General features: G+C 45.3%; 3 protein-coding genes and 1 pseudogene across 4 annotated transcripts in view; 2 read left to right on the forward strand and 2 right to left on the reverse strand.

The window, feature by feature from the left end:
• Positions 1–3,654: 3,654 nt before the first annotated feature.
• On the reverse strand, positions 3,655–37,439 carry LOC119451965 (uncharacterized). 2 transcript variants are annotated; one of them, XM_049671671.1, is made up of 6 exons: positions 37,120–37,439; positions 15,400–15,510; positions 13,882–14,013; positions 11,067–11,243; positions 9,320–9,424; positions 3,655–3,877 (listed from the first exon to the last, which is right to left on the reverse strand). In XM_049671671.1, the coding sequence occupies exons 2-6, from the start codon at positions 15,472–15,474 to the stop codon at positions 3,815–3,817; spliced, it is 552 nt and encodes a 183-aa protein (XP_049527628.1). In that variant the 5' UTR covers positions 15,475–15,510; positions 37,120–37,439; the 3' UTR covers positions 3,655–3,814. The 2 variants fall into 2 exon arrangements, with proteins under 2 accessions (XP_049527628.1, XP_049527634.1); XM_049671677.1 differs by lacking the exon at positions 9,320–9,424.
• On the forward strand, positions 21,607–26,714 carry LOC119450138 (uncharacterized; annotated as a pseudogene).
• Positions 37,440–43,280: 5,841 nt separating the features above from the next.
• LOC125939629 (uncharacterized) lies at positions 43,281–47,017 on the reverse strand. Its single transcript, XM_037714509.1, has 5 exons — positions 46,955–47,017; positions 46,393–46,518; positions 45,687–45,863; positions 45,335–45,439; positions 43,281–43,343 (listed from the first exon to the last, which is right to left on the reverse strand). Exons 1-5 carry the CDS (start codon positions 47,015–47,017, stop codon positions 43,281–43,283), a joined length of 534 nt encoding a protein of 177 aa, XP_037570437.1.
• Positions 47,018–64,295: 17,278 nt separating this feature from the next.
• LOC125944749 (uncharacterized) overlaps positions 64,296–72,089 on the forward strand; it is a 13,349-nt gene continuing 5,555 nt past the window's right edge. Inside the window, exons 1-2 of the mRNA XM_049665920.1 lie at positions 64,296–64,459; positions 68,835–68,963. Coding sequence (XP_049521877.1) covers positions 64,364–64,459; positions 68,835–68,963 — 225 coding nt within the window. The 5' untranslated portion in view covers positions 64,296–64,363. The remainder of the gene's footprint in view (positions 64,460–68,834; positions 68,964–72,089) is intronic.

Genomic DNA, 72,089 nt, shown 5'->3' on the forward strand with positions numbered 1-72,089 from the left:
TGCGGAGATATTTTTGACTAAGCCAAAATTGGGAAAAGGCTTCTTTTAAAAACATGTCACAGTTTCGCCCTAAGGGCGAAGCAATGAATGCGATAGCAACACAGCAATGTCATACGAAGTAAGGTGAGCGGCTTTGGTAGCAATATGAATTGTAGTAAACATGAGCTGATTAAGTAAGCAGGTGTGCATGCTGCGGCGTAAGTAGACCGACATGAAGAGAGACTCGATGACCACGAGAAGGCGCGTGTGAAACGGTGGTGTTGATGAGAAGCGCTGCCCGTGGGCAGCGCGTGCGAAGGGACACACCTGTAGCGCTGCACTGCCGATCCGGGCAGCATTGCATGTGTAGCGTGCGTTGGAAAATGTGGCCCGACTATTACTAACTGTGGTGTGAGCGCGCACAAACAAACATGAATAGATCACACTGAATGACTGCAGACGACTGTCAAAACGCTGGCAGCAAGCGCATACGCCGCAGCAGCGGGCGAAGGTACGCACGGTCTATCGCTTCAACGATAACTGAGCGGCGAATGCACGGCGCATAAAGGTCAGAGCCGTGTGGAGATAAGAGACGGTGCGAGCGACGAGCGCGGTTGTTGGCAGAGTAGAAGTGCGCCCCCCCCCCCCCCCCCCCCCGCTCCCTCCGGCGCTGGCTTCCCGCTTCCTTGCTTGCGCGTGGGAGATTGAGTGCGTTCGCTCTCCGTGATAGCGTGCGTCCCCGCACGCTTCCGCTCGGGCATACGGCGCGCGGCTAAGATTTTATCTATACGGAACCTCACGGCGACGGCGACGACGGCGACGCCAACGGCAGAAATCCGGTTGAAGTGTCCATATAATTGCTATCGCAATAAAACATATTATATGGGCTCATTCATGCCGGTGATCGACCGACCGCGACTGGCAACCCAGGAGCGACTCACGGCCACGGCGACCGGTGTTCACTCCGGCAAGCACGACACCCTCTCGTCGCCACCTCGAAATGTCTCGCGATTGATGCCAGTCACATCTACTGGCACCGCCATCGGTACGTGATATAAGGGTCGTCATAGTATGCGGTTGTCCTGCTCCTGCGCTGATGATTTTTTGAGCATGTTTGCGACTGCACTCGTGCGGCTGAGAAATCGAGCAGCGAGTGACTGACTCAAAAAAGTCGCTTTTCGGAAGCGACTATTCGCGACCAACTCGGTCGCGCGACCTCTGGCAGTCGCCGGTGTGAATGAGCCCTTGGATTATAGGCAACAACGCGCTGCAGAGGTAACAGGCCACAGAGTGTGTTGGAATGGATCAGCTCAGCGACTCCTATAGTGGGAATGGTCCAACTCTCACCATTGCGTGGAGTTATAAGGAGTGAAATTACGGGGATCTCTACCCTCCGGAATAGAACGGATTGGAGGGCCCCACTCCGCAACGATGCCAGCGAAGGTATACAAACGCCCGTCAGGCGGGCGCCCCGTTAGCTTTTTATAAAGTATTTCGTTTAAAAAAAATATGCACTGACATGTTAACATCTTTGATTAGCTTTACTGCGTTTGTATACACTTTGACGTGTTCTGCGCGCGAGTTCAGCCTAATTTCGTCACACTAATAATGGCCAATTTATAGCTAAGCCAATCAGTAATTTTCTTATCTTTCTTACAGATTACTTTTCAGAAGCTCAATGTTGCTTACGGTGACTGTAACGCTCAGTTTAAGCCAATATGAAATGACCCGTGAATGAATGAGAATTGACATTGAGGGACAATGCAACTTTGAAGGTCGAGGCACGTACACCCGTGAGCAAAAGTAAACGGACCACAGGGTCGCCGAAAAAATCTGAATTTCTTCGTAATTAACAAGTATAAACTGGAATTGACGAGACCACTGAAAAGTTCGCAATGCCAAGTTTGGTCTGCAGTTCTCAATTTCAAGTTGCGTGGACAGGCAGAGGAATAAAATCGGCTTTATCGTGCAACCCTTGGTACGTATACTTTTGCTCACGGGTGTACGTACGTTAACGTCTTTCTAGCAGCTATGAAATTAAAGGAGGACCAGAGAAAACGAATCAAATAGTGAAAATATATATTGCGGAAAGCCATGAACGTGAGAACACTTAAAGACAAAAGTGAAAGCTTTTTTTTTTATTTTAAAGTATGTGTACGGCACAGAAGGAATCTATAGCATCCACCTAAAGTATTTATAAGCAAGCAAGAACACCTTAAACAGTTCAAGGGCACTTGCCGGAGTTATAGGTTCACAACAGGCATAAATACACATACGAGTTATAAATCATGTTCATTACGGCACACGTGTGCATGCGTAGTTTGCCTGTGCTGTGGTATTTCACGTCCTATACAGTTTTGCTAACTCCTGGAATTAAAGGCCGTGAAAGTGGGCAGTAGTATATACAGAAGTTAACGAGAAATGTCACCTCTTGCGTGTGGTGGATACATACGACCATGAAACATATTCCATCGCCACGATGACAAGGCTACTATGGCATTTGGCTCCACATTTCCATGGAGCAGAATACAAAATTTTTAACAAGCCCATATTAGAGTTTCCAAAAATTGCAATAGTTGAGATGCTGAAAATTGCCGTAGAATTCAGCACACGAAACCTGTGGAGGCCCAGACACTAAATTACAATGGTGACAGCAAATTCCTAATCACAATGACGTCCGAATGATTTCAGTTCAAGCAGTGAGGAGTCTTGCGAGTCATTCGGAACGCAAAATATATTGAGAGGGGTACCAGAACGCTGCTGATTGTGAATTAATGGGAAGAGTGTTCCGCCTTCTAAAACCTGCTTCGCATGCTGCTGACTGGAGGGGAAAAAAATGATTAATAATAATTGGTGCAGTCGCACGCGTAACGTCGGCAGATCGAAGCGCGTTGAATGTTTTTGCAACTGGCGTATAGCCAACTGCAAAAGTTTTCAGAGCGCGGCCGCATAAAAAAAAAAAGCAAGAAAAACGCACAGCGCACAGGTAAGTATACGCACTAAACTGACTTCTGCGGAGAATTCACCATCAGCAATTATATTTTTTTTTATTAGGGGTCCCGTTGTCTATGGCCAGGGTTCCGTGCATTTTTCGTGTCCGCCAACAGATCTGCGTTTGAAAAGACTCAGCTCTCGAATTTGATGCTAAATCGCTTCATTCTGCGCAAAAGCTTATACGTTTTATCACTTAGATGTGCATTTTCAAGGTCAGTAGACTCTCAGGTAGACTTATTAATAAGGGTTTCTCAAATATTTTCCGCTGTGCGACCCACGTCGGTCATGTGTAGGCTCGCACCGCCCTCTCTCTGTCGTCGTTCCAAGCGCTTGCGTGCCTAGTTTCCTTCCGCTATCCCGGCGTGGTGGTCTCGTCACGCGTGTCTAGTTCCTTCCGGCTCCACGCGAATGTATGCCGCCGATCAAGACTGCCGATCAAAATAAGAGTGTGTGTGCGTGTCTTTCTTCGGGATGACCGCCGTCACCGCTCAAAAGAAATAAAATTTGCTCATACCTTTGATCTAAGTTCTGTGTCACCTACATGTCGCGTGCTAAACTGCTTCGCTGGTAATCCACCTTCACCGCAGTGGAATGGCGCGTGATTTTTTTTTCTTTTTCTTTTTACGTTTCCTTGCACGGCCGTTATAAAACAGCAGGAAGCAGAAAGTCGAAGAGGTAGAAAATGATGGAAAATGTACATTTCATTCATTTCGTCGTAGTGTTTTCACGAAAGAAATAGCGTTTCGAGTGCTCTGCGTTAAAGAGTTCACAGGCTAAGTACCTCACTTTGCTTTTGAAAAGTAAGTGGTGAGCTAATTAATGTATGTTTATGATATCGTGTTCATTTGATGAAGTTGACAAGACTGTGGAAGCAATGGATCACTCCGACGCCGGTCAGAACAACCTGAAAGACAACAAAAAAGAAAGACAGAAAAGGCCGAAATTTTGCTTGTACAGCATGCAATGAAAGCTTTATCAAGTAAAGAGACCTGGGGCCTAACTCGCAAAGCTCTTTGGTTCGTAAGAAATGTTTTGCCATTGGCCACCTTCGCTAATTATATATGTATGCTCGACATACGAGGTTTCTTTTTTTATGTATATAATTCAGAATTTTTAAAAATCGCCAGTGGCAGGTAGCGTAATTGTACGTAGCCCTTGAGCTGAATTACTGCAAGCGGCAGACATTACTCACACGAGAAATCGAAATGCATAATTGAATAATTAACTAAAAATCACCAATTAACTCCTTCATTGATTACTTTAAGGCACATATTGCAATTTACGAATAGCAGGTGTGTTTGTAAGGCATATCCATGTGGAATGAATTCCCAGACTGACGCCAGTTTGGAGAAATGCGAGGCACAGAAATGAATGTTATGCATATTTTTGTGACTGATTTAAAAACACCACAAGGGCGTTCAGCGTCATGCGACATGGACTGTCAAACGTGTTATGGCTTCAGGCGGATCAATTGCCGGCCTCGGTCTGCCAGGCTATATAACTCACCTGTACCAACATCACCAACGTCATACAACATGTTCCTCATCACAGAATGAAATATTTCTGATAACTTTTGCTCACTTCTTTTTAGACAGGCAACGATAATCTTGGAAAGAAGTTAAAGAACTCGTGCACAACGCTTCCATGCGACGTACAGTCAACCACAAAAGTTTGCGGACCACGCGAGCGCGTGCCAGACTGCCTATCCGCGCCACCTAGCGGTACGCCACCTAGCGGCGACAGGGGCGCTCTCCCGGATATGAGCCCTCTTGGTACTCGCCTGCCTGTTAATTTTTTATTCCCGTGCATGACATTGTTAGTTCGTTGTGTTGACGCAGAGCGCTGTCTGCGATAAGACCGCCACATATCTGGCTTGATAGCAGTATCGGAGCAATCACTGCAACCTTTGTCGACTGGTGTGCCAGTGGGTAGATAAGTTTCACGAAGCGCTGCGACGATTTTTTTACGCGACGTTTACTGGCGCACTTTGGTTGGCAGCATCTTGGTCCAATGAGTGTTGCTGCTTCTGCGTCTTGAGAGAAAGGATAGGGAGGTGTTTCACTGTCATCAAAAATAAAGAAAAAGCGGATGCATAGAAAATTTTCTTTCACACATAGGCGCATCTTCGCATCAGTCGCTGAAAACGTAGTAGACTTGCTTCAGGCCACGTGGTGATTGCCTATTTGGAAAGATGCCGCTGCGTGTTCCACTTGACGAAAGAAGGCACATTGTGCGTTTATTTATAGAGGGAATACCTCAGCGCGAAATCTGCCGCCGAACCAACAGGAGCCGGACTGCCGTGAATAGGATTATTCAAGCTTTCCGCGACGATGACAGATTCACAGATATGGAGCGCAGTGGGCGTCCAAGGGCCACGACTGAGGAAGAGGACCGCCTGATTACGGCCGCCATCGTGGCTGATCCTTTTCAAAGTGCAGAGGATATCCGAGAAGCGCTCTCGCTCACGGTATCGTCTGAGACTGTAAGAAGAAGGCTGAGTGAGCTTGGCCTGCAGTCTTTCGTAGCAGCACAGAAGCCCTGCCTCTCAGACAGCCAGCTACAAGAACGACTCATGTTCGCTACAGCAATGAAAGATTGGACAACAGAGAAATGGGGCGATGTCATCTTTAGCGACGAGTCAACTTGTTCCACGCGCTGGGACCAACGGAAGCGGGTTTGGCGTCCACTAAACTGCAGGTGTGTTTACAGTGTATTGGCAGTTAATTCACTAAGCTAATTCTGCATCACAACATGTTTCACGTAAAATGAGCTTTTGGACATTACGAGATTTTTCTGTAGTGGTATTATGTTGAAAACATTAACGATTGTTTCATAGTACTACTTACTCTGAAGCTAATTAAAAGCTGCCAGTGGGTCTTTCAGTACTATCTAATGATGTTTGCACGTTTTCTATTGCAACTCTATAACAGCATTATAAAGTTCATACGCAAGAGGAATCACAACATTTTTAGACGCGCCGCTGGAACCCAATTGTATGCTATTTCTTGCAGATATCTGCCTAATTACACACAGAGTGTTCTATCCAGTGGACGGTGTTCCGGGAGCGTGTGGGGAGCAATCAGCAAAGATGGCCTTGGTCCCCTTGTGCGTCTGGAAGGGCCCTTCACTGCGTCACGGTACTGCGACGTCATCACTAGACACCTCGTTCCGTATGCGCTGGACGGTCCCTTCAGCGACGGCTGCTATTTTTTTCAACACGAACGCAGCCCGATCCATAAAGCACGTATCGTCCAGTCATTGCTAGAAGAACATGCTGTTTGCCAGCTTGAGTGGCCTCCATGTGGCGCCGACTTGAATCCCATAGAAAATGTCTGGGGCATGTTGAAGAAACGGCTGTCCACACGAGCCAACCGCGGCCGCACGGCCGATACGCTGTGGCAAGCGATCGCACAAGAATGGGAAAGCCTGCGCGGTCGACCGGAGATTACTGAATCTTTGTACGAGTCGATGCCCACACGCATCAATAAGGTGCTAGAAAACGGCGGACATTTCACTTCCTACTAGATCATTGAGAGACCTATGTTTCATGACACTTCTGTAAATGTCTTGTGAATAAATTCATCCTCTTCAGACACGAATTATGATGCACTGTCTGCAAATGCGTCAAATGCGCATGGCATCATTTCAAGACGCTCACTATTACATTCCAAGAAAGAAGACGAAGCAATGTGCTGTTTTGTGCGAGTTTCAGTAAAAAAAATTAATTAGCGTATAACTCATTATATAATTATTCTGAAATCCGTCAGCTTCAATGCTTGCATAAAAAGAATCAACTATTAGGCCCGAAACGCATGCACACTTGCTTTTTCGGTTGTATTCGTGTCGACCGGAGAAAAAAAATACTCTTGACGTTGGTCTTGGAACGCGGCACGTCGAACGATTGTCTAACATGGTAGTGTCTCCAGCAAAGTGATCATCTGCAGCAATACGCAGGACAATGAAGTTAACTGACCGCTAGTTGTCCCATCAGGAAGCGGACACGAATGTGCACACTGAGTTTTAGGTCATTTGAAGAAACACGTGGCGTGGGACGCGCCTCCGAAGTTCGAGTCCCCAAACGAGGACGCCGTGTCGCAAAGGGTTATAAGAAGAGTCATCGCACCCGATTATTTCTTATTTTTCTAAATGTAACCACTATAGCAGCGCGGTGGTTCGGGCTTTGCGCAGCAAAACCTGGGCGCAGGCGATCAAATCCCGGCCGCTACTGTCACTTAGCGATGGGGGAGGAACGGAAAAATTCTGCCTACTGACTAAGCATCTGTGTCCCATGGCTGCCTCACCGCTCACTCACGCACTCACGGAAAAAAAAAAAAAAAAAAAAAAAACAGCGTGGCTACGCGAAAATAGAACTGATAACAGCCGAAGAATACGCTGTCTGATTACTTGTACTGATATTCTGCTCTCAAAATATAAGCAAGTAGCCCTGGCTAACAAAGAGCGCGTCACGTTGAAAGAGATAGGTAGAAAATATTTGCGCACAGTGCGAAAATAGACAGGCCATAGATTTAAGGAGGGATGCGTCTTCAACGTAGCGCTGCTGTCGATCGCTGGTGACGTAGCGGAAGTGTCGCGAAGAGGCTCTTGGCCACGCGCTCGCGTGGTCCGCAAACTTTTGTGGTTGACTGTACCTGCTGCATTTTCCTGGCCTTAATAAACATCATCATCAGTCACCTGGCCACTCATTTCCAGAAGTGCGGGTGCTCCACTATCTTCGAAAAATGCAAAATAGTCAAAAATTAGTGCGGAGAGCGGGCGCGCACATTTTTGAAGCCCAGTTTACCATCTTTACACGCGGCAACGCATTCGTCAGTTCTCCGTCCTTCTCCCCTATCGACCAAAGAAGTAGAGCATCTGTCGTGCTGATCGTTTTTTCTCTTTGATGTGTATTCTTTCCGCGTGGCTTTATGTACCGCTCCTGGAAATAAAGCATTTGGTTGCTAGTCAGCACTCTGTCCCGTGGTTCTCTTGCTGTGTCCTGTGTTGCGCATGTATAAAGCTGTTGTTTACGAACTACATAGACGTGAGACCGAACAATATTTGTTCGATAATATCTATATCGTTAAATATTATACACATGCTGCAAAATTTGAACTCGGAAACACGAATATAAACTTAGTTTCCTAAAGAAAAAAAAAAGAGAAAGAAAAAGCTTGCAGTAGCCGGCTGCCATTTGCCACAGACTGCGTGTGTAAAATGGTTGTCTCGCCTTCGTGCACTTTGAATAATAATAATAATAATAATAATAATAATAATAATAATAATAATAATAATAATAATAATAATAATAATAATAATAATAATAATAAATCGCAGCGGCTGGCTTTCGTAGGCAAAAAAAAAAAAAGAACAGCACAAGTGTTATCCGAGACATTTGGCCCCGCATTCACGAAAAGTATTCTTACACTTGAATTGTTCGCAGATGTCAGCCACTCGGTGTTAGGCATATAATTAGCGAAGGTAGACGACCAATGACAAAGATGTTCTTGCGAAAGAAAAACTTTTGGGATTTCAAGAGAGTATTGACAACTCAATTCGCACGTTATAGAGCAGTTCGTAAGGACAAGTGTCAGCCCAATCGTTGACCCCACTCGCCTGGCGCTTTCCATTTTCAAACCATGTTGGCGTTTTGTTGGGAAGAAGGTGTGCCGGTTCTCGACAGGTCGCATAAGCGAAGAAGCTGTGGACCAAGGGAGACCACCTATAACGTCAATTCTTTTGCTTTTCGCAGTTGGTCAGTGGTCCGAGCGACGCTCCGCCTATATACGTTATCGCCGTGATCGGCTGGCCACAAGCGGCTGGTGATAGTAAGAATAGGGCCCGTATTCACGAAGAAGTTCTAACCTAGAATTGTTCGTAAGAAGAGGTGCCACATACGCGGTCATGATGTTGGACATATCATTAGTGTAGGCGGATCGGCCAATTAATGGCATACATCACTTACGAACGAGAAGCTTTGCGAGTTTGGATCTAGAATCGAGCGAAAGGAATCCGTGCATTAAATCGGCTATCATGGCCTTTCCGACTGTTGGAAACTGGTAAACTTGCGGGTTGTGTTTCTTTGTACGGCAATAGTCGTGCATCGGGTCGCACGTGGAATCATCCGGCTTGGCGTCTACGACAAAGTATGATTTTCCCTTTCACTTTTCGCCAGTGGCCCGAGAGGCGCTCTTCACGTTATCATCCGGATCGGCCGGCCATGAACGGTGAATGATAAGAAAGGAATCAAGCGAAAGAAATCCTTACATCATAGCGGCCCTGAGTGACGTAGACTGTGCGCGTTTTCTGCTCGACGCGGTAACAAAAGCTCAGCTGCTCGCTCGCTTACCCCAGTAGGGATCCTCAGAGCGAGACCGTCGTGCTTGTGCACGTTGTGGAATATGGCGCCTCCGATCACGTACATCAAGCCGGCCATGCAGTGATACAGCGAGTACTGTGAAACAAGGCAATATCCTCGTAATGCATGCTGGTGAAGCGAGGTGGTTCATTCTTGTGAAGGAAAGGCGCGTTCCTCTGAGCATGCATCCTGTCCTGTTTCCTACAGGTATTGGATCGGAGGTCCCACCCTGAACCCTACTTGAAAGCAGTGTCACGATGTTAATTTTTATTAAATGCGCTCCCACTGACATAAGCATATATATTTAAATTATGTGAATAGAAGAACAGCTGTAAAACTATATCGGAAAGTTGAAAACGCACGGTACAAAGCACAAATACCGCAACTCGAGTCAATGTGGTGGTAGCTATGGCCACGTGCCCGGCCGCAGCCATTACAGATGATAAAACCATCATCACTATGACTGAAACATAAAATCAGATTTCCAATTTGCTTGCTTGTATGCTGGTGCTCTTTGTACTGCTCCACGACTTGCAGATAGGGGTGCGCGAATACTCAAAACCTTTGAATATCGAATCGAATATTGTGATATTCGATTCTCGTCTCTTTTGGCGCTATTTGATTCTTATTCGATTCGGTACCAAAAACTACTATTAAAATAAATTATAGGGTTTTACGTGCCAAAACTATCATCTGATTATGAGGCACGACGTAGTGGGGGACTCCCGAATAATTTGGACCACCTGGGATTCTGTAAGGTGCACCTAAGTCTAAGTACACGGGTGTTTTCGCATTTCGCCCCCATCTAAATGCGGCCGCCGTGGCCGGGATTCAATCCCGCGACCTCGTGCTCAGCAGCCCAACACCATGGCCACAGAAACTATTATTCCGCACACTCCTACGGATTACGTATCGTGTTTACCCGTATAGCTAAAGGAAGTCGCTCCTGCATGCTTCAGTCTAGAGCACTCATTTATACTCAACCACTCATAGACCCCAAAGAAAATATTATATTCTGGTGTTTTAAGTTCCAAAAACAAGATATGATTATGAGGCACACCGAAGTTGAGAACTCGGGATTAGTTTTGACCACCTGGGGTTCTTTAACGTGCACCCAATGTACGGTACACGGACGTTCCCGTCCGTGTACCGTACCTGCGCCCTCAGGCTTAGCAGGGCAACCACAAAGTCACTATGCCACAACGGCGGATATGCATAAACACTATGTAACGCGCCTTATGCCAATAATCCCGCAAATAACACGTATCATTTCGATGTGATACCATACAAGAACATATCACGTGAGATTACTGGATATATAAGGAGATTAAGTGGAATATTCTATTTACTTATTTTTGGATATGGTAGGGGCGCACCTCAAATATAGCGGGATAAATATAACGCTTCCGAAGAAACAGACAAGATCAAGCTAATTACGCAAGCAAAGCACATACACAAACGAACAAAACTCAACAGACCCAAAAGGGGCTTTCGAAGGCGAGCTGGGTATACCTCCAATTTCGATCTGGAAAAAGTGACAGCTTCGGCGTAATTCCTGCGCGTCAAGCCGAGCGAGCGATTTTAAAATGTAATGGTTGCCTTGCAAGCTTTGAAACTTGATAAAGAAGTCAATCTTTTAAAAAGCTGTGTTGTCTTCGGGAGCCCGCGGGCCGGCTATCTCAAAACCCTGGTCTGGCATGCGTTGCGATGATGGCATGCGACAACAGGCAGCACTCACAAAAAGCGTTTCCGGAAGGTGCAGCTGCGTGCAGGGTGACGCCACACCAGAGATGATGATGAGTACGTTGTTGAGGCCGTAGGTGAAGGCGAACAGGAACGCCACGCGCGCGTACCACTGATACGTGATGCTCTGCGCCATCAGCAGGTACAGCACCATGACGGCGACCGCGCCCAACTGCGAACCATTAGCAGCGTACACGCTCGGTACTTGGCGAATGGTGCAGAGATCCATGTAACACAACGCATGAAGAAGGAACCCGACACCTCGTTTGCGTCATGGCTACGCGCTGACTACTATAGTGTGAAATTCACCGTCGCCGAAACACTCAGATTGTGTGGCTGCGAACCGATATTGTTCACGGCTGTATCCGCGTGTACGACACCATCAGGTCATTACGCAGGATGTCACGTATAACTTACATGACACACGCAAAACGTTCTGGACGAAGGAGTAACTTTCACACTTCCGTCTGTACCGTAGGAAACTGGAGAAATGGCTCTTAATGTAGCTGTGTGAGCATGGCGTCCCTGACAGGAAAAAAAAAAAAAAAAAAAAAAAAAAAAAAAAAAAAACCGCAATTTCTGGGTGTTTAGCAGAAAAAGCAGTTGTGATTAAGCGGCGACCACGTGAAAATGATTGTTGTACCCTTTTCTTTATTTTCGTGTCTGATTTATGGCATACGTACGTTTTGTGCACTTGCGGAAATAAAAGTAGTTGAAAGCCAGTGCCCGTGTGTGTCGCCTACTCATCTGAGCCAGTATTTTGTAGCGATGCGTTATGCCTTATTCTATACTAGTCTTGCCATCCACCGTTCACGGCCGGCTGATCCCGTTGATAACGTGCGCGGACCGTCGCTCTAACCACTGAGCAAGCGCGATAAGCGCGAAAAAGCATTAGCACCGGAAAGGCATGGCTACAAAATACCGGCCCAGGTCTTTCGTCTGTTCGCGCTGTTAAAGTTCACTATGGTCCAAAACCAAGTAGCCCACCAGCAGGCTATAACACAGTTGGTATACAGCATTAGACGGCAACAACTTCATTGCGCGACCTTCTTTTTTTCTTCGTTGGGTGTCGCTTCAAGCAAAACGAATTTGTTAAAGCTGTGAGCTTGCTAAAGCTCAGTCCGTCATGTCGTGCTTCAAGTATTTCATGCTGGAAAGTTACAGGACACGACGTTAAAGAAATTAGGGGTCAGGTTACGAGCTCATATCTGCCAATCGTGGTTTTAGACATATTATTAGCGAAGGCGGCCGGCCAATCGCAAACAAACCTTAGGAACTGAAACTGGTGTGAATTCATTAAACTTCCTGTCCGAATTAAGTTTGTCCTCGGCCAGCAGCCTTCGCTAATTTGTCAGCGGCCATGATTGGCCAGTGCCTATTCTTATAAACTGTTCCAGCGTACGCCTTGTTTCATGAATATTATGTCCAACATCACGATTGATTGGCGTTTTCTCTTACGAACAGTTTTAGCATAAGAACATTTTTTGAACACGGGCCCTTATTCTGTAACGAATCTCACAGAAATACGCAAGTAACAGAAGAGGGTTGTGCGAGCCATTGATAACTTGACATTTAGCGAGTCGACGGAACACCCTTCTCTAATCGTAATTTGCAGGTGATCAAAGTTTACATGATCAACTATATAGCGATCTATATTAGGTAAATGGGGTTGGATTCACAAAGCTTTTCTTTCGTAAGTGAGTCAATCATTCCATGGCCGCTCTCGCTAATAATACGTCCAGCATCAGGATTCGCTGGAATTTGCTCTTACGAACAGTTCTAGCGTAAGGGCTTTTTTTGTGAATACAGGCCTAGTGCCCGTATTCACACACAAAAAAAAAAAAGTACTTACGCCAACACTGTTCGTAAACGTAAACACCAGCTAATCGTGCAAACGGATATATTATTAGCGAAGGCCGCTGGACAATAGCGAACACCTACGAACGCAAATATTTGTCGATTCGGCCCTTGATAATGAAAGACAAGCACATATTTGACTTTAAGCACTTGAGGGCGCCTTCCAACTCCAGGGGCCAAATTTACAAGGCTTTTAGTTCGTTGCGATTGTGTAGCCGCCTATGCTAATATGTCCAGCAGAATGATTGGATTGCGTCCGCTCTGACTGACAGTTCTAGCGTAAGAACTAATGGGGATACCTCATCGCCCGGCGATAGCTAAACGCAGGACGTTTCATGGGCTAATATCAATCAATGAATTTTATTAACATGCCCAGGAACAACAACAACAACAACAACAACAACAACAACAACAACAACAACAACAACAACAACAACAACAACAACAACAACAACAACAACAACAACAACAACAACAACAACATAATAATAATAATAATAATAATAATAATAATAATAATAATAATAATAATAATAATAATAATAATAATAATAATAAATACTTGTTTGCACACACTGCGGAAACTAATGAATGAGAGATCGCGTTTAGAAAGCTTTTTTTCTTCGTATACGAACTACTTGTTACTGGCACCAGCCTTGGAATTTCGGACCGAATTCAGAAAGTTTTTATTTCACAACTGTTTGTCATTGTCTTGCTGTCCTTGCTAATATTACGTTGGTGAACACGATCGGCTGGTTCCGTGTCTTACGAACACCCATGTGCACCTAGCGTGTGAACTCCTTTGTGGTTACAGAAGCGTTTCCATCATGATTGAACGTCGCTTGTTCTTACGAACCATATTTGTGAACGAATGACTTTGTTCACCGGCACTCAGCACCGCAATCGGGGCAGTTGTAATTTACTCTGTTAGACTTCAGATAAATAGCACTTACAGTCTCCAAGCATGTAAGCGTGCCTTGAGCTGTAGTGATGTAGCGCACATTCACTTCAATGTGCTGCGGCACATCGTTGACGTCGGCCACGCCGCCTTCCTGGGGCCCTGCATCTGTCCCCAGGGTGTCCGCCTGAACCAGCGAAAGAGAAGCAGGTGGCTGCTCTTACAGACAATCAAACAAACCAAGCCACGGAGTAAAAAAAAAAAAAAAAAAAAAAAAAAAAAAAAAAAAAAAAAAGTATCTGGTTCACAGAACACGCAGCCCGAGAAATGCACATGCCATTACTATCCGCCATTTCAGGCGTGACATGTCTTAGTTACCAGTATAATGAGTAAAAAAAGAATAATAGAAGAGCAGACACAGGTGTCCGGTCGGAAATTAACTGTCCCACCACACAGATACGCACTGACGAGCTTCTCGGTTTGGTAGTGGTGGAATTATTATCGGTTATCGGTTAGCATTCAGTTATCTGCCCGACTAAGGAACTTCACTAGCAGATGACTGGGCTTCAAGGCTGTACAAAGAATAACGACGCTTCGTCCGTCACTGGCAACAGAACTAAGAGAACGCATTGTGTTACGTTTTCTTTCTTTGTTCTCCCTCTGTGTGTATGACGTCAAAGTGTGCCGTGAATAGTCAATCACCACACCTATTCGACGTGATAAAACTGCTTTGGCAATTCTACTGGACCCCCCCCGAACGAGCACACATCGCTTTTCTCAGCACTAACAATGGATAAACGCAGTACACGATGAACATGAGAGAAGAACTTTATTGATTTCCGGCAGATTGCTGGGCTGGGTTCCCACCTAGGAGCCAGCGGAGAGACCGTGTCTCCCGTCAGCTTCCTCGGCCTGCTGGATCGCCCAGAGTTGCTGGTCCAGGCCTGAACTGAGCAGCGCAGTCCGCCAACGCGCCCGAAGGCCCTCATTGGAGGCCGCGACCCCAGTATTGCTGATTAATGCTGGACATGCCCATAGGATGTGATCTAGTTTGGCTCTGGTGTTACAATACTTGCATAGTCTGGTTGTATACGATGAACATCACTCAATACGACTTCTTAACAATATTTTTTTTTTTTGTCGAAGCATGCATAGAAAACATTTCAGGCCTGGCCCATCGCCATCGTGCTGTCTTTTTTCTTCATGCTGTGCGTTGCTGCTTGCGCTTTTCTGTAGCCGGTAACAGCCGGTAACAGAGCCCCAGTCTCCATTTACATCGGAGGTCGTCCTACGTGGTGCAATTAAAACCCACAGAAACTGCGCGCATATCACGAAAAGCAATCACTGCACTGTTCTGGTACCTGAAACGGCGTGTGACAGCATATAAACGGCCTGCATATACGGCAAATAAAAGGGCATTTTACGACTTAAAATCAAAGGTTTAAGCCAGAAGCACACCCAGGTCCAACAGCATTAGTGGGCGCTGTATCGAGTGCTGTCCTTCTGGCCTTAACCCGGCGCCGCAACTCGACACCATGCCCCTCTGTTCCGCGTTTGCGGCGAAGTATCTCACCGCCTTCGGGGGTGCGGGATCCAGAGGTGGGGCCATCACGGCGGCAGTCGGGGACGTGGCTGGTGCCGTGGCCATGGTGGTGAACACCGCTGACGAACGACCTGATGTGGGCTATGGCAAAGTGAAGCACAAGTGCATCCAAACGGGATGTTGTAGATGTAGATGTAGATGTAGAGCCTTGGAGTTACTGGCACATACCCACTCTGGGGGATTGGACAAGATGTTATTTCAAACGGGATGTTGATGGCACGTTCAAAACAAACGAAGAAAAGGAGGTGGAGAAATATGCCGTTCGAGCAGCTCATGCAGATTCAGCGCTTGAAGGAATCAACATGAACATCAGCAGCTCGGGTTCGAGTCGCGTTGGGAAGGCGCTGGGCTTACGAATAAGAGCAAACGTGAGCGACAGAGAGGCATTACGTCAATGTTGAAGACCTAGATGGCTAGCCGGAATGAGCGGGTCACCGCGAGTGGTGTGTGACTACTCGACGTCAAAAAAAAAAAAAAAAAAAAAAGATTAATAATGACGAAAATAATAAAGAAGAAGAAAGAAAGAGAAACTGACTACCGGCTATAGGTGTCCTCAGCTCTTGTCGTTGGGTGCACTTCACTTGGATGTCAGCCACCGGGGACCATTCTCGCTGCTTTTCACCAAGTATTCATGCATCCGAAAGTTTGCTTTGCTAGAGGCGTCAAATGTTGTGCATGCCTGCGTTTTTTTTTTCTTCCTTTTATACTTTGAGGTCTCGATATATTCCTAATGTACGATCCAATTTTTATGTTCTTTAACATCACGCTCATTGGCCTTGGAGCTGAGCTCCCTGACAATGTTAACATCAGCGCATACGCGGACGATATATGCATATTGGCATCTGGAGTAACGCGTTCGCAAATACGTGCAAGACTACAACGGGCCACAATTTTTTGTTTGTTCGTTGGTAGTTTTGTTCTTGTTCGTGAGGCTCTTATTACCTCTCTGTGGTTAGACCTTCACGAACACTCACCGTGTGCTTGAGGCCGCAATAGCAGCAGCTTTCGTCAGTGCACGCCATACCATTTGTTCTATGCTTGACAACTTGCTCACTTCATGACGAATCTTTGCATGTCGACGCCTTCTTATCAGAATATTTACTCTGCATGCTTTTCTTTTTACTGCGAAAACAGTTTATGGAGTAAGAAATAATTTTACGGCCGTCCTGTGCGCACGTCCACATGAACTGCCGATGCATCGTGACCACAGAAACACACCAACCCAATCTTTCAGTTGGGTAACATACAAATGTAGGCCAAAAAGTACCGGCGAAGAGCGACTTGATTATGGTTTGGCTTAAAGGACTGGTAAGAGAAGTTGAAGATTGGACAAGATTGCGGAAAATTACACAAAATTCTAAGCTCACTGGAAAACTGCACTTGATACGGGAGAAATTGGAACTAGGCTCTGAAATTGGAAGAGTGAGGACATACGAGGGGGCGAGACCCGAAACTAACGACAATTGTTTTTATTCGCAAATTGCTTCGAACATTAAAAAACAATAATCACATTTAAAATTATCTCCCTGGGATACAATGGACTTGTGTCACCACTTTATCCATCATTTAAAACGGTTCTGAAACTCTCGCCAACTCATGGCCCGCAGTGCTTCCGTCGTTTTCTGATCTACAAAACGCTTTCCTTTGAGCTCTCGTTTCAGTCTTCGAGATAAGTCGCAAGTGGGCAAGATACGGCGAGTAGAGGCGGCGCTGGCATCGAGGCACCCTAAGTAGAGGGAGTGGGGTAAGACAGCGTTGTCATCCCATTTTTATCAAGAAGTGCTGCACGCTCAGTGCTACGAGGGCGAAATGGTTGTCGTGGTGTGCTAGCCACTCTCCCGAGTCCCACAGATCGTGGCGTTTTCTTCTAACTGCATCATCGAACCGCTTCGGCACTTCAATGTCAAAAATGCTGGTTGACTATGTGACCTTTTTGTCGTACAACGTAAAATAACAAGTCTTTTGAAATAAAATTACAAAAATTCTCACACGATGCGCACACGTGGTTATTTCACGTCCACCATCGTAAACCCACGGACTGCTAGAGGCTATAGACCTAAAGTACCGAATGCAGGGAGCAGACGTAACTTTACTCAAGGATGCTTCTTGGGCAACTGACGGGGACTCTAATGTATTGTTATGGATGAGGCATAGATTTATTTACAGTGAAAAGCGGAGACAAGACATGGGATGGTCGGAAACAACCGATCAGCCCAAAAACTTCGCGCCGCTTCTACTTCCTCTTCTACGCTACTCCTGTGCGGCGTTACAATTTCCTCCGGGGCAGACGACGCACACCGAGCGAGTCAGAGTGCGCGTTGATGGTACGGTTTCAATCGTGCAACGTGCACAACTTGCGTCTTGCCCGAACGGCGGTTATCAGCTGTCAATTTAGCGACGACATAGGTCACTTCACTCAAGCATTTGAGAATGACGAACGGGCCTGAATACTTGGAGAGAAGCTTTTGGGAAAGTCCCCTTTTCCGAACCGGTGTCCACAACCACACGAAATCACCGGTAGCGAATCTGAAGGGCGAATGCTGTGCGTCGTAGCGAGCCTTGGCATGGGCATGCGACGATAGGGTTCTGAGCCGGGCGAGTCGATGTGCTTCTTCGGCACGACACAATATCTGCGCGACAGAAGCATCTTCGTTAACTGAAAACGGAAGTATGGGGTCGAGGAAACTTTGAGGATGGCGAGCGTAGAGGAGAAAGAAAGGTGCGTATCCTGTTACATCATGCTTGGCTGTGTTGAAGGCATACGTGATGAACGGTAATACGGTATCCCAGTTCTTATGATCCGCTGAGACATACATTGAAAGCATGTTGACTAGGGTACGATTGGTGCGCTCGGTTAGGCCATTGGTTTGCGGATGGTAAGGCGTGGAATGGCGATACTGAGTTCCACAAAGGTGCATTAACTCTTCCACGATGTCAGCGGTGAACTGCCGGCCGCGATCACTTATCACCACACGAGGAGCTCCGCGGCGGAGGATAATAGAATGCAGAAGGAACCCCGCAACATTGGCTGCTGTAGCTGAGACGAGTACCATTGTTTCAGTATAACGTGGTAAGTAATCCACACACACGATTATCCAGCGGCACCCGGTGGAATACTTGGGGAAGGGACCGAGTAAATCAATACCCACTTTCTCAAAAGGTGAAGTCGGCGGTCTAAATGGTTGCAGAGTTCCTGCAGGAGCCGTAGTCGGTTGTTTGTGGCGTTGGCAGACATCACAGCTGGCAACGTACTGCTTGGTTGTCTTCCACAATTGAGGCCAATAGAAACGTTGTCGAAGGCGGTGGAGCGTTTGAGCGAATCCAAGGTGCCCGGATGTAAGGTCGTCGTGCATGGCCCGAAGCACCGCAAGGCGCAGGCATTCTGGGACGACGAGGAGCAGTGGAGCACCATTGTGAGAATAATTCTTGTGGTAAAGCAGACCGTCACGAATCACAAATGGCGTAGGCCGTTCGGATCTGCGAGTCGCATCAATAATCAACTTAAGTGAAGGGTCGCGCTGTTGTTCGTTCTGGAAGACGGCGAAGTCAGGAAAGTCGGATGAGATGGCAGTTAGGTAGTCGTCGAAATCGTCATCATCAGTGCTGTTGCTCTGAGCGGGAAGACGAGATAAGCAGTCGGCATCTGTGTGGCACCGACCACTCTTGTATGCAACGGAAAAGTTGTATTCTTGGAGCCGCAAGGCCCACCGAGCCAACCGGCCAGCAGGGTCACGCAGTCCAACGAGCCAGCAGAGAGAATGATGGTCGGTAACAATCTTGAAACGGCGGCCGTATAAATATGGTCTGAATTTGTGGATGGCGAAAACAACAGCAAGACATTCCAGTTCCGTGACTGTATAATTTCTCTCTGCTTTTTCGTCATAGGCAACGACGTGTTGGCGAGCGTCGTGAAACTGGACGAGCACAGCACCAACGCCCACACACTTGCATCAGTATATATATATATATATATATGCATGCAGTTCGGTGACCGCCTCCAGATCGAAATGGCGGAGAAGTGGCCCAGAGATGAGCAAAAACTTCAGCTGCTCGAAGGCAGCCTCGCACTGAGTGGACCATACGTAGGGAGTGTCCTTGCGAAGCAGGTTAGTCAGGAGACGAGCAAGCTGGGCGAAGTCTTTAATAAACCTTCGAAAATAAGAACAAAGGCCCAGGAAACTTCTGAGGTCTTTCACTGTCTTCGGCTGCCTAAAGTTGCGAACAGCAGAAATCTTTTGGGGGTCTGGCCGTATACCGTCTTTGTCGACGAGATATCCCAGCACAAGGGCTTGACGCTCACCAAAATGGCACTTCTTAGAGTTTAAAATGAGGCCAGCCTGTTGGATGCAGTCCAAAACAACGCCGAGCCGCTGGTTGTGCTCGTGGAAAGTGTTGGCCGAAAATAATCACATCATCTAAATAACACATACAGATCTCCCATTTGAGACCGCGGAGGACGGAGTCCATAAATCGCTCAAAGGTGGCTGAGGCATTACATAAACCAAATGGCATGACGTTAAATTCAAATAGTCCGTCAGGCGTAACAAAAGCGGTCTTTTTTCTGTCAGACGGGTGCGTCGGTATCTGCCAATACCCGGACCGAAGGTCAACCGACGAAAAGTGCGAGGCGGAGTGGAGACAGTCAACAGAATCATCAATGCGCGGTAAGGGATACACGTCTTTGTGACGGCATTGAGGCGGCGGTAGTCGACACAAAATCTCCATGAGTTGTCTTTCTTCTTCACTAGTATAACAGGAGCGGCCCAAGGACTACAAGACTCCTGAATAACGCCTTTCTGCCGCATGTCATCGACCTGTTCGGCGATCACTTTTCTTTCCGTGGGAGATACGCGACAGGGTTTCTGACGTATCGGAGTCGCTTGCCCTGTGTTGATGCGGTGGTGCATGCGGGATTCCGGCAACATCCGAGACCGCTCGCGTTGAGCAAAATCAAAGACTGACGTGTAGCAGGCAAGCACTTGTAGGAGTACATCTTGCTCGGAAGACGACAACGACTTGTTAATCATGCGTCGCAAGCCATCCGAATAGTTGGGCAATGGTCGACTGACGTCTGAAGCCGCTGCAACTATTCGTGCGTCAATTGCGGCTTGCTCTTCAAATGTTCCCAATTTAAAGCCGCCGGGCAGTGCGACAGGCTCCGTAGAAGCGTTCAGTCCACAAGAATGCACGCCCGTCGATGGCTTGAACAACAAATCGAGGGACCAACACATTCTTTATAAGTGCGTTGTTGTGGTCTGGCTCGACAAGACCGCTGCATGATCCCACCGGACACGTAAAGAGCACACGGGAACAAACATGGCTGTCCGACCAGGCAGGAACACATCTTGAGACAGCGAAAACGCGTCGGCTTGATCGGTCTGCAAATCATGAAGTATGGCGATTGGCAACGCGCTCCGTAGTAAAATCTCTCCAGTCCCGCAGTCAAGTGTAGCACTGGATGCACTTAGGAAATCTATGCCTAAAATAACATCATGAGTTGCGTGCGCCAAAACAGTGAACTCCGCTCTGAAACTCTGTCCTCCAATCGCAACCAAAACCGAACAAACGCCAACAGGGCGTAACACTTCACCGCCAACTCCACGAAAAGTTTCTTTACGATCCCACGCAAACATAACTTTCTGTCCTAAGCGATCTTTGAAGCGCAGGCTCATAATAGAAAAAGCGGCACCAGTATCGACAAGAACAGCAGTATTTACACCGTCCACACACACACACACACACACACACACACACACACACACACACACACACACACACACACACACACACACACACACACACACACACACACACACACACACACACACACACACACACACACACACACACACACACACACACACACACACACACACACACGCACACACACACACACACACACACACACCTTGTTCTTCAGCATAGCAACAGACTGAGGAATTGGCGAGCCTGACCGTCCTGCATGCGACTGCACCTCCATCGGCAGCAGTATAGTACGCGCACGCGTGCACGACTAGCGGCATGCGTCGGTATAGACGAGGCAACCTAAAGTTTGCCCGCGCGGCAGCAGCGCCGATTGCTCCCCTGGTGGACCGATGGAAGTGTCGAAGGTCGCCGCTGTGTCAGATCGTGCACGTGTTTTCTACGGCGCGAGAGCTAGTGCGCGTTGTTTTCGCGATGGCGAGCGCGACTTCATCAACGAGGAAAAGTGGCACGCAGTACTGCTGCGTTGTTCATTGCCACAACAGCCTCGTAAACACGAAAGGTCGAACACCGCCCGTGAAGTTTTACAGATTTCCGGGGAAGTGGTATGAGAAAGACAGACGACGCGCATGGATAACTGCAGTGCGCCGAGTCAAGTAAGTGACTTAGTTTCGTATTCGCATGCAATATCACGGCCGCCTGATGGAAGCGCAATAGTAATATGCGGCCGTTTCTTTAGTCGTGTCGCGTAGTTGAATTGTACAGTGACATATCCGCCGTGTTAGCTTAGCGGTAAATGCATACGTGTTGCGCCGCTAAGGTCGATGACGTGAGCTCTATTCCCGGCCACGGCGGCCGCATTTCGATGGGGGCGAAATGCAAGAATACAGTTGTTACCATTTACTTAGATTTTTGTGCACGTTAAAGAACCCCCGATAGTGAAAATTATTCCTGAGACCTCCCATTACAGCGTTCCTCATAATGATTTCGTGGTTTTGACACGTAAAACCCCCGAACTTTTATTGATTGTACTGTGCGTTCACTCGCGATCGGCAAGGACGCGTGCTCAAAGATAATTATTTCCCTTTACCAAACGCTGCCACTTAATTTACTAGTTGTGTAGGTAACGAAAGGGGCCACGCGCTACTTGTCTTTTGTGTAGTAGTAATCCCTATTTAATGCAAGCCGCTGACGTCACGTGCGTCCTTAAGCGGCAGATCGGAATGCAGTTGCTCGAGACGTGCGCGTTATGTTTGTTGTTTGGCCATGCTTTCTGGGTTCACAATATCCAAGCATGTTTAAGCTAATTACCACCTTGCACATTCTTCCTGCAAATAATCTTCGTTTCGTATAGTAGCCGGCCGTTGGTGCGAACTTACTTTAGCTGCGGCGGGGGCATTCTCCCGACGAGAAACTAGATTTGCTTTGATGAGGCAGGTTCGCAATGCTTGCGCTCGTGCTGCTGGCCCCAAAGTAATTGCTGGTTACCGTTGTCTAGGTTCATTTCGCGGAACAGTCTGTAGAGCCATTTCTCACGAGCAGTGAAAATATACCTTGCTCACTATTGCAATGAGTTGCAATGACTAACGTCTGCATTAGATAAGGCATGGCATACATTAAATATTTAATACAGCATGATAAAAAGCAATATGCGCATATGTAGTTCTTACATTGTTAATTTTGTGCAGATGTGTGTTTTGGCTGGTGCGCTCTGGGCTTTTGTGTACTCTGGGAAGGAAACTGCTTTAGCCTTATATTAATGCAGTTCTGTCCGTGCCATCCATGATGTTATGTGAGAAGAAGTAGGCAGCACAAGTTACAGGCATTAGCATTTCCTAATCACCGTATAATAAAGGCGTGCACCAGTTTGCAAAAGAACATCTGAATTTGTGATTTGCCTGAACCTAAGGCTGAGAGGGCATAATGAGCTATAAGATAGGCCACGTTGCTGGAGATGAGAAAAGGGTCTTCTCGTTGGTATAGTGTCGTGCTTATTGGTGCCTAATGCATGTGTTCTTTCTGTGCTCACAGTGCTGATGACACTACCTGGGAGCCATCAAAAAGCACGCGAATTTGCAGTACTCATTTCGTTGGCAACTGCAAGAGTGACCTAAGCCAGCATCCATCATACATCCCGACAATCTTCCCACCAGTATACAGAAAGAAAGCACCAGATCAGAGAGGGGCAGATAGGTACGACTGGCAGTGTGCAAGTATCATGACTTGTGGTTGCACTCTTGTACAAAAATATTATGTGCACACAATCACATGAACGTAACTTCAACAAACATATTATTGGGAGCAGTTTAATTCACACAACAAATGGGCACACATACTTTCTCGTTTCTATTCAATGCAGATGGGAGCGGCGTCTAACAGACCAGTGGCAATCACAGCAGTCTTTTCAGAAATCAGCAGCACCACGACATGTGCTTTCGGACTGCAGTGACTCATCCCTTGATCAACAGCAAGACACATGTGAAACAGACCCCAGAACATGTCTTTCTGAACTGACAGAACTGTCAACAAGCAGCCCACTGGACCTGCGGTCAACGAGCAGTATGACAACAGAAGTTCCTGCTGCCAGAGTGGCTTATGTTGTAATTATACGTTTTTATTCATAAACAGGCCAGCATTTTTTTATCTGAGAGAAATAATTATAAGAAAGGTAGCAAGATTGGCTTCAGGCACATTCCTCTATCTAGTAACTCTGTGCTAGTTCTTGTTTTGTCATTACTATTTTGTAAGTGCCTTCAATATATATCCATGCAGCAAGTTGTGGCAATTATTCATGGAAGCCTGCACTGTTCTCTGTCAATTATTTCAGGGATGCCAGACAGAATGTTCTTCTTCAGGCAAGCTGTACCTCCTGCTCTCAGCAACGGATGGGACTGAAGCATCAACGCAAGTGACGCACACTGCACAAAATGACAAGGTTTGTGATTGTACAGAACTTTCCTATCACATTTTTAATTTTTGTGAGAAGAGTACTATGTAAATGAACCTTAACTGAGAGGTAGACTTGTGGAATCTATGCTGAAACAGCATTACTGAACAAAAACACAAAGCCACGTACCGTAAACTAGGGTTTGGATTGCGCAACATTTCAACGGGACAAACAGGAGAAACACAACAAAGTGCTACTTGCAACTATCGATTTATTCCCGTGGCGCGGAATAAATACTGAAAGATACTCAAAGATACTCAAGTCCAAACCCTAGTATGCTGTACCAACATGCCCAGTCCTCAATCTTCACACACAACAGGAACCAACTGTAGTAATTTTGTCGGTGTACTTGTTTCAATTATCCCTTTTTAGCTTATAATTGAGATGAACCAACTAGCCTGCACCAAGATGTTCACTTGCAAGGACTAGAGAAGAAAAGTCTGGGAACATCAGCACATTGTTTTTCCAACAAGAGTCATGCTGAGGCAAAGAGATTGGTGCCCCTCAGCCATCTACTGAAAGCTTTCTTGCACCTAAGCCAAATAATTTTATTTGTTTTCCCCCCCCCAAAAAAAAAACAAATTATGGAGAAGTTTATTGGCTAAAAGCTCTTACGGACAGCATGACTGGGCCAGTGAACCCTTTACTAGGTAGTTGGGACTAGAACAAGGTTTCCCATAAAATATAATACATAAGACGATAAATGTGACATATTTTTCACTATTTCATAATATCAGATATACTAAGAAATGATTAATAAATTACTTATGTCTGTACACCATATGCAATTTTATTTCTTAAGAAAGAACCCATAGACGCCAGAAAAGAAATAGTAAATAGTCATGTAATCATGATGGTGAGAATAAGCAGTGGTTTCGTGAGCTTCCCAGCAGATCATTACTGACCCATGGGTATATTTTTTCAGTGCACTATAGTGACCATTTTCTCTAATTTGTTTAGGTGACTGGCACAGACCATGGCTGGAAAAGAAGATGCAGCTTCGAGGGCTTCAACTCAGTGAAGGACAATGAGGAAGCTCTGCATGACCTATGTGGCGTTACACTTCCCGTGTTTAGTCTCCTGCTGAACTAGCTACTGTTTCTAGCTAAACTTCAGCTTGGTGTGACATTCAGTGCACTTGCTGCAATATTTGGTGTCAGCACCACAACTGCATCAAATGTGTTCAGGAGAACGCTGGATCTCCTTAGTGTTGCCTTGGAAGACTGGGTGTTTATGCCTTCACGAGATGTTATCAAACTCTCTCTACCACTGCAATTTAAAGAACATTATCCTAATTGCACTTTTATAATAGACTGCACTGAAATTCGAACAGAGATGCCCTCTAAAGTTGAACAGCAACATGTAATGTATTCGAATTACAAAGGGGCTTACACACTCAAGTTTTTGGTAGGCATAATTCCTAATGGAATGATAGCGTTTATGTCTAAAATGTATGGTGGGCAGCTCACAGACTCTTTTATCACACAAGACTCTGGGTTTTTGGAGCTTCTCAAACCTGGAGATCTAGTATTAAGTGACAGAGGCTTCCCAAGGATTAGGACAGAAGTGGAGGGAAAGGGAGCAGTGCTGCTGATGCCACCTTTCAATACACATGGAGGGCAAATGTCGCAGGAAGACATGGATATGACATATCAAATTGCATCAGTTCGCATACATGTGGAGAGGGTAATTCGGAGGCTGAAGACATATCGTATTCTACGCAACACAGTGCCCCTGACTTTAGTACCACACATGAAGAAAGTAGCTGCTGTGTGTGCTGTCCTTGTGAACATGGAGCCCCCTATAATCAAGAAGCAAGAGTGCAACTAGTTTTTTGTTCGGCAGACTGCTGTGTTTTATATGCTGTATTTGTTATTCTGTAAATCTGCTTCCAATGCTTCACCATGCAAAACACTTATTTTAAGCCTACCCCTAAATTCAACTTCTTGGATTCAAACTGAATTCAACCAGGAACATTCAGTTTGGTTTTGATATAAGCTCATGCAATAGCATCGTTTAATCTTTTTTAACATTAAGAAACGAGTACTTTTAAATGTTTAGTTGTGCCCCATTATAAATACTAATTGTTACCATTCTCGTGGACAATTCTTCTAATGTAGCGTACCCTTTACTTTTATATTTAGTGTCACTCATGTTAATATAACATCTGACGACAATGTACTGTAGAAATGGGGCTTTAGAGTAGAGATACTTCTAATTATAATTATATTTCTCTGACAGAAGGACCCAACAACCATTTTTGCATTTTTTAGTGTGTGGGCTCTCTCACTGGAGGCTCGGTTAGTGTAACATGCCTTTCACTCTGTTTGAGTCACTTTGTTTTGTCTTGAATAGCTTACATGTTTTCTTTGTGAAATGTATAGGTAACATGGCTGACAATAGCACCACAGAGCAATGACTTCAAAAGAAAAAGACAGGTTTATTGTTTTTCTTGTTACACAACAAACTTAATTTATACCTTCACATAGGCTGCATTTGGGTGTTAATACAAGAGACTGTACGTGTTGAAGCACACTTGACAGCAGTATAGTGGCTGACTTGTGTATAGGTATTCATTCATTTGTGTAACCTTCTCTTGCAATGTATTAAAAGAATGTAGCAACTGCGGGTGTTTTTCTTTGTAGTCATTTTTACATCAGTCTTCACATTACCTCTGCATGTGCCTAGAAGCACTAAGCATCACACCTATTTAAAAGTAGTAGTATTTTTTTTTTGTAGTTCTGAGTAGTGTTGCACTGGTCGCAGGTGTGACTGCAGATGAGCTTTTGTTAATAGTGTTGATAGCACCACTGGTACTACTGTTATTACTGCAGGTGGTAGGATGGTAATGGTACGAAACGATATGTAGCAATGGTCAGGGTCCAGGAGTATTGTATTTTGGCAAGTTGGTTCATGACTTGAGCAGGAAAAACAGCACATTCAAACGAACATGAGGAAGTGAAAACAGTGATAAAAACCAATTGTGAAGCACCAATAATTTCCTGAATGTACACGCTACATAATGCTGCTTGGACGATGATGGATGATTGGCATTTGGTTGTTAGGGATTTACTGTCACTTCATCGCATCCTGACGATGCGCTGTTATTGCTGCTCATAGTAAGTATGCAACAGACATTAGAGCGCTATATAAGAACATCGCATTATCACATTTATCACATTAGACTTCATTAAAGACACAGAACACTGCAAGTAATGCGTGCCTATGATATTGGTGTGACAAAAGAAATAATTAAATTCTGGTGTTTCACATGCTGAAACCATGGTATCATTATGAGGCATGCCATAGCAGGGGACTCTGGGTTAATTTTGACCATCTGGAGTTCTTTAATGAGCACAGTACCTCATGCTTAGCCACACAATGATAGCCAGCACAGTGAGTACAAGAAAGTAGGAAGTTTACGTATAGCAACTGAAGACAACATTGAGAATTTAATATGCAAAAATCTTGAATAACTGAATGCACAAAAACACAAAGTTAAAATGGAGCAAGGCACAGTGCCATGACTAAATCATCATAATTTAAAACAATGCTGGAATTAAAAATTTAAAGTAAAAGTACTCCATCTTAGGAATTAGCTCCCACAAGAATAATTCATCTCTCTTTACACTCACAATAATGCTCTGGTTTGGGCTGTACACATAGAGAAGAGCCCGCTGGAGGTTCAGAATGTACAGCTGCACCTGAATTTGTGTGTAATAACTGTGTGTCTTCCTTAGCTCAACGATGTCATTAATAAATGTAAGGTAAGGCAGCTCACAGGTCCTTTGCTCGTAATTGAGAAAGGGCGCATCTCTGTACTTGTACGTGCACTTGATCTCTATGAGAACAGTTTCGCCACCTAGATTTGCTATTCCGTCGGGGCTGCAGCACAGCCATGGTTGTTCTGGTAGCACAATGAGACCCATCTAGAGGAGACAATGTGTGCAAGTTAGTACAAGTAATATTATAGCTAGCATATATTTTCAATATCACGTACTTACTGAATAATAAAGTAATGAATGATCAAAACTCATCAAGAAATTCACCTGAACAATGCGTACACCAAGTTTTTGCTCCAGATCACACCTAGCTGTGGCCTCAGTTCTGATTCCTGCAGAAAACCTTATTTAGATATGTGCATGTGCATGTCAAGCAGAATGCTGAAGAAGGCAGACACAGCACTGTATTTCTAGTCTTCACTTTTTTTGCATATATATTGCACTGTTTGATTCCATTCAAAATGCACCAACCAGACCAGTTAAGCACACACCTGCAGTACATGCGCATTAAGATTTGCTTCCATTTTGTTATAAATTTTATGTTATTGTCCAAGTTTATAAAAAAAGTGTGCATGCAGTTCAACATTTTTGTGCTTAGTAACCTTACCATAATACATTCCAGCACTTTGGTAGGTGCTGTGCCTCAGTAGTTGCTGGGCTGCACTCTTTAGTCCGTCATCATTTTTCGTTGTTAGAATGCTGTGAGCCTTTGTACTGCTTATTCGCACTCTTCGCTCCTCATGCCACCTGTACATTACAAAAGTTGCAGAGTCCTGTATTATTGGATAGTCGTGGAATGTGTGAAGCAAATAAATAAAATCGATTTTACCTTGTGCAGTTTGCTTGGCCTTTTGTGAGCAAAGCAAGCTTTGTGGGTTTTTCTTTCAAGACCACTTTGGTGGTATATTCATGTGCCTCTTTAGTCTCTAGCTCTTAAACAAAATCCCTCTGCTGCGTAGTCCTGCTGTCAACGACAATGAGGTAATTGTACACTGGTCTGCTAAGCATTGTAGGAAGCATCTCGTCAAGGGTGGCTTCATCTGCTGCATTTGAGGCCTGCTCGACAAGCTCATCCAGAACCTGCCTGCAAGTCAGGTCGTCCTTGTGCATTTCAGATAGCATCATTACCACTTTCAGGGAACAGTCAATCTCTGGATAATGTAGTAGAATGTCCCGAGATGCCTTTTTGATATCCTTTGGGGTTGTTTGTTGAGCTGTTATGGAGAAAACGGGCATAATGACTATGTATATCAGGGTCTATGTGAGCTGTAATTGATGTATCAAGTCACTTAGATCTAATTTGACAACAAAAAATGTGCAGGAAACTGCAAGAGTTTTGTACAAGCTCACCGGGAAACAGGTCTAGGAGATCTTGTTCTGGCTGCCGCTGGGGCTTGCTGGTTGGCTTGCCCCACTTTTGGGGCTGACTTGTGCAGGAGCTGTCTTCATGTTTGTTTATGTATAGGCACACAGCAGCGGCATGTTTGCACTGGCCCTGAATGCCGGCTTTGCAGCTGCATTTTGCTTTGTTTATATGTAGCTGGCGCTTTACAGGGCATGAGCACAAGAGCTGTAGAAACAATGGCAGTTTAGGTGCATCATTTAGTTCTCCGATTGTGTCAAGTTTCATTTCAATATTTTTAAGCAACACTATTATAATATTGTCAACTGCTTGTAGAAGTTATATTTCTCTTTTAATCCTTTCCTTCCCTGCCCATGCACACAAAAAAAATGTATATGCCTTAACACATAGGTCATCCATACACACAGATACATTGACTAACAGTCACCCCACATTTGCTTCACAGAAGTGCAATGGAACTTCAGTGAGTGAAGAGTGGGCATGAGCATGTTAGTGAGGGTTGGTGAGTGGTAGTAAACGTGTGAGCATGAGTGGCTGCTGGTCAGTGAAAAAGAAAGTGACTGAATGCGAGTGAGTGTTGGCAAGCTTGAGTTAGTTGGAATGCTAGTGAGTGCAGACGAGTTTAGGTAAGTACACATATAGCCTGCAAAAATATTGATGAGTGAGTATCGGCTTAATTGTTCTGCTGACCTGTGCCCAGCAACAGGTTTCTTAGAGAGTGCACAAAAATTCTATATTTTGGGTGGTACTGTCACTGCTGGCAGCACTGTACTGCTACACAAGTTAGCTTGGGCATGCAACTGTCTGCCACCAAATATGAAAACCAATTGATATGATAGACACACCAATGGTTACTGCATGTGGTGGCAGTAGGGAAATGTGGATTATTGTGTTTGGCACATCAAACGTTTCAAAATACAGTCAATATATGCGTAACTGCATGTCCAGAAGCTACATGGTTGGCTGTGTTGCTGCCTCTAAAGGAGGCTTCGTGTTACTTGAGAAAACGCATTCGGTTGTTCAGCAGAAATCACAGTACAGGGCCCTTTTACACTTATGCTCGACCAAAACATGCACCTACCAGGTCGGTTGAACTAGGCTAAATGACAACTGCCGACAGTCTACAATTACATAAAATAAAATCTGCACACATCACACGGATGTGCAATTTTCGCTTTGTTACCATGCATACCAAGGGCAGAGCGTAAGTTGCTGATGTAACGTACGCTTGTAACTAAAAAAAATAATGTTATCCTGAGAACACTCTTTACTGCACTAACATGCACCTACCAGGTCGGTTGAACTAGGCTAAATGACAACTGCCGACAGTCTACAATAACATAAAATAAAATCTGCACACATCACACGGATGTGCAATTTTCGCTTTGTTACCATGCATACCGAGGGCAGAGCGTAAGTTGCTGATGTAACGTACGCTTGTAACTAAAAAAAAAAAAATAATGTTATCCTGAGAACACTCTTTACTGCACTATTTCCTCTTGTGACCAAGCACAGATGATCAAACTGCCCAATAAAGGCAGAATCGGAGCATGGAAGGCATTCGTTTTCTCGTCTATTTACTATGCCTCGTGCGCGACCGATGACGGCGTTGCGAACGGCGCTCTGGTGACATGAGCCGGGGGACTCGCCTTTATCGTCTGCTACGCTCCGACTGAAAAAGAATAATTTTCATGCGTTTGCTCGCGCTGTGACTGCGTGCTTGCGTAGCACGACGCTCTCCAATAACTCTCTGTATTGTTTTCTAGTGTTAGCAATATAAATGTCAGCATTAGGAGGAGAGCAAACGTTATATATTCAGTGCATATTCCACATAACCACCAGACGTGGTTGTCCAGTGGCCATGGCGTTGCGTTTCTAAGCCAGATGCATCTGATTCGACCCCGGCGGCCGCATTTAAGTGGAAGCGAAATGCAAAAACGCTCGTGCATACTTAGATTTATTTGTACGTTACAGAACCCCAGGTGGTCAAAATCATTCCAGAGTCCTCAACTACGGCGTACTTAATAATCATAAGGTGGTTTCAGTACGTAAAATTCCAGATTTTGATTTGTCTTAATTAAAAACAATATTCATTTTTTATGTAACCACATAAACATGACTTCGAGAAGTGTATGTTTCGGTTTTGGAGGCTTAATCTAAGGGTGCGTACAGGTATTGCCTGGGAATGCAATATTGCTCATGAATAGAGGCCGGATCTCTAGGCATTAAAAAAGTGCGTTTTGGGCGCCAAAAATAGGCAGGCAAAGCAACGTTCTTGGCCTCCAACGTCGTAAATATAGGCACAATAAATTTTTACATAAATGCAAATAATTTCAAACGAAGACGTGCGCGACCTGTATCTACGACAGGAAAACAAGAAATGTTATTGTTTATGATGGCACAAAGGCGCCAACAGTTGAACATAGCCGTGCAATTGTCCCATAAAACTGCAGGTCTAATGACGATCATTTGGTGTAATTCAACAAGCACACTGCTCATATTCATGTTGAATGGCCACTGTACTCGAGCGTTGCATAAAGTGAAACAAGCATGAAAAAAGAACTTGAAAGCTGGGAATACTGATTAAAAAAAGCGCTACTTTATGTCTGCCTGACGCAATTAAATTAAGACACAACAAATAAATATGCAAGACACAGACAAATAATAAATGCAAGATTATAATAAATGCAATAAATTAAGACACAGACAAATAATAAATGCAAGGCTACAATTGATTAAGAAATTAACATGTTCTTAAATGAGGACTGTTAGGTACAACTCTGGCAATTTTCTCATATAGAATGACATTATCGGAATTGTACAGGCAAAACGCCCCAACACTGCCAAATACACTTCCGCCCACTTGAAGTCCACGTGTTTGAAGAAATCTGTTTGGAGAGCACGCGGAACGTAGTCTAAGAATCACTGTGAAGATTTTGGAAACAATTGCAAACTACCACCATCTCCATTTTGGATTCAAAATTGTTCCTCTTGTCACTGAGAATGATCTTGTATGCTGAGAAGGAACGCTTGACGGGCAGTGAACACATTAAAAAGTAAATTACAAACAAAACAAAAGCCGCGTGCACATTACATTTTTTTCTTTCTTCTTTTGCTCTTTACTCTCCTTTCCCCTGATGGCTCTCCGTGGTTTCGCATTCGCCAAACGCGGCGGGTCCCATTTCACTGCTGCTAGGCGTTGTTTTCCGAAAGTTGGTTGAACTAGATGACTAGGATGAACTCCATAGAGTTCCGAACAGTCAATGTTTCCCGGTAACATGAATAATGGTCTCTAACTGCACTCGAAAGCGAAACTTGAGGCTAAATAGTGTTCATATAGGCGCCGATATTGAAGATAGGCATTTATAGGCATTTATAGGCATTTAGGCACAAACGCCAAAATAGGCATTTATAGGCACTATAAAAACACTATAAAAGCCCTCCTTAACCTCTAATTCATGCTCATATATCAAAATGTGGCGATAGGAGCGCAAGGAACAAAAAAGGCATTTGCCTAAAATCCGGTCTCTACTCATGAAGCATTACATCAAGGATTTATCGAAAAAGCACCCACCCAATGGCACAAATATTTCAACAAGATAGTAAATATATTCACATTAGCCTTGTAAAAGTGTGAGCACTGTCACTAAATGTATTAAATCGCACATAGGCACACAGTAAAAAGTAGCAATAAACAAGCAGTTGTGTCAACTCATGAATGGGCGAGGATAATATATTATACTGGGCTCAATTGTTAGCATAACCGTTAATGTAGGCGAGATCTCTAATGGTTGCCAAACGCGACAGCATGCATGTCCTCACTGTCGTTCCACCTTCAACTTTGGCTTCTTCCCTCGCCGGTTATTTTCTCACCGCGTGGTCATCACGTGGCACCACTTCGCCTCCTCTACCTGTCGCCCTTCTCCGCAGCTGCTGTGCAGCTACTGCCGTGAAGCTACCGGGCGAGACCGCGGATACGTTTTTAACAGCGAAGCTGTTAAAGCTGGAGGAGAAACGTCCGAAGTCCGCAGAAAACTCCGCGCCGAAGCAGTAGCAACGGAGCAGCCGCCGACAAGCCATGCCCACCGACGGGAACACTCCGCGCAGCCGCCGCACCGAGCTACCGCAGCAGCTGGTAAACCGTTTCCCGCCACGCCTAAGCTACCAAAAATAGCTGGTACGTGTCGCCTGGCAACCATCTACGTCTTAACTGACGTAAACACCCAGTGTGCATGCGCTTGGCCTCGGAGTTTGCCATAAAAGGGGCTGCGCCTAGTGGTGTCAACTTTCGTTAGATATCGAGCGGCTAGCCTCGAACGCGTTAGGCTTCGGCAAGCAATAGCGTTCTTGCCACTGTGTCAACCTTGGTTATATAGCCTGCCTGCGTTTGTAGCATGCCAGGAAGGCTGTTGCTCGTAGGCGCCGACGCGTCCAGCGCTAGTCACGTGAAATGAATGACGCGAAAGGGAAGGTACCTCCGAAAATGATCGCTCGAGAATACCTTCCCTACATGCGTAGTGAAGTTTGTTTAAAAAGCGGGCAAGTTTGCACTCGGTCGTGCAAAGTTTAGGCACAGCAAAACTATCGATCCTCAAGTCCAGTAATGCGAAGTGATAGCAAAAAACCAGGCCAAGCAAAACCTACTTACAAACATAGCAGCAACTAAGTTACAGAACCTAGCAGTAACCAAGTTAGAACCTAGCAGCAACCAAGTTAGGACCTAACAGCAACCAAGTTGATACCTAGCAGTAGCAGCCAGTAAGACTTGAGGATCGACAGTTTCGCTGTGGCTAAGCTTTGCACGACCGAGTGCAAACTTTCCCATTTTTACAGAGGGGCAGAAAAATTGTCTCGTGAGAGATCGTTTCGTCATGTGCATGCTCAACTCCCTGTTTTCAGACCAGCTATGTAGGAATCGAAAACATACCCGACAAGAGGCTCTCACTCGAACTCGTCAGCATGAAGCCGTGGAAAACGAGAAAGCCACATATTTCTACCCGGATGTCTCTTCAATGTTGATGCAGTAGCGAAGAAACAAATAAGATAAAATGTATCCCGGAGGGTATGTCTCAGGACCTTCCCGAGGCTTCCCCACTGGCTATGCCAGCCAGCGTTGCGCGGCTTCGAAAAATTCGGGCGAGTTCTGCGGACACGCTACCCGCGTCAAGGTTGTCCGGTTAGGTGGGTGACATGCATCGTTTGCCTCCGAATAAGACAATTAGCGTCTGTGTGTCTCTCCGGGACGAGACTTCTTGGTCGTCGCCAAGCTCGGGAAACTCGGAAAATGGCCGATATACTCAACGTCGGCGTCCATGGAGACTTGCTGCTCTTCAAAGTGGACTATAGCTCCCTTGGTTGTGCCACGCTTGTTTCTCAACGTCCTAGCAAGTAAGAAACTTCTGGATCCCGCTGCTGAAGATTCGACTTGGTCGACTAATTCAGCGCAGTCTTTACATACGACATGGTCGTTAGATTCAGCAGAGACTTTACATCGTAGCTGATGTCGACACGCCTCTGCAGTCCCGGTACCCGGCGGTAGTAACGCCTGGGAATGTCGAGGTTTGCTGACATGGTGACTGACTCTGTGAAGCCCGCAGCCATTTCCACCTTCACTGCTTGCCGTATCAACTTCACCTTTAACTTTATTTATTCGTCTAGTGTACACTAGAAACATCCTCCTGAGCTAAAAGCTGCGCAGCTTGACTGGACCCAGGAGGCGTTGTATAACAGCGCGATAACAGCTAGTACTTTTGTAACCTACATAATTCACAATACTAAACAAACTAAAGCAGTTCAATACGTTTTCGTGTCACAAGAGATAAATTTTACCATTCTGTATGTATACGTACACCTCTTGACAGCATATCTGACATGCAACAGAGGAACAGACAACATTCAAGCATTTCTGGCACAAATCATGAAAAAAATAAATAAATAAAACACGGTCATTCAATAAGCTTCGTTACACATGAATGTATATGTTTATAAGTGAACAAAATGCATTTTCGATTCTCTTCAATCCTCGTCTTCGTGATAAATGTATGTATAACATAACATGTGATGACGATAATGCTTTATTATATAGTGCTGATGGCTAATCGGCCTACAAGAAGTAAGGGAGTTGGGGAATCAGATGTTCACGGGCCCAACTATCAACAAATGCCCCGCACTGTTACACCATGCGGAGGGTGCGCGATTCTGCAGGAAAGGCGCACAGCGCTCGCAGGACATGTCAGCCTTCGCAGAGAGACAGATCCAGCCCTGATTTTACCGGAAGGCCGCGTATTTAGGGCCCTACCACAGCCTGTGCCCAGGTGACTAATGATCGGGGAGGCTGCCGTGTGGCACATGTATACAACCCGTCTGTATCGGTGGTGGTTGTGCCACTGTGGCCTTAGGAATAGATGTATTATTTCTTTATGTGCCTGCCAGTGCGCGAGCACGTCCAGCGTGAGTGCAGTATCAGTGCGGGCCCTGTATACGAGTATACTTGACATGCGCGCAGCAGGCCGGCGGGCAATGCATCTGCCTCAGGCGTGTGGTGTCGTATATAGGCACAAGGGTATATTTGTAACTTTGTCACAATCAATTTCAGTATTTTTCCCGTCGTTTTCTTACCTTGTGTACGTAATTTTGTTAACCGCTAGATTTCACGATACTCGTCGTATCGTTCGTTGCTCTATAGAGGGACGTCTCTGAGTTGCCGTCACTTTGAGGAGGTACGAAGGTTGCTACGTCGCTGTGGCGGTTGTAGTATTGCGCTCGCAGTAGCGTGCGATCCTTGAACTTGAAGAAAATGGGGTTGTCGAGTTCGAAGAGACAATCTTGTCGTTTTGTCTAAATCTTCTGGCGGTTATCGACTGTGTACCTATTGGAACACACACTGTCAAGTCGTTTTGCAAGAACGAAACCTAATACCAACCGTCAACCAGGTGGAGTCTCCCGGGGCCAACGAACGTTTTCTCCACATGAGCTGGATTCCAACAGATCCAACTTTACGAAAGTTCTCAATAGGGTGCAGCATTTATTACTCGCTTAGGGAGCTCGTCGTCTACATTTATGAATTTCGACAGCCCCGCCTATTGAAATATATGATGTGTACCTGTGAAATATATCTGATGTGGGCTCAAGGGGATTGTTAAATCAAGTGCCTGCGTGATGGGATATAACCCAGCATTTGCCGTAGAAACCGGTCACCATCTACCGGTCACAACCGGTTGGAAGAAGATGCCTCGTGTGTACTGTACTCGTGTGGAATGGTTCAGAACCAGGATATTGCCGCATACCTTCGTTGTCTAATATGTTCCGGGGAAGTGCCTAGCTACTGCCGACGCCTTGTCAAAAGATCCGAAAACTTCCTGTCCAGTTGCCGCTAACAGTAAAAGGCTTTTCGTGTCACAAGTAGTCGCAGCCCAACTCTTAAACGTAGCCGTACTTCTAGATGACTTCAATACCCAACAGCACGCCGGCGAGGAATGTTGGAGACGTGCTAACCGTTCGCTCTTTGGTTGACCTATAGAGTGACCAGTTAGCTCAAAATATGACATTGTACTAAATAACCGGGGCAAGCTTTCCGTATCTCAGAGTTTATTATTAATGGGCGAACAACTTACATTTCCCGCACTGCTTCACGATGTGGTTAAATACAATATATCAGGCTTTTAATAAGTATTTGGCACTAGCTTAGTGCTTAGTGTCGGAAACGTGATCAGGACTCCCATTGCAGACAGCCGAACACATGCTACTATCAGGGCACAACGAGCAGCAGCACTGTCGCAATGTGAAGCTCTTTCAGCTCTTCAGAGGAAACAAACAGAATATATTTGTTCAACAGCAGGCACTGTGACAGTCGAGAGGTTTGAAAAGAAACGGACATGTAGTGAGATTCAGCATACCAAGGAATCGGCGTGCACGGCCGCGTCAGACGGAGGGTGCAAACTTGTTTAGGGTCAGGCGCAGTACCGTCGGCGTTCACAATCACTAGCAAAAAGATAACTGAACAGACCACCGAAGCTGCACTCGGAAGCGTTAAGGAAGACTCCAGCGTGTTGCAGCATTCGGAGAACAGCTTGAAAACAGCGTGCGCGGTGCAAGCAAAGACGCGCTGACGGCCGCGTAGCGGTCGTCGACGAAGCATGCACACGTACGTTCTCCCCTGCACTAGAGGACACCACAGAAGCGTTGGCCATGGCGTCGTTTATACTTCAACCATCTCTGCGACAAATGGTTTGCGAAAAAAAAAAATAAGCGTGAATTCCGGCACACTTTCTACAAATATAGCCTTGATGTATGGGGCCCCTCCCAAGCGCCATTCGGTCGGCCGCCTTCGCTAATAAGTCCATATCGGGATTGGCTGACATTTGCTCTTAGGAATAATCCTAAGGTAAGCGCTTCTTTGAGAATACGGACTTGCACTGTAAAAAATTCGCCGTTGTTTTTACTGTATGCTTTTCCCGGCAGCGTCGGCTGCCAACTATTTCCCGGAAAATGTACAGGCGTCCGTAATTTCATTCCACGGCACCGCAAAAAAACACGCCGTCATATTTATAGGAATTTGCCATGAAAAATACAGCAGTCAATAATTTCATTCCATGGTACCACAACAACAGGCCGTCATATTTTACAGCAATTGCCCGTAAAAAATAATGGCTTTTTCATTGCACGGCACCGCAATGATATGCCGTCGTATTTACAACAATTTTAGCAGTTCTGTAAATTCTCGAACTTTGCTGTTCGATAACAACGAAGCTGCTACATTTATTATTCATGAATATTAGAGTATACCATTTTCTGGAAAAGTGTCCTTTATTGAATTTGCTGCAGAGTCTTCCTTCTTCAGCAGACACAAGTTACGTTATAGTTTACTAGTTATACATTGCAGCTGAAGCAAGACAAATTGAAAAAAAAAAAAAAAGCACTGTGATAGAGATGGCTGGCAATAAAACCAAAGCAACAGCTGAGGTCAAGATGAAGGTATGTTAACCATTATTTGAAGTATATTGTAAGTCCCTGTGCCTCAAGAAAGAAGGCCGGAAGCAGTCTAAGCAGATAAACGAGGCAAATCGATAGAGAAAAATACCGAACGAGTGTTATTGTCTGTTGTTAGGCTACAGTGCACCACTAAATACCAACATCTCTGATTGGCAAGGTATATCATAGTATCCATTTCGAACGATGCGTAATGTGTCTTGCAATAAACCGGAACCACGTAGGACCAAGATGTCTTAGCTTATCGATCTTTCTTGGCAGTAATTGTTTATTTTTCGAGTCCTACAATATGCACACGAGGAATAGTGGGCAACAAGCTTTTTGTATGTACGCCCTACATACTAACTGCAATAAAAGCACGAAAACGCACCTTATTCTGAAATACAGACGAGTGACATTTGCATCAGCAGAAATGCCGCTGACTTAAACTTCTCTCTTAAAAAAGTGAGAAGGTAGAAAGTAACTGGTTTATTGCACAAAACAAGTTTGCTGGCAGTGTTGAATAAAAAGAAAGGCATTTGAGGGTACAGTTTCAATAATGGTGAAGTCCACGCTGGAGAATGGCAGGATGCTTGAGCTGTGGGGCAGACAATGAACACAAAGTATAAGTTCTGGGCATGACAATTTCTGCGCAGTGCCCGCACTCACTCAGCCACAATTCCCTTTAATTTTGAAACTTGAATAAAGATGCTTGAGGTAGCAATAACATTATCATACCAAAATGGCCCAGTCGGCTTCAATGATCCGATGCTCAAAGCTTAGCACCTTTTTACGACCCCGTGTTTTTGCCATTGATTTAGTGCCAAGACCTGGGTTGATCCCAAGGAGTGGTCTAGATAGGAGGTAAACTGAAGAGAAACTTGAAGTCGAAGTTCTTAAGTTTGTGAAACAGGCTGCAATATGTCAAAATTTCAGCTCTTGCATATAGTAAGGCTGATGAAAGAGAACAAGGCGTATGAAAGGCACCACGCTTCATTGATTAAAGACAAATAGCTGATGCTGTGAATAGAATGCCCTGGCCTCTTTGTTGATTAACATTATTACGCTGAACTCTTGGTTAAGCTGCAGTGGGGGACCTAGTTTTTCTTGCCATTTATACAGTGAAGTTGGGATTTCTGGCAAGACGAACAGAATTACAAGTTCCCTTAAGGTGCAAAAGTTTTCGATATCATAGACGCTTTATCATTATTTCCACCAGCTAGATTATACAAGTTCAAGTCTAAACAACTGCATTTTTGAACTTCGTTACTACGAATGCGAAAATAATGACCATGTCAATGCAGCATCCGCTAGAGCAAGAAGCAGATGTGCGAGGTATTTAAAGGTGGAATAACAGCTGTCGATATCGAAATGACGAGCATATTCCAAACGTGTGTATCTTAAACTGGCAAGCTCCCATGATGTTTCCCCGCGTGGCATGAATGACAAAAAAAAAAAAAAAAATCATGGATGCATGTTCCGAGCTACGCACAGCAGTACATGAAGTGAAGAAACGGGAGCGAGTTCAAGTGCTGGCGCAGTTTAACACAACTTAAAAAAAAGCAAGCAAGAACGTAACACAAAACACATGCGCTACTTTACGCGAACAATCAATACCAGAGCATGGCAGTCAGATAACGCCTCCCTCACCGGCAACGATGTCCTCGAGGCACGCAACACTAATGACCAGTTGGGCGAGCACGTGTGTTGTAGTAAGAATGCAAAGTATTGCTTTTAACTTCACTAGCGCCAACGTTTTAAGTAAGCGACACTCTCAAAGCACTATCAAACTCAAAGCGTACTCACCAAACTGTAGCTGCTCGGCAGACGTAGAAGGCACATTCCTATGTCTTAGTCAAGGGGTGAAACACTAGAGATATCTTGCCGCCACCGCTTGCACGCTCAGTCGCTCACTTTTCCAACCAAGAGCAGACACTGCGGAACGCTCCTTGCAGCATCTGCTACAGTGGAGCTGCAGTAGAGCCTAGGTTTGTCCTGGTAGGCGGCGGAAAAACTGCGCATGCGCGTTGTGCGAGTGCTCGAAATATTATTGCGCTAGCAATTATATGGACACTCCAGGCGCATTTCTCCCGTCGTCGTCGCCGCCATCGGCGTCGCCGTGATGTTCCGTATAAAGTCCAAGGGCGATAGCATAGTCGCCGCGCACCGAGTGAAAGCGTGCGAGGGTGAGCCGACGATGGTGGCTCAATCTCGCGCACCGCCGTCTTCCGTCGCGCGCAAGGCACCGCGGGGAGAGGGGAGCGGGGGTGGGGGCGTTCTACTCCGGCAGCGGCCGCGCGGGCCCTATCTTGAAAGCGATCTGCGATGGGGACAGAGTGCGTCGAGTGCTGATAGCTTCGTGCGCGCAGTGTTCTCACCGCTTAGTTCGCGTTGAAGCGAGAGGCAGCAGGAAGGTCAATTCGCGCACTGCTGCCGCCGCGCTTTCTCACTCCAGCGCTTTGACAGCAAGTGTGCGCGGTCATCGAGTGAGATGTGTTCATATTTGCTTGTGCGCGCCTGACACCATGCTTGTTAATTTAGTTGGTAAGCGAATGTTTACAAGTTTATACGGCCGATAAAACTACTATCCCTACTTCGAATAGCTGTATCCTAATTTCCTATCGGAATCGATGCTTCGCCTTTCGGGCGAAACAACGCCTTTTTTGCTACAGGCGTTGCACTCTCACCATTTTGCTCGTCTTTTCTTTCTCCCTCTCTTCAGACAGTGCGCATACGCGCGACTCGATAGACGGATCGAATTTCGCCGTTTTCTCTCAGTACAGGCATAGTGCCGTAATTCTTACAGGAAAAAATGCGTGGTAAGAATGGGCACTTTTTACAGTGTAGGTGTGTAGCCCGGCTTACGTTCTCATAGGCCGCTGCCTTCTGACTCTCTCTAATCCTCCGGAGAAGGTAATTTCATTTTGGCCGCAAGTATGCAACTTTGAAGATAAGAGATGTCAAACCTCGACGCACCCTAGTAATTTACATCACGTAGCACAAAATGTGGTCATCGCAGAACTAGCAGTATTTGTGCAAATGCTTACACGAAGGTTTGAGCCATCTTACCAAGTCCTGCTAAAACCTAATAAAGAAAAGTTCTACGCCGTCCAATAATTACATATTTTTGCCGTAAAATTACGGATTTCACGCGCAGTTGTTACGAAAATGTTAGTGTTTTTATTTTTGCATGCACCAAACATTTTCGTTAAAAAACTGCTTACAAGACATATTTGAATCACGTTACTGCAGACTGATTACCTGCCCAGGCAAACATCATTCCCCTCCCCCCAAAAAGACTAATGCAATTTATTCAATAATTAAACTAATTGCATTAGTCAACTCTTTAATTACGAACTTTAAGGCACATATATTTATGCACATAGATAAGCTGAAGGAATCCATCATAAAAGTCTATAGTTCTCTGTTCCAATATTTCGAACTGGCCATGTATATAATAACCGCCATCACTTGATGCATTCCGCACGTTGAGCCGCGAAACGCGAATCGTGGTCCAATTCCCCTCGTGGCGCAGAAGGGCGGCGTGAAATGAAGCTGCCTTGGCATCTCTCTTTCCACGAGGTGAAGCCGATTGCTGCTTCGCATACCGTTTCCCCTTCCCGTTTAGCTCAGTGCGGAGTAGCAGACCAGCGACAAGCTCCTCCCGCCAACTTCTCCGCTTTTCATTTGATTACACCTTCTCTTTCTCGTCCTACCGCGCGATAAAGCGGACGGCCCCGCCCCCCTGCTGCTGAAGTGACCATACGTATTGGCATTGGGGAGTTGCGCAAAGCAGCAATCTGCTTCCCATCATCTCATAGGAAGAGCGAAGCTTAAAAGCAGCTTTATTTTACGCCACACTATACGTCACAGAGGGGTTGGACCGTGATCCACGCTTCGCGGTCCAGCGCCCGTAATATTAATGAGATGAATTGAACGAGTAATTTGACAGTAATTATTTCGATATACATGGCCAATGTGAAATAGTGAAGCATGAAACCAGAAAGATATTCACACAAATAGTTCTTAAATAGTGCTTAAGCTTTGCGCCGGTTTTCACTGTCTTGCATGCGTAATCATGCAAACGGCAATTAAACTGCCCAGTTCGATATCTCAAAGCGCGGATACGCTAGAAGAATTCTGCCAAGTGGAACTCTCTAGAAACACGACTGCATTTAACTTTTCAATACAAACGTGCCTGCTTACTGCAGCCAGTCAAACGTTCAATATTTAATTTTTTAATTGCATTGCTAACAGCGATAATTATCATCTCACTTTGTGTCCCCGGCCCTCGCCACATAACCGTAGTAGAGGTGGTCTTCACGTACGTCTCAGCGCCTAAATAATAATAAAAAAAAACCTGTCAACTTAACTTTATCACCCCTGTATAGTGTAACAGTGTTAAAGCGGCTTACCAGTTGCGCCCTCAGCTGGTAACAAACGTCAAGCAACTAAACCGGTGCTAATGGGAATATGGAACGGGCGCGCGGTGGATCGCGCCAACTGTAAATAGGCCCAAATAAGCCGTCTCGCTAAAAGTAGCACAATTTTGATCGCGCCACTGGTCAATAGTTGAGCCTTGAATTCTTCCTGAATTATGAAGTTGGAAGAGTAGAAAAGTTAAATAAACCTCTGCTGGCATGTTTGTCGTTCTTATTGGGTACTCAGTCGCAGCAGGTATCGGTCGACACCGTACCATATTCTCAGCATTTCATTGTTAGCCGAAAGCAATCATCAGTGTCAAACGGCCGGTTCTCTAAAAAAAAAAAAAAAAAGGGGGGGGGGGAGAGGAGTCATTAAGCCTGAAAATCAACGAAGATCACCGAAAACGTTTCAGCGGCACCTCATTGAACAAGTTAGGTACATGCGGTCATGGCCACCATCGTGAAGCACCTGCAGTCGTGAAGTCACGAGCAAGCCGTGCAGTTGCAGCATGTTAAAGTCGACGTAATCTATAACGCTTTATTTGCAACTACAATATAAAATAATTTAAGTACATTATCGTCGAGGGGCTGCGATGGCCAGGGTGGAGCGGTCGATGCTCCTGTACCGATGGTCGGGCCTACCCACGTGCGGGCACTGCGCACGCTTACGACGCCAGGGTGCTCACACCATGGCACACATGGAGTATCCCGACGCCGAGCAGCGTGGTCTGAAAGAGGAGATAAGGAATGCAAACCTCAAAAAATGTATACACCTACTTTCGAAAGTAGAAAGCTTTACTAAGACGCGGCACTTGAGCAAAACCGCGCGGTTCGCTACTTCAATGCAAGCCTCATGCTGGAATGCTGGGAAGCAATAATGACAGAAGAGGTCTTAAGTTAGCTTTGCAGCAGGACGACCGACAAAGGAAGCAACGAAAGTGGGAAAAAGAGTAGGAAAAAATTGTGAAAGGAAGCACGCCAAGGGCTGACTTATGCGGGTAGGAGGGGAAAGTCTTACATGGAGGAAGCATTAGTAACGTCGAGGATATTTTATAAGTAGTCATTTGCACAAGGATTGGGTACAGAAGGCGGTATGAAGGCCCGACCTAACTGTTTGTGTTGCTCATACAGAAGAAATCTTGAATTTAAAGAAATCTTGAGTAGTTTTACCTCCTAATTACGCAAGAGACGAGTAGGCTAATGAAAAACACAGGCCTGCAAAACTGGGATCTAGTGTCAAATGGTAATTAAATATACCCTTTAATATGTACATCGGCTTAATAATAATAATAATAATAATAATAATAATAATAATAATAATAATAATAATAATAATAATAATAATAATAATAATAATAATAATAAAACGAAAAAAATTATCGCCAATATTCACGAAAAGCTCTTATGCTATAGAATTGTTCGTAAGAGCAAACTTCAGGCAATCCTGCTGCTGGACATATTAGCGAAGGCCGCCAGCCAATGGCACAGAGCACTTCCGAACGAAAAGCTGTGTAAATTCGGCCCGATATTTTGTGGGTGGCCCAAAAGTTATGACAATGCAATGTTTCGTAATAAACGATTTGCTCCCGAGTACTTGCCCCCTCGCAATGAGTACTTGCCAGAAACTCCCCCTCGCAACTCCCCCTCGAAATGCCCCTCGCAATACAGAGGCTACAAGCACTCAGCAAAAGGAAGCCAACAGTGCATACATTCATTGGAACCACGCATAAAACGCACAGAACAGCTTACGTTTCAATAAGGAACGAGCTAAAAAGAAGCATCCGAACCATCAATAAATGTCACAGTTTCGCCCTAAGGGCGAAGCAATGAATGCGATAGCAACACAGCAATATGTCATACGAAGTAGCAACAACACGCTTTGGTAGCAACAACACGCAGAACTGTTGTCGACGCCATCGGCGTTTTGCCCGCGTTCGCTCAAAATGCGTGCGGCGTTGGTGACTGTTGCTGGAGCCTCTGATATAAATAGGCACTTGGTACCGCAGCTAAACGTCGCCTCCCTTCCCTCCCCCTCCCCCACGGCATCTCGCGCGTCTGAAGAAGGCGCGTTTGCTCTACATATATGGTGATTGTAAAGGAGAAAAGAGACGCCTACTTCTGCAGCCCTTAAGCGAGCACGGCGCAGAACGCGCGTTTGTTCTCCGCCGCGCGTTCACTCCCCGTGAAAGACGCGCCCCTCGCGCCCTTTCACTCGCACATACAGCGTTCGGCGCGCGGCGACGATTTCATCTCCAAATGACGTCATACGGAACCTCACGGCGACGGCGACGGCGACGGCAGAAATCTGCTTTTGAGTGTCCATATAATTGCTATCGCAATAATAAAGCATTGCATATCAGCAGTTGTAGTGTTGGTTTTGCAACAGCTTCGCTGGACATCCACTTTCGCAGGGCCGGGATGGCGAGTCATTTTTTACTTCAAGTGGCCGTTTCCAATACGGTGGGTACGTGTCAGGGTGTCTGGTCGTTGTGAAACAAATTTTACGCGCCAAAAGAGCTAACGTTGTGTTCTCGAGACCGACTCAAGTGCTAGTAAGCATATTGACTATGCCTAAAACACAATGACGCTTATTCATGTTTAATCAATGTTTATGCGTTTTATAAAGTTACGTAACGTTAATTTCTATCCCGTTGCGTGAAACTAAAGTGATCTCACGTATACTTATCACGTAATAAAGCATCCAGGCGCGCTTACTCACCCCAGTGAGATTTCTGAACCGCAGGCCGTCTCCTTTGTCGACACCATAAAACACGGCGCCTCCTACAAGGAAGAGTAGCCCGGCCGTGCAGTGGTACAGCGAGTACTGGGGTATGGAGTATAAGATGTGAAACTTGCTCAGGATCCGTTCAGTCAATTGCAGTGTTCAGTTTTACAGCTAAGTGCGCCACATGTTACAGGGAATGTTATGAAAAATTTTTAAAAACAGTAAGGTGCAGACAGGAAATACTTCAACTTTTTCTGAAGATAGAAGGTAGAGAGAAGATGAAGAAGACGGAATAGTATATGGCGCATACACCGTGGCGTACTCCATAAAGAGTACAAATACGCACGTAGAGAGTTAGCGGAAGGTGGTGCTGGGTAGAAGGCGAGGCCATGGCCGAGATGATGATGAGCGTGTTGTTGAGGCAGTAGGTGAAAGCCAGGAGGAAGGCGGCGTGCGCATACCACTGGTACGTCACGCTCTGCCCCATCAGCAGGTACAACACCATCAGGATGGCCGCCCCCAACTGCGCTGCCCAAACGAGTACGCGCGTTACTCTCTTCGACCGTAAAAACACAGCACGCATCATAATTCGGTTGAACAGTGTGCAATACTGGAAGCGCGTGACAAAGAAAATGCGTGCACAAAGAACGGTGACAAGCGCGTTGATGGCATGGGTACTGTACGACAGGAATTTTGGAAATGGCATTGGAATCGAGAACAATTTTACAGAAACTGTCATAAAGCAGTCCAACACAAACCTAAAGCTGCCAAGCCGAATCTTCGAAATGCAGACCGAAAAACAGTATGCTTGCAAATGTTATGTACTATATATAGAGAGAAAAACTTTTGTCACATACCTTCGTAGAATAAGCTACTATAGAGTTTTGCCAAAAGTTTCGAAGCCATTATACGAATCATCTCTTTAGTAGGACTAAGGAGTTTTGTCGGACCCTGCTGCTGAGTTCCTTTATCACGGATGCTCCGAAGCTCGAGCGAGTGAAGAGCGCTGTCCCGCAAAAAAACCTAGGTTTTTGAGCGACGAAAGTTCTTACCGTCTCAAGAGCGGTCATAATTCCCTGTCCTGTGGTGATGTACTGCGGGTTCGCTTCAAGCTGCAGGGGAGTAACCCCAGAAGCCGTGGTTTCTTGCAGCTTCATCTCAGCAACAGGCACATCAGCCTAAGGAATCATGACAATAGCTTGATTAATGAAGGAACATTGACTCAGTGAATGCTCACACGAACATAAAATTTGTCTTCGACATGTATGCTTGCTCCCTATTAGCCTGCTCTCCACGCGAGCATTTACTAACGTAAGCGATGCGTTGCTGATTCGGTTACAAAACGCAGATCACGGCATAGGAAAAAGGGAATTATAAAGCAACCTCTGGTACGCGCTGTTCTGTTTGAGCATGCGCGTACTCACTCTGCGGACTACCTCACCCACCGCTATGTACATTCGCACGTCACACTACAGACCTCTTGTCCAGCCAGTAGATCTCGCGGACATCTGGCATTCATGTCGACTTTAACGAATTGAGAAGCGGATGATTTCTCCCGTCAGCCATGCGTGTTTAGTCTGCTCCATCGATCGCGCGCGGAAGGGAAACGCTTACGTTGTGCTTTGGTGCAGAGACGGTTTTTTCAACGGGAGAAAGCTGCGAGGGCGTGGCGGCCATGGTCGATGGCTTCCTCGTATACCACGGAAGGGGCGCGTTTGGTGCCACGAGCGCTCGCGTCAAGCATGCCAGCGCTTCGTTCTTCTTCCGTCTCTTACCGGCAGCGTCACCCGTGCCGTTGGAAAATATTCTCGTATGAGCTTCTGGTTTTCCGTAGTTGAGAGAATGAACGCGCATTACCTAGATTTATTATTTTTTTTTTGTGGAGAATCAGCTTCAAAGGGCAGCTGTTCAAGCTTGGGAGTGCTCAGGCAACGATACTACATGGCATCGCCATCTGCTTCATGCTGACTGCAGAGGTACGAGGAAGTCTAAAGATGACGGTGCTACTGAGAGAGCCGCAGTGGCCGTGACGTCGCGCTACGAATGTGCTGGATGAGAGTGATGGATCTTTTCAGAAGCTTCGCTACGCCTCCAGGTCGTAAAAACGATGTGCCCGCTATTTGTGCCATCGCCGGATGGCACAGATCGCCTAAGTACGCAGATGCCGTTATACCCCTCGTAAAAGATGAAGACACATCTGACAGCCACTATCCGGAAGGTTACGCTGCTAGGGTACCGACCTCTATATCTGACACCTACCGTGCAATTTTCATAAAATCAGGCAGGCTCTCCAATCTCTATCTTTCGATTCTAACTTACCTATTATAAAATTTTGACCTGTAATCTTGAACCTTACTTTGACCTACACGATTCTTGGCCAATCACCTAGAGTGGGTACGTGCCAGTAAAACACAAGGATCTACATCTACCGTGCAATTTGCTGCCGCGCTACTATTGATCACTTTTTTACTATCGCGTCGACGGTTTTCTGGTCAACGAAAACAATGTTTGGAAATTCCGCTGCGTAATCTAATGCTGCCTTGATGCAGTATTGTCCTACTCTCACTTGGAGCAACGGTGTTAGGTACAGCCACATGAAAGGAACGTTTGCCGAGCCATTTATAGTTACGTCGGTGACACAAGAAGATTACCTTATTAATATTTCCCATTTCCACCGATTGAGCTATTTCTCCTCCAATAAATTATCAATTTAGAAAATTAAAATAACAAGACCACAAACTCACAATAATAATTTTATTAATAATATTATTCATTCTTACTCATTCTTTACGTCTACCCTTTGCATTTCTAATATTACGATCGTGTTACTATTCCTGTCTATGCAAGGCTGACTACCTTATTTCACACTATTTTATTTCATTTATTGTCGGTTTCTTCCTCATCTTCGATTAATAATTTATTTGCCCTTGTTTTTTTTTTTACTTTTTTTACCATATTACCACCCGGTTCGTGGCCTATCCCCATGGGTATGTGCCATTAAATAAGGTATCATCATCTACATCCCTCTGCTTTGTTTACACTGCCATCCTGACCGCACGTCGCAGGCGTGGCGCATGTTTCATTCCGAACAGCTGCCACGGAAAACCCCTGTGCCGCGTTTTGATTAACCTTGCGACGAATCTGTCGTAAGTTGATGCTCATTTCTCCCCTTTTATGTAAAGCTAAGAACATGTTTGTGGGACAAATTTGAGAAAGCTCCTCTTGCAATACTGCAGGCGTGACCTGTGCCGTCGTAAGGGTTACTGCCAAGGACCATAGTGCAGAGCCTTTCATCTTTGCATGCCTCGAAACATATCTGCGTTGTCTTTTTAACTCAATTGCGATGAAGTGTGTAGAGCAACATGAGGACATAGGGACCCAAGAACGGAGGAACGACGCGTTCATTCTTGCGTCCTTGTCCCCATAACTGACCCACAGTGCCATAGTCGTTGTTTTGAACGGACTTTTCTCGCAAGTGTTTCTTTTTTTTCTTTCCCCGAGGTGGATGAGTGGCGCAGAAGTATACGCACCAAATTATGACATTTTGCGTGGCTACGGTAGACGCAGATCGAATATTGAGCATGATGCGAAACCGCCACGACTCGTCACATTGCAGCGTTGTTAACTATTGTGGCAAACTGAAAAAAAAGAGAAAAACTTACAATTATTTAGTAACGAGGACTAAAGGCCTTGTGGTTTGCCTCTTCCTTCCCGGTTCTGGGTCCATATACTCAAAACTTCACGGCCCGTATTGACAAAAATGTTCTTACGATAGAATTGTTCGTAAGAATATAGCTATCAGTGAATGGTTATGTCGGCATCAAAGAATGATTTTATTAGTGAAGTTGGCCCGCCAATGGCAAAAAGCACTTACGAACAAACATTTTTGTGAATTCGGCCCCACTTTCCATAGTGGGTTTCCTCGTTCACCGGCGTTCGGGCACCTGCCACTTATGATAGTGATCAGCCTGACAACGAAATTATCGCTGCTGCGGTGGAAAATTGCTAATGGGTGTTTCGTGAATGCATGCCCGTTATTGCGTAGGAGAAGATAACCAGGACCCGAATTCGCAAAAAGCTCTTACGCTAGAATTGTTCCTAAGAGACAATTCCAGCCAATCCTGATGCTGGACATCTGGAAGGCGGTCAGCAAATGGCATAGAACACTTAGGAATGAAAAGCTTTGTGAATTCGCCCCCAGGACACGCATTTTGTAACGTTCTATAGAGTATCCCAGCTAACGTTAGCCAAGCTCTTCAACGAAACAAAATATATTTAAAAAGAAACATGGTGCAAGGTACGACTTTAAGACCTACGGTAATCGGTTTTCAGAACGCTGACCACCGAGCACAGTAGGTTTTATAATTTAATCTAGCTCCGTGTTTGTTTAATAATTTTTTTCGTTGAACGGCTTGGCTATGGTTAGCTGGGACACACGGTATATAATAATTCAGTCTTCTTTTGGTATGCGTCGTTCATATGAACTGTTTGTGAGAAATTTGTATTGGACAGGTGTGTGTGTGTGTGTGTGTGTGTGTGTGTGTGTGTGTGTGTGTGTGTGTGTGTGTGTGTGTGTGTGTGTGTGTGTGTGTGCGTGTGTGCGTGTGTGCGTGCGTGTGCGTGTGTGTGTGTGGGGTGGGGGGGGGGGGGGGGGGGACAGGCAGGCAGCCCGACCGATCGACCGACGGGTTGACCCCTTCGCTAATATGATGTACCCGCTGTCAACATTGCCGGCTCCTATTATACTTACGCGTACATCGCTAGCGTACGACCTGCTTAGTTAATGTTCGCCTTGCCACGCTTGTCACGTCCTATCAGTGTCGTTACGTCTCTTCATTTCATTGGTCCTTAGCACCGCAACCTCTATTCTCGTAATATCGACAACCAGCTCAATTCAGCACTTTGGTGGTGATCTTAATTGTGTGCACGTCCTACGGGTACCTAGATTAATTTGAGACCTTTAAGCAGGCATACAAACGACTCCGCCTGCAGGCAAAAGTGATGAACTGCAGTTGCACCAAAAGGTATACTTGCATGCGCCTAAACTTTTATTTGAACCATTCACTTTTGGAACTAGGTATAGTGAGAATTTATTACGGCAGTGGACGTTCAACAAATGAAAATGAAACTGGGCTTTAGTTTTGGCCTGCCCTACCTTCTTGAGGCGAGAGTCGGGTAGAGCCCATTACTGCATGATCCACTGGACGCACTGGAAAAGCCCGAGCCAGATTCTTTGCTTCCAACTCTCTAAAAAACACTGTTAATATTTTATTACACAGAGCAGCATGTTCACAACGGCACATATGCAGGGATAAATGTTGGTGTTGAATTCCTAGCGCTGAATTCAACACCAACGCTCGTGTTGAATTGCGCCACTATTTTTATTGGCGAGACATTGAGAGACAGCTTGCTTATTGCTGTTGTGTTAAACCGCTCGCCACAATCTCAATTTTCTCCTGGTGGGCGTATGAACGTCCATGGACTTAGATGCTTCGCAGAAAGCTCTAAAAATCGACATCGCATTAGAGGATTACATTGCAACATCCAATGGACTGTTCAACATCGCTGAGATGGTGAGGAGTTTGAATGCACTTTTTGCTACGGCTTTTGCGTATACGCCGGATTGCACCGAATAGGCTTTTATAGGAGCCTTGTGCATAGAGCTTACCGAAATAAATAAAACGCGCGGTGCTGCGAACCAGGGGCCAGAATTCACACGCGGTTTTCATTGCTTTTCACTCTCTTGCCTCCTTCACCAATGTTCTGTTCGCTATCTCGACTTTGCTGGCGCCTATTCCTGCGAACTGCTTTACAAATGAACGGCGTTATTAAAACGGGGCCTATATGTGCCAAATTCACACAACATTTGAGGAATTGTTTGTAATTGGCCTGCCACCATCATCGGCATCATGTTTTTTTTTTTTTTTTTTTTTTTTCCCACGATTGGCTGGCAATTGCTTTTGCAGCCCTTTCTAGCTGCGTATTGCTTCGTCAACACTGATGCCAGAATCGAATTCGCGGAGGCTTTTGTTTGTAAGGATCGTTTTTTATTGGCCAACAGCCTTGGCTATTAATACTTTGGCAACAATCTTGGCTATCATGATCGGCCAGGTGTTTTTGCTTACAAATCACTACAGTGTACGATCTGCTCTGTAAATGTTTCCTATAAAAGCACGATAAGTTTCATAAGGTGATCTACATGTTAGATATACTGCACGGCGACGCTCATGTTTGCGTTCAGTAAAATCAGTCGCAGAGAGAGATAAATAGAGCTATTTAGCGTTCAGACAAGTTTGCGTTATAAGAGGTCATGCAACACCCATGTTGGCCCTTTTCTTGCATCTTATACCGCTTGATAACCCTTTTCGCAGCACATTTGCGCCAGTATGCACACTGTAGCGCCATTGAGGATGAAGGTTGCCTTTGATAGTTCTTCTTGAGATGGAGGACGGAGCGGGATCGCTGGTGCACCCGCCTAAAAAATATGGCGCCGCCTGATTGCGTGTAATGTGCGCAATGTCGCGGGCATTGCATTGGCGGCAGTGCCTGCCTCCAGTCGACGGGCTTGCAGTGACGAGATAAAGAACGCTTACAAGAAGGCGGCGCGAGGGCGAGTGCACGTTGCTCCCTGTGACAAACGCATCTGCAGATCTGGCGCTGGTGTTGAGCCGCTGCCCATTTATAGCATATGGCAACGGGCGCAGCTTTCCTACAAATAAGCGTCGCCATTCAGGTGCGTGGCATCGTACTGTTCGGCATAATGTCCCTGACGAGCCTGGGCACCAAAGCGGAGTCCATCTAGCATGCTTACGCCTTCAACGGGCTGCACATTTTGCTCGCGGGCTTCAACCACTCCTCTGCAGTGATCGTGCAGTAGCTGTTTTTCGCGAGTCGCCTCCTATATATATGCAGTGGAACACTGTTTGATCGAACATAACATAAACGAACTTCTCACTTGAACGCACTGTTGCAAAATCGCCACCGCGTGCTGTATAGCGTCCCTTCTCCGTCACGTTTTCGCGCTGTTTCTTTTTTTTTTTCTTTGTCGATGTAAACCAACGATACTCGCGGACAATGTTTTGTGGCACTAAAAGGGAAGCTACGCGTAGGCAAAGCACGTGCAAGTAATAGCGCTCCTGACAAAAGTCCCACATTCTCATCCGCGTCAGCTTAAGTCGCGGGGGAAGAGACAACATATAGGCATATTATTTACAAGCGGCAATTAGGCCAAAAACACCACTGAATGTTAAGTCTGAGTTACTTTCTTGCTTTTTTTCTGCCTCCCCCCTATTTGTTTCAAGAAACCAAAAGCACTGCCGGAATACATGGCGCAGTATATTACACACGTGCCCCTGTAGCTTTCCCTTCGTTGCCACAGATCTAGTTATCCGCTAGTAAAGCTCGAATCAACGCTTTAAATCCCTCCTGCTCATTAAGACACCACGGAAGGTGTACTACGTATAGAACTTTTCGCAGAATATGTCAATGCCGGTCTATACTGGGCTCTCCATAGTTGTGAGTTAATTATGTCGCACTGAGAAGCATTTCAAATTAGGCGCTTTACTTCTTTACACTCTCTTTTTTCAATTAAGTTCCTCATCTCGATCAGGCTGTCACGCGCATACGAACTTATAGACCCAAAGGGCCCTATAACGTAAAAATAATCCAATCTGTTTTACAGCGAAGCTGTTAAGGGCTAGATTCCCCAGGATCGTCTCCTCGTGTATAAAAAACTATCATCATCAGCATTGCTTTGGCTCCATGTGCGTGGCGGTTTCCCGCCAGTTGCGCCTTAGCACATATGTCAAAACGGATGATGGATGACCCATTGTTAGACCCCTCACCACCGCCGATGCCTCTTTCACAAGTGTCGCGATACTCGGCGGTGGCACGTTTCACCAATCGTTGTGCCCCTTTGTCTCGTGACGTAGACATCGCGCTAGCACTGTTATCAGCAGTTGCCCTTTGGACTCACTATGGGATGGACGCTCGTTTAACCACATCTTCCACGATCCTGACGTTAGGATCCTGAAGATTCCGTGCAGTGTGCCGCGGCTATGAACGCTGTGGCTCATACGCTCGTCTATGACGATGGGGCGGACTTGGCGCAGCAAACGCATTATACTTGTCCTTCGCGCCGGGCGAAAACAAGGCGCCGGTGGCCTTAATTGCTCTTTGACGAACATGCCGAAGACGTTCAATATAGTCAATAATGATAATATATAACTAGCGATGAAGTTAGAAGGGCCTTGCAAGACATGACCAGGGGAAAAGCGGCTGGAGAAGATAGAATAACAGTCGATTTAATCAAAGATGGAGGAGATATCATGCTTGAAAAGCTTGCAGCCCTTTATACACAGTGCCTCACGGCTTCAAGTGTACCAGAGAGCTGGAAGAACGCCACCTAATAGTAATCCATAAAACGGGAGACATTAAAAAATTGAAGAACTATAGACCCATTAGCTTGCTTTCAGTATTGTATAAAATATTCACCAAGATAATTTCCAATAGAATCAGGGCAACACTTGACCTCAGCCAACCAAGAGAACAGGCTGGCTTCAGAAAGATATATTCTACGATAGATCATATTCATGTCATAAATCAGGCAATAGAGAAATCTGCGGAGTACAATCAACCTCTCTACATGGCTTTCATTGATTATGAAAAAGCATTTGATTCAGTAGAGATACCAGCAGTCATAGAGGCATTGCGTAATCAAGGAGTACAGGAGGCAAACTTGAATATCTTGGCAAATATCTTCAAGGATTGCACAGCAACCTTGGTTCTCCACTCGAAAAGTAGAAATACACCTATCAAGAAAGGGGTCAGGCAAGGAGACACAATCTCTCCAATGCTATTCACTGCATGCTTAGAAGTATTCAAGCTCTTAGACTGGGAAGGCTTAGGAGTGAGGATCAACGGCGAATATCTCAGCAACCTTAGGTTTGCAGAGGACATTGTCCTATTCAGCAATAATGGGGACCAATTACAACAAATGATTGAGGACCTTAACCGAGAAAGTGTAAGAGTGGGGTTGAAGATCGTGTGCGTTCATGTTCGATCATGCAGAAGACAAAGGTAATGTTGAATAGCCTGGCAAGGGAACAAGAATTCAGAATCGCGAATCAGCCTCTAGAGTCGGTAAAGGAGTACGTTTATCTAGGTCATTTACTCACAGGGGACCCTCATCATGAGAAGCAAATTTACAGAAGAATAAAATTGGGTTGGAGTGCATACGGCAGACAATGTCAAATCCTGACTGGGATCTTACCACTGTAGTTGAAAAGAAAAATGTACAATCATTGCATTCTACCGGTGCTAGACATATGGGGCAGAAACTTGGAGGTTAACAAAGAAGCTCGAGAACAAGTTAATGACCGCAGAAAGAGCGATGGAACGAAAAATGTTAGGCCTAATGTTGAGAGGCAGGAAGAGACCGCTTTCCTCCTTTGCCTGCGATAGATTGAGCCGTGATCGCCGGCTCACCCTCGCACGCTTTCACTCGCACATACACCATACAGCACGCGGCAACGATTTTATCTCCCTTGGACTTTAAAAGAACCTCACGGCCACGACGACGGCAGAAGTTCGCCTGGAGTGTCCATATAATTGATATCGCAATAAATGGAGCTGGGCAGGCCATGCAATGCGTAGGATGGATAACCGGGGGACCATTAGGGTTACAGAATGAAGTTAGGAAATTTGCAGGCGCAAGTTGGAATCAGCTAGCGCGAGACTGAGGTAATTGGAGATCGCAGGTAGATGCCGTCGTACTGCTGTGGATATAAGTATAGGCTGATGATGATGATGATAAATTCACTATAGCAATATTCCTTATAGCAGGTTGACCCACCATAGTCACAGCTTCGCTGGCTTCCATCTTCACTGTAGTGGAAGGGCTTTGATTTTTTTTATTCCAATTTCCTGACGTCAAACTTACGTGACCGCCGACGCAAGCAACGGGAGGTGACCCGCAGCGTTGTTTCAACAGGCCAATGAAACGCGTGCGAGCTCTCCTCGTTAACAGGAGGTTACGTTTGTTTGATTTCAACGCGAGTAGTATTGCCTACCTTGACAGGTTTTTCTTATCTAATTGGTTGACGAAAGCCGAGGAGCATGCAGAAGAGGAGAGGGTTTTGGTGGGGCCGGGTTAGCGCAGTGAAAGTAGATAAGCTGATGAGCAGGGTACGTGCCGCCAGTGTATGCGAGTGGCCCGCTTCTCCTCCTTGCTTAGCTTTTCGTGACTGGTCGAAAATTGCGGCGGCGTGCAACGGAAAGATACAAATGCCGTTAAAACGGATCCTCAGCGAAGAAAAGTTGGCAAAGCGATGCTCGTGTACGTGGCGAAAGAGCCCGACAACGTTATATGCTGCCAGGAAAACATTTTTATTGCCATAGCAAATATATCGAAATTGTAGGCGAATTTCTGCCCTCGCCGTTGTCGTCACCGTGAGGTTCCGTATGAAGTCCAAGGGCGATAACACCGTCGCCGCGCGACCTACGCTGTTTGTGCGAGTGAAAGCTTGCGAGGGGTGCCGACGACTTGGCTTAATCTGGCCTGCGCGAAATGGAGGAAAGCGGCCAGGAAGTGGGCCGTCTTTTGCCGCACACAAGGCACCCAACGTTGCGAGGCATCGGGGGGGGGGGGGGGGGGGGGCATTTTACTCTGGTTGCAACTGAATATGTGGGGGCTGTGCGCGGTCGCGCTCCCGTATCTTGAGAGTGATCTGCGTTGGGGGCACAGTCTAGGTGCTATAGGTGCGTCGGTGGCTTGTAGCTTTGTGCGTGGTGTGTGTTCTCGGCGCTCAGTTTGCGTTGAAGCGATAAACACAGCACGAAGGTCACATCGCTCGCTGCTGCTTTCGCGTTTGCTCACGCCAGCGTTTTGGCAGCGAGTGTCCGCGGTCGTCGAGTGCGATGTGTTCATGTTTGCTGTGCGCGCTGATACTATACTTGTTAATTTAGTTAGCAAGCGAATGTTTACAAGTCGATACGGTCCGATAAATGTGCTATCCTTACATCGTATGGCTCTCTGCTAGTTTGCTATCGCAATCGATGCTTCGCCTTTCGGGCAAAACTGCGTTTTTTTTTTATACGCAAATAAATCCATTCTGCCCGGCAGCTCCAACTAGCCAGTGACAAAGTATCCGGCTATTCCGAAAAAAAAAATCTGTTTTGTTCAGCATATTAGGGGATCTTGAGTGCGTCCACGTCCCTTTGACGTCGTGAGTTTCACAGTTTTGTGTCGTCGCTTGACAGACAGGTATGGACAGACAAACTGGGCGCAGCCCGAAAATTTTTGATCAATAGCGGAGGGCTGATAACGAAAAAGGCGTAGAATCGGAATAATTATTTTTCATTTGCTCGGGCTAATCATACATAATCAGTGCGCACACGTCATATGAGACGAGTAGTTCTCGCGGTTTTCCTGACGTCGCGCGACAGACTAGCGAAGTGGGGGGGAATGTTTCACCAATCATGGAAGGCTGATTGCAGATATGGAATAGAAAAGTTTGGTATAGCTTTACGTTATTGTGCCCCTTATTTACCGTATTTTGCATTATGGCTGTGGAATACTTATATGCTGAATGAACAGAGCTTTGGTGAAAGTGGTCGTTTTGCCGCCTTCTAGGTAGTGTTGAGCTATTGATGCTGCGCTGCACATTACGTCCTAAGCATTTAACGTCTGCGCTTTAAAAATTCCCAATGGCAAGTTTGACCACGGCTGGGTTGGGCGTTCTTTGTACAGCCACAATGTCAATCTCAAGAACACGTCGCTGGTGGTTCCGCGCGTTACGATAAGAGATTCTTGGCGCATAGATGGCCAAAATACTTTATCTGGCACAAACTTTGAAAGCTCATGGCGCGTAGATGGAAAACCAATGTTTATAATAAACCAGATGATGCTAACGGACGCAATTAAACCTATGTTGGTTTTATGACTGCACTTGATTAGCAGGATTTGTTTGCAGCATTTATATGCATTTTCAACAAAGTCAGATTATCAGTAAAAAAAAAAGCTACATTGGCCAGCTATAATTATATTATCATGCGTACATTGTTTTATTTTTTTGATGGTGACCGTCGGATTATAATAGTTGTACATTTTTTCTCGGCTCAAGACGCTCACGCCGTATTTGAAATGTCTTGAACGTTGTCGGCGATTATATTTACCCAAAGAGTCTTGACTAATCAAACTGCGCGCGCGGGGAATATATTTGTAGATTTTGTAATGGTTCGCGAGCAGTAGCGATGATACAGTGAATGTGCGTGATACATGTATAAATATTTGGCGGTCTTGAGCCCTGGGCTCAGATTTCATGACCGACGACTGTGCTCGCTGCTATCGTTCTGATTTGAGTTTTGCTTGTCCTTCTGCGCGCAAGATTGCTTAATAAGGAGTTAAATGAATAATATCGCATTGATTATGTACCTAGATATTCAAAGTATATAGCACGCCTAGCCCATTTATATAACACAAAGTAACAAAAAAAGAACAATTGGCACCTACTTCTCCCACGTTTTGGTAACAAACCCTGAATACCTGCACCCTGGATAAAGGCCTCCCCTACAAACGATTTGATAGACCTAGAAAGATTATTTGTTTAATGTAAGCGAGGGAAGATGTTCGCAGTCTGACTGAAACATGAAATTATATATATTATATATATATATATATATATATATATATATATATATATATATATATATATATATATATATATATATAACATTGATGCACAGTTTGTGGGCTACATCAATGTATCCAGGATCGGCCGCAAAACCTTTCTTCTAAGTCGAATGCGAGTTATCGTGATAGCAATCTCCATATGCTTCTAAACCTTCCTGCGCACCAGCAACGCGATTTCGACAGAATATACAGCTTCACTAAGAAGAGAGGCTGCAGGAATAGCTATACACTTCAACTTCATGAGTTCGCTTAAAAACACATTGCAGGGAATAATTCGTCACTAAACAGCCACTACTTGCTTGGATCATTGCATCTTGTAAGCTACGGTACCCATACTGAACTCGATATTCGGCCAAATGAAAAAAAAAATTGACGTCACCGGCTTCCCACACTTTAACACATACACTTTTTCCCACTTTGACACTTCTAATTAATGCTAACGCATTAAAAACACTTTGACCCTTCTCTGTGAATTTGAAACGTATATCCGCCGTATCATATAAGAACGCCCAAATCACTCGCTTTTCTCCAATGTACTATACCACAGCAAAGCCACAGAGCGTGATCTCAGCAAGTAAAGGGCATTTTATTACCTACAATATTGGTCACGAGAATAAGCATTGATATGTGTAAGACCCTAGTTTGCGTGCAGCGAGCAGAAAACACCGAAAAAATAGTACCGCCAGCGTACGCGATATTTAATTGGTGGTTTTAATTAAGATATGCACCATCCGAGATGACAACCGTCGCGAGGCAAGAGGACCATTGAAATGGAAAATTTACACACACTCCTGTGCCCCTTGGTATACAGACGCGAGGTTCTCGTGCCCGTGTTGGCGCCTCTGTTATCTTTGATCGCTCTAACACTGCAGATGGAGCACTGCTGTTGTTCATTGTCAATACGATCCGGACAAACTCTCGTCTTGAAGCTGCTATTTGAGTTTAGCTTAATTTTAACCTAGGTGCTTAAGCTCTAATACCCACAACGCACTTTTATTTTACTTCTCTTGCTTTTAGAAAAGAAAAAAAAAAGAATACCTGCCTTCTTTTTTTTTTTTAATACTCTATACACAGTTTGGTGAACATATTTTAGTGGGGGCGAAACGTTGTGATAAAGAAGAGCTATTCTAGTTGGTTTAGATGGCAAATTAAATACCTCAGTGTTACACAAACATCTTTTTGCTAAACCACGTCATGAACCAAATCTGTGTCTTGATGCTGTGTCATCCTATACGCAGCAGTACGTCAGCCATCAGTGCACCGGAACGTTATCGTACATCAGTGGTGCCATGCTTCTCACCTCGCAAGCAGAGAAGTTAAACACGTCCGGGGTAAGTCGACGTAGGATCATGAGCTGCGCTCCGTTCAGATTCAGGCTGACTCCCGCTGCAGCGAGAAGCATGCACAGGCGAGAGACAAGTTAGATGAGGAAGCAGTGAATTCAGTCTCGGCTAAAATTACATGACGATGTACAGCACTAGCAGAGCATAGCCTGCACTTCCACCTTCATTATCGCTGCGAAAGTACGGTATTACACAGTGGCACTGTGAGACCAAAGGCTCACATATGCGCTGCTAAGACATGAGAAGAAAAAGAAGCGCTAGTGAAAGAAAAAAAAATCCTGAGGAATACCTATTTCAGTTAAATATCCTGACATACAAAATGCTGATGGAGAGGAGCAGAAGGCAGCAAAATACTTTTCAATGGAACTTGTAGGTGGCCAAGGAAACGTCATTCTTGCCGGGCCACGGCAGTGCAGATGTGAGATTCAACATTGTTCAAACGGGAAAAAAGGCCCGACCGAGCGGACAGAGTACGATGGGAATTAAGCTCGAGCCGGGGGCCGAATGTGTGCGTCCGAAAGGCTAGTCATCCTGAAGCGGTGTGACAAATGTAACGAAAGACACTGCCTAATGGCAGAATTTGGAGAGCCGTGTGAAGTTTACTAATGTTCACCCGCGCTTATAAATCTACAGACCACGATACCGTGATAATACCGTGATAAAGTCAGCCTTTAGTGTAGTACTGCTAAGACGGTGGGGAAATATCGCTTTTTTTTTTTTTTTTTTGGTACTTATGCCAGGTTCCTGCTTATGCACTGCCCGTATAGTAAAATTTTGATCGCGTTCTCCGGGTGTCAGCGTCCGCTAAGAAATGACAAAAAGGGAGCGCTCCGGATTTGCACCAAGCGTCATGCTCTGAGGAAGTGACGTGCATGTGGTACGAGTCCTGTGATGTGCTGTAAGAACGTTGAAACATTAAAAGCATTAAATTCGAAGTATGCAAAAGAAGCACGTGTGACGCCGCAACAGGCCTCAAAATCTTAATGACACGCTTATTCGGTTGCCCTGGTGTAGGATTGAGTAAGTCACTGCTGGTTCGAGAAAGGTGAGATGATTCTGGAGATTGAGTGATGAAAATGATCTGTTTCAGCGTGCACAGCATGCAATATAAACATTCGGCGAAACGGAACGAAGCCGTTTGCTGAATTTTTTTTCTTGGGACAGGCCATTTTCACTACAATGCATTTACTCCTAATGCATACGCGCTGACTGTTTGATGTGTTTGTGTGTCACACTTCGTGTTCATCCCACGGCTAGAGTCGATTTCGCTGCTGCTCGTGATCCGATGGTGACGTGACAGGGACATTGGCGAAACAAAATGGCAGTACCGGGTTAAAAAGGAACGTTCAAAACTGATTTCGCGTTTCGTAAAGGCCCTCTCGTCATATAGTAGGCCCTCTCGTCATATAGTAGGAGTAATGGCATATAGTAGGAGTAATCAGCAATGGCTCGAGCGTCGTCGTCTTCTTCCACAGCTGGCTCCGTTGCCGCTAATCATTCCAGCGTAGAATTTCACTTCTCTTCTGTCGTAATGGGCAGGCCGCGTTTACGGGGGGATGAGCCATTGCTTAAGAGGGTATGAGCCAATCATTGTCTTACGTGACAGATAGATTTAATAACAGATGGGATGCGCGAATGTGTGTGCGTATTTATTGTAACGATGACCACCGATCAGGACAATAAATATATTCGTACCTTTGTTCAAAATTCTGTGTCACCTATGTGTCGTGCGCTAAACAGCTTCGCTGGTCATCCGCCTTCACAGAGTGGAATGGCTCATTAATTTTTTTACTTCTTTTGCAGATGATTTCGATGCTGATTGGATCATGTCACTTCTTCCACCTCATTCACCTTTTCTTCAAGCTCTACGCGTAGCAGCCGCTGCTGTCTCCAGCTCGAGTCAACGTAATTAAACCCGCAACACCGTTCCGAAAATCCGCTTCCGTGTGCCAGTTTTCTCTTCCTCACGTGCATAATTTTAAACGAAGCGAACGCCCACGCACGCAAGGGTGTCTACGCCCTGAGCATTGCTAGACTGTGGCGTCATGCGATCGGAGGTCACGTGCTATAATAGAGTTTCCATTGCGATTTTTCTTTTATAAGCGCACTATTAATGAAGAGTATCGCGATGTTGCGAGAAACGCGAGAGTGCTTTTTCAACAACGCAGGCACATCATTGCCTGCCGCAGCAGAAACGCGCACCCGCGAAGCAATCGTTACTCGTCACGCGATGCCCCTAAATATACTGTTTTACGATTTTCACGTTTTCGCGTCCGTATAAAAACACACACTGCGCAATCGAGCTGTCATGTATACTAATGTTCGCTGCAAGTAATGGCGTAAGAAACCTTTCCTGCAGTTTCCTAGGTGTCAGCTGATGTACTTTGGTGTCGACGAGTGTTCCGTCCCCTACTGGCGAAGGCAGCACGAAAAGCTGTGTCTGCAAATAAATCTTGCTTTGTGTTGAACCTGTGGCTTTGTTTCTAAGGTAAGTCCTGTTTGGAAGAACTCCTGTGAGCTTGTATAATAGCACTTTCTCGCGGTAAATTTCCCCCCCGTAATCATTGCACCCCCGAACTCTGCATCAATTATGCGAGGATTATGCGAGTAAATACGGTAATACTCGGAACGATCCCGCTTATTTCTGAAACTCACGCTGTAGCGATCATTTGATGGGGTCTCTATACTGGTGTGATATTAGGCACATTTCCTACTTGCACAGTTTTGTAGGATTACGCGTACCAGTTTAGCTCATCCAGTACTACTTTTGCATGCGTGGCAATACATTTCTGACCTCAGCATGGATGTTCCCGTCTTGCTTTCCTTTGAAGCTTTCACTTTGAGGTAGAGCCATCAGAGCTTCTGCAATGCTATGAAATAATTCACTCTTGATTCACATTGCCTGTCTTTCCAAAAAATGAAAATATTTTATTTTTATGTTTCACATTTGTCGATTCACTCCACTATGATATCTGACGTCACCGTTCAATAGCACGTCTTTCCCCAGTAAGATAGTTTTTTTTTCTAAGCTTCTTCAACGTAATTTGTGCAAACCGCCCCATTATTGGCCGATTCTCCATTGTGGGTATGTGACACTTGTACAGAAACAACGACAACAACAACAACGACAGTAACGACGACAAGATTCGGCTTGCGCCCTCTCCCTTTATGCCTTATTGGGGTGTTGCTATATAGAGCTGTTCGTCACGTCTTACGCTGTCACCATTTATAGTCTTTAAAGAAAATCATTTAGGAACTGTAATTTCTCCGATTCGGCCTGAAATCCTTGTACTTTTTCTCCTTGGAGCTTCGGTCTTGGTCTGTCGTTAAGGAGTTTCTGTTTGTTTCAGCGTGTTTCTCTTGCTAAATTATTGATTTTTTTTATTTCACATTTTCATTTATTCTCCCCTGCAATGTATAGCTTGCTTTTTAAACAGCGCCTATAACGTCTCTTGCTAATGCCGTCCGAGTCTTGACCAATCCTCCGGGTATGCGCCATGAATAGCTAGTGTGCAATCAAACCAAGTAGATGTTATTGTTAAAAATTGAATGATTTTTTTTTCACCTCATGGTACTATAGTTTGCTTTATGCCGCGTTATTCGTGGCCCGAACATGGCACGTAGCCGTAGTGGGTACTCGCCATAGGTGAGAACCATCATCATCACCACTACCACGAGAAAGGTGAGGATTTCTACTTCCGACGGACAGGTACGCCGACGTTTGGAAGGTGAGATGAGGTACGCCGATTCCGCGCTGAAGCAAATCCGCGAGTTATTGGGGCGATCAAGTTCCAAGCCGAAGTCTGCGTTCGATGCATTACGAAGCACACCGCGCTGGAACTGCGAATGTCTGGTCAGGCTTATGCTGGTCAGGCTTATGCACGCACGGCAAGCCCGTTCGCTTGACTCTCGTCCCGTCTTCAGACAGGCTTCACCTGTTACTGCACTCTGCCTGCTTGCGGAACGTTGCGCGCCAATCATGACGTCGGGAATCGTGGCGAAGGCCACATTTCGTGTTTCTTGTGATAAACTGAAGCACCCCGGCAGAACGTACGTTCTACGTGTGCGCACACGGTAGGTTGTGTTGCAAAGACGCGCATCTTTGCAACACAACCTACCGCATGTTTCTACGAGGACTTTAAGTAATATTTAAAGATAGCCGCAAAAAAAAATGCAGCAAAAATTTTGCGGCAATTTAGAGACTTTTTAGTCTCATTTTAGTGGCAGGCTTTAAAAAAATATATGGCAACATCTGGCTCCAGCGTCCCGATTGGCCGACATTTTCTCTTACGAACAATTCTAGCGTAAGTGGGTCTTGTGAATTCGAGCCCTGACTCTATGAAGATTCCGAAGATCGTGAAGTGGCACTTGCGTTCAAAACGGAAATTTCCGTCGACCGAAATTCTTCTGCGGGGCTGCATTCACAAGTATTTTCGTTCGTGAGTGCTGTTCGCCATTGGCCGATAAGCTTCGCTAATAGTATGTCCAACATCGCGATTGGCTAGGAAGTGCCCTGCGAACAGTTCTACCGTCAGAAATTTTTTTGTGAATACAAGCCCTGATGTTACACAGCTAATTTTCAAAGGGTTTTACTTCCCAAAGGAGCACAATGAGCTTCGTCTCCACGCGAGCAGCTCTGAAACATTTTTGCGCACCTGGGATTTTAACGCTTTCTTAAATACAAGTGCAGCTGCGTTTTTCTGCATTCTTCCTCCATCGGAATGCACTCCGATGGAATCGGAATTTCTTCGCGGCGGGGAGTGGAAATCGTAATCGAAATTGGAAAATCGGAATATCTCCGCGGCGACGATTGGAAATCGCCATCTAGCGCGCTTGATTTGCAGCCGCAGGACGCCACAGCCCGTTGGAGCTATAACACCATCCCTCTACCATTCTGTTTCAGCATCATGGTGTGAGTGCTCCCGCGTGAACCCAGCGTCACCATTATAGCGGCTCCGCGTTGGCCCTTCGGGCTTCAAATGACCAGGCATGGCCAGGAGGAGCCTCTACGCCAAGCGGAAGACGCTGTACTCGAGTCGGAAGACGACCGCCAAAGCCATGGCAAAGCGGACCCCCAAGAAAAGCGTGAGCAGAGAGAGAGAGAGGGTTCATGGAACAGCGCGAGGGTTATATCTGATCTATAGCTAAATAATAGTGTTCGGTAATTAACTTGAGCCAACGAGTTGCTTACTCCTTACATGCGTGCCCAAATTCATATTGTTCCGATCGGTAGACTTTTCCGAGCCTCAAAATGCTATCGCTCATTCGAGTTCGCGACAGAACTGCCGAGTAATTTCCAGGTTGTACAAAAATGTAACCACTTACTCCGCGGTGATTGTCTATACGCAACTCATAGGCTCACTCTTAGATGACAGATAACATAACGCTGTGCGCATTAAGCTACATAAGCGAGTGCTATCTTTTAAAGTGGCTTTACCACTGACGTTCGCAAGAAGGTTGAGACTGATCAACTTACGCCGCACTCAGAGAGCAAGGACAAGTTATGGAAAGAATACTTTTGCTTCAGTCAACTTACATATTAAACGAGGTTGAACAGAAGCTCAATTTCAATTGCCCAGAAAAATCTTTCAGCAGACAAGTTAAAGTAATATTAATGCAAGAAAAAAAATATACAGGGTGGTCATTTTTACGTTTTATGGAATTTTTAAAAATCGTCTGTGGCAGATTGCATTATTATTGTCCTTGAGATGTATTATTCTAGGAGGCGGACATTACTAGCACGAGAAATCGAAACAGATGTTCAACTAATTAACAAAAATCTGCCAATTTTCTTTTGCATTAATTATTTTACGGCCCATATTGCAATTCACGAATTGTAGCCGGTGAGCTTGCAAGACCTATTCATTTGAAATGAATTTCCAGGATGACACCAGTTTCGAGATATTATTTCCAAAAGTGTGGAACAGAATACATGGGCGGTCCAGTTACTTTTGTGCTTCAGTGCATAGAAGAGCGTTTAGTTAAAAGTAAGTGGAACAACAGTGCATTCTTACGGAGAGTTTGATAGCGCATATCTCCAAACTGGTGTCATTCTGGAAATACATTCCAATTAGATGCGCCTTACAAACTCACCGGCTACAATTCATAAATTCCAATATGCACTGTAAAGTAATTAATTCAAAAGATATTAGTGCACTTTCGTTATTTAGTTCAATATGTGTTTACATTTCTCGTGCAAGAAATGTCCGCCTCTCTGAATGATCCAGCTCAAGGACTAGAATTATGTTATCTGCCAACATGCTATATTTTTAAAAATCCATAGACCTTAAAAATGATCACCCTGTATTCTGTTGGCAGGAACGCAAAGCAATCTTTAAGCACAGTACCCGCACACGATATTACGCAATACAGTATTTATGTAAGGTGGTATGATGCCATATCCAATTAGGTTCCTTATTTTACGTTTTCTTATGTAACATCGCGCCCCCAGTTGTTGTAGTTTAGCTACATGATTTGTGTTTATTGTATTCAGTATATCAATTCTACATTCCTTGAGTTCGTTTTTTCTCACTTTGTTTTCTATTTGCTCAGAGTGACTTAATTTTTTTCCACGTGCATGGCGCTCTTTGGCCATATCTGGCCCTTGCGCCACTAAACACTAGACATCATCATCATCTTTCTTTTTCTTGTTGTGTACTAGATTAACACTTTGCTGTAGTCCCAGGTTGTCTATGCAATGTCGTATCTGTAAATTTTGTAATTGCATGCGAGATTAGGTGCTCTGCAAGATGTGTTTTTGTACTGCGGTTGTTCTTGATATCACAATTTGTTTATATCTGAGTACTGTACGAACTGATCACAAATGTGTTGGGACCTCTGTAAGGCGTTTTGCGTTTAGTTTCAACCACCTCTCGATTTGACAAGGAAACAATAAACAAACAATAACTCAAAAATGAAATTGTTTTACGCCAACCATATGCATGCCTTACTTTCATTCTCTAAAATACGATATCAGCGTGGGTAGATCCGAAAGCATAGATATAAGCGTTTTTTTTTTAGACGGCGCTATGCTTCGACATTGAATAACAGCGCAAATAAATGTTGGTCTAAATAACATGGGACAAAGTACTCGAGACAAGGTAGATGTTGCTGGTTGTATTATATGCGCACCAGAAAAACATAGCGACAATCCGCGCCATATTGTGAAGGAATTAACGAATGTCCTCGATCGTCGACAGTAGAAACCGCAAAACCATTTTTGAATGTATGTAATCTGGGTGACCCATCTGGTTTTCTCGAAGTGGACCTATATTAATTTAGAAACCCCCGCTGTCTAAGTGCAACAAGTGGAAGTCAGTTAGCCCTGGAGTATGAGTATTCAAGTGATATGCCTATAGCTTGACGCAACTGAATTCACAAAAAAACACTTCTTACACTAAAATTTTTCAGAAGAAAGAATTTTAGCTAATCCGGATGCCAGCCATATCATTAGCCAAAGCGGCCATCCAAAGGCAAATCGAACTTACGAAAGAAAAGCTTTGTGAATCTGGCCCCAGAGGCCGAATTCACAAAGCTTTTCGTTCGTAAGTGCTGCTTGCCATTGGCCACCCGCCTTCGCTAATGATATGTCCAACACCGCGATTGGCTTACACCTGCTTCTACGAACAGTTTTAGCGTAAGAACGTTTTTGTGAATCCGGCCCCAGTTGACTAGAAACTGTGCAAAAACAAAATGCGTTATATTTCACTATCGCAAGAAACATATTGATACTGATGATTGATATTTTAAATACTTAGGAGTTATCTTCTATGAAAATTGACATTGGCATGAGCAAGTACAGAATGTGTGCGCAAAGGTTGCCTATGGCTGCTATACTCTAATAAAAAGGCTCGCCAATATTTTGCACAAGCTATACTTCGTACACTGTGCCTCTCATTATGCCACTGTCACAAAAGGTACTATCTGGAATCATGGAGTGTAACGTTCCACTTTTTATATAAAACCTCCAAAACGACACCAAAAAGCGAATGTATCGAGTAGAAAGTCACGATCAAACTACAGGTGACATGCTTCGATCCCAACGCGTTCTTTCAGTTCCGATGTTGCGAAACTACAAGACTGCTCTTTCAGTCAATAACATAACCAATAGAAACTCCCATCTTCCTGTTGGCCTCTTTTACTTACCATGCGTAATGCGCAGCATTATTCGAATGGGAACTTGCCTATTCGGCATGACGTTTATAGCGAATGACTAATAGAATATAATGCAACTAAAGTTAGAAGCATCAGTCCCCTTAGATAAGAACTGCACATAATTTCAGACTGGCATACAAGTCGTTCTTTCTGCCTATGTAAGACCTGTGAACTTATAATGTATGTTGGAGACATGGGGCCCTACAACGTAAAACAATTCCAATCTGTTTTTATTGCAATCTCCTGACGTAAAATTTACGTAACCGTCAGCGCAAACATCGGGCGGTGACCCGCAGCGTTGTTTGAAGAGCCCAATCAAACGCTCTCCTCGTTTTTAAGTCACCTTTGTTCACTTTCAAAATCGATAACATTGCCTACACTCAGCGGTTTTTCTTATGTAATTGGCTGACAAGAAGCGAGGAGCATGCAGAAGCGTGGAGGCTTTCGGTGAGGCCGAGCTAGCGCAGAGAATATAGATATCTAGATGAAGAGGGCGGTGCCGGCTTCTGAGATTGACCCGTTTCGCCTTACTTAGCTTGCGGTGGCTGGTCGAAAATCGAGGCGGCGTGCAATGGAATGTTAAAAATGGCGCTAAAACGGATCCTCAGTGAAGAAGAGTTGGAAAAACGATGTCGTATACGTAGCTGAAAGCACTCGACAACGTTATACAGCTAGGCAAAATTTTTTTCTACGCAAATAAGTGCATTCTGCCCGGCAGCTACGAGTTGCCAGTGCCAGAGCAATCGGCGGCCAGCCATCTTCTATTACTTCCGGAACGGGGCCCTCTCCGGCTATGCCAAAAAAAAAAAGAAAAAAACAAAAAAATGCAGTTTTGTTCGACATATAAATGTATCCTTAATACGTACACGTCACTTTGACGTGGTGAGTTTTCGCGGTTTTGTGACACCGCGTGACAGAAAGGCGAAGTGGGCGCTGCCCGAAAACGTTTGACTAATAGCGGGGGGCTGATTGCAGACAATGGAATAAAAACACTTCAGAATAGCTTTACGTTATCGCGGCCACAGTTTGAGTATATGTTCATTTTATATTGAATATATATATGTGTGTGTGTGTGTGTGTGTGTGTGTGTGTGTGTGTGTGTGTGTGTGTGTGTGTGTGTGTGCGTGTGCGTGTGCGTGTGTGTGTGTGTGTGTGTGTGTGTGTGTGTGTGTGTGTGTGTGTGTCCACTTTATGCCCACTGCGACTTCTGTTGTTGCTTGAATGAGAAGGTCTGAAAAAGATGTCTTAAATTTCTTGACCGTATTGCAAAATTGTAACCCTGGCGTTTGACGTTATTCGCTCACAGGTGCAACAACAACAACCCGCATACGATGAAGACGATGAAGTCGACGATTTCACCGATGTACCACAGCATATCCAGTTGACGTTGCAGTACACCATCACGTCGCAAGGACTTCTGGTCTTGGCTGAAACGGTACTCTTGATCCTAGGTGTCGAGTGTATGCTATCGATCGCAAAAGTTCACGCTACGTGGCATGGAAGAAGGAAAGTCTCTCGCGGCTAACGTATGCACCTTGTACCAGAAAATTACAATGTCTGCGCTGCATACCGCGTGCCACCAACAGATGAGGTCCAATGAGAATAGCATTTCAAGAAGTTGGTAACAGAAGAAGGATAAGGCAAGTATGGCTCACTTTGGAAGCGTCACATGCACGCGGAGCTCCACAGTGAGTTCAGTGTATCTAGCCTAGAAGGATCTCATTTAAAATATGCATCCGCGTCTCTTTCTTCTTTTTTTTCTCTATTTCTCTCTATTATAAAGCCAAAGCGCGTGTTTTTTTTTTTTTTTTTTTTTTTTTTTTATAGTGTGGCTAGGATGTGCAGAAGGCACACGCTGCCGCCCTCCTGCTTTCGAGCAGGTGCTAACTGGGGCTCACAGCGGCCCAGTGTGATTTGCGCCGCCGTCCATGGAGCTATCGTTGGAGAGGTATTACACTTACCTTGAGTAATCGCGACTTCGGAACTGACGCCGCTCAACTACGGACGCCAAGGTTAGGTTGCCCATGTGACCATGGAAGCTGCTTGCAGAAAGTAACATCAGAATGCGCGTAACATCATTGATTGAAGCAGCAGCTTCTTTGAATTTGCGGCATTCTGACCATCATTTCATCATTATAAGCGTGTTGAATGCAGGATGCACATTGTGGTTATACAGTCCAAAAGCGGAAAGACGCAAGAGACTGCACAAGCAGAGAAGACACGTACGCCCAGCGCTGAGCAAACTGCTTCTCTGCATAGACCCGCACCGTGGTGCTGTAACCGTAGAGCATTCTGAATCGACGTACCAAGCGTGCTTGTCCTTTAGCGTTAGATCGCGACGGGCCGGACGCGCGCGATACAGGGACAGTCATCGGCAACCATATATGCGCCTTTTTCGTTCTTTTTCTTCTTCTCTTTATTTTTTTTAATTCCTTATAAATACGCTTACCTGTCGGATTCGCGAGGGTAAAATCACTGCCCACTTAGTTAACTGTTCAAAGTATACACACGATCTCGCGTCTCTGACTGCTTGGCACATAACAGTTGGTTTCTGAAATTCAGCAACTATATTCCCCCCCCCCCCCCCAAAAAAAAAAAAAAAAAAAACATCGTGCATGAAAGAAAGTGAAGAAATTGTGGTGAAGAGGAAGCGAGCCGTTGCATTACTGCCTATGCGTTTTCTCAAGTCTATATACCTGTTTATTCTGCGCAAATCGTGCATCGCATATGCTTTACTGGAGGAAACTATAAGATGACAGAAAGCGTATACGTTTACATAAGACGAGAGCTGGGATAATAGTGCTTATAATGGGGATTGATGTGCTGGAAATTAACGGATAAATTTAATGGATGAACATTAAAACTAAAGTAACTGCGTCTAAAGAAACGAACAGAAAAACAACGAGGACCACCAACTTCGATCGTTTCCTTGGTCACCATTACCGTATGTGTTTCGAAGTGTACCGACAGCCGCAGCTTCCGACGCACTGATATGTTTCTTATGCGCATGTATGAATCTACAGTCGCCAATACACTTGTCCAGAACGGGAGACGGCGTGCTTTACCGTGCACTGGCGCTATCTACCGGAGGTAGCTGGGTCCAGATGATCTGCCACACTTCGAGGGGCATCGATTCGAAGGCCAACTTAGTTTCGCTGTTCACTTTGAAGACGTCAGCGCAATGAGCGTTAGTGCAATGAACGCATGTTCAAAAAAAAAAAAAAAGACATAAAAGGCATGCGCTGTCGGTGTTTTGTTTCATGACATTTCTTTGTGGGCTGTCAGTCTCGAAATTCCCAGGAATAACTCTAAGAATGTAAGAGAAGTTATGAGCAAGTTTGGTGGTATAGAACTGAAGTGCCGTATAGACTATTCTTCGCTCACAGGACGCCAACGCCGGACGCCGACACCGTGGTTGATCCCTCTTATATAGGAATCGGTATAGAACACGAAAGTGAAACGTGTCTTCACAGAAGTAGTGTAATGTTTATTGCACATTGATATATAATGTCTATTGGTGTTTTGTGGCTAAAGCGCCCTTAGGCGTTGATGCACCCACGCTGACGCCTGGTGGCACGTCTCCTCCATCACGACTACCAACGTCGAGGACCATGAGCAACCGTCGTGCATATGGAAGCTGCACTACGCTGCACACGCTAGCACAACGCGAAAGACGAAGCACGTAACTGACACACTAATACAACGCGCAAGACAAAGCACGTAACTGAATCGTCACCGAGTCAAATCAGCGCGTACAGCGCGTCGTAATTGCAGCCTCCGCGATCAACTTCAGAAACATTTTCAGAGCTAATTGCGGAGGCCACGCTCCGCTGTGCTGAGTACGGTGAACGCCACCTAGGTGGCGTTGGTAGTGCTTCTTGATGCCAGAGTCCCTTCGAATGCTGGCATCGAGGCGTCGTAGTGCTGAGACCCGTTCACTGTCGGTGCGCGTTAGTGTCATAATGCAGTACTTCTCTTTTCTGCTCGTAGGCGGCGGCACCGCCCCGAGCAAGAGCGCGGGTACACGGAGGAGTGTTAGATATATAAGGCGCGTCTGTGTAGCTCTCTGCAAATGCGTTTGTGGCGCAATGGGTTAAACGCTCGGCGATCTATCGTCGCGGACCGAGAGGTCGTGGGTTCGATTTCCAAATTTTGCATGTTTGTGGAACTTTTTCTTCTGGTTTCTTTCTTTGTATTATGTTCGTGTACATTGTAAGCTGACGTATTTCCGTGACGGAAATACGTCAGTGAAGTCTTGGTGGACCCCGGCATAAAACACTTTCGTGTTAAAAAAAAAGAACATCGTCTCAAGCCAGTGGCCAGGGGGAACCGCTGCAAACGCACTGTTGAGCGTAAAAGTCGAGGCAACGTATAATCCAGGCAACTTATAACAATAGAGTGAACTTTCGTCTATTGCGGACACTTTCACAACAACCAAAGAGCTTCGCAAGGAGCCTATGAGAAAGCCGTCCACTTATAAGGAGCTGATAGCCTGCTCAGTTCGGCTAGAACAAATGGAATTAATCGCGGAGCAGCAGGGTCTCGACGTGCTGCAGGGGGC

The sequence above is a fragment of the Dermacentor silvarum genome, chromosome 1 (genome assembly GCF_013339745.2).
Source record: "Dermacentor silvarum isolate Dsil-2018 chromosome 1, BIME_Dsil_1.4, whole genome shotgun sequence".
NCBI classification, from domain to species: domain Eukaryota; kingdom Metazoa; phylum Arthropoda; class Arachnida; order Ixodida; family Ixodidae; genus Dermacentor; species Dermacentor silvarum.

Coding starts and splice junctions, on each gene's coding strand:
- LOC119451965 (XM_049671671.1), bottom strand. CDS start 15,474: ATGGCCACGGCACCAGCCACGTCCCCGACTGCCGCCGTGATGGCCCCA. Junction 11,244..13,881: donor CGCTTACATGCTTGGAGACT/GTAAGTGCTATT, acceptor AATGGTTCGCAG/TTGGGCGCGGTCGCCGTCAT. Junction 3,878..9,319: donor CTCTGAGGATCCCTACTGGG/GTAAGCGAGCGA, acceptor GTTGTCTTTCAG/GTTGTTCTGACCGGCGTCGG.
- LOC125939629 (XM_037714509.1), bottom strand. CDS start 47,017: ATGGCCGCCACGCCCTCGCAGCTTTCTCCCGTTGAAAAAACCGTCTCT. Junction 45,440..45,686: donor ACCTTCCGCTAACTCTCTAC/GTGCGTATTTGT, acceptor TCCATACCCCAG/TACTCGCTGTACCACTGCAC. Junction 43,344..45,334: donor GGTTCAGAAATCTCACTGGG/GTGAGTAAGCGC, acceptor CTCCTCTTTCAG/ACCACGCTGCTCGGCGTCGG.